Here is a 65759-nt window from a genome sequence, read left to right as displayed (position 1 = left end):
TAACCACTTGTTGATTTGTTTTGAGAACATAATAACTTTGACTAGTTGTATTGATACCGAGGTAGATACCTTCATAACCTCTGGCATCCAGTTTTAATTTATGTCCTTCATTGTAGTATGTACATGGTGCACCAAAAGTATAAATGAGTTTCATATCTGGTTTGTTATTCGTGAGGAGTTCATATGCTGTCTTGCTAGTGCGCCTTTGGTAGCTTCTGTTGCGTAAGTATTGAGCGTGACGCACGGCATATGTCCACAAATTCTTGCTTAGATTGGCATCAGATAGCAGGCATCTGGACATTTCTAGCAGACTTCTCCAATTACGCTCGGCTTTCCCGTTTTGATATGGGGAATATGGTGCCGTAGACGTGAACTTGATTTTGTTATCTAGTAAGACATTCTGAAATTCTGTACCAGTGTATTCTCCGCCATTATCAGAGTGTATCTCTTGAACATTTCCGATAGGTGTCACATCACTTAGGAATCTTTTTAGTGCCCGGTGTGATTCCTCTTTACTGCGTAGAAAGTGGAGGAAAAGCATGCTTGAGTATTCATCGATGAAGCTGATGATGTACTTCTGTCCATCCTTTGATGTGGAATTGATCGGTCCAGCTATATCAGTGTGGACTCTTTGCAAAGGTTTTGTGGCATGTGTTGGTGTGTCATCTTGAGACTTTGGTTGCACCGTTATTTTGTTTTGACTGCAGGTTTTACAGCTTTTTGGTTTTAGTGTTGGTTTGTCAACTTTCATACCTTTGGTGGCAGATTGTAGTTTGACGATATCGTCGTAGTTCATGTGGCCAAGGTCTTTGTGCCACTGGTCAAGAGTTTTTGTAATGTATGCTGATTCATATTGACTTTGCAGAAAGTAGAGTTGCCCTTCCTTTATAATGTTGAAATCTGTGTGATTTGATGATAGAGTACTTCTGTTCTGCGTAAATGTGACTTGAGCACCAGTTCCAACAGCAGCGCTAACAGAAAATAAGTTTGTAGGGAAACTTGGTGCCAGAAGAGAATTTTTGAGAGTAATCTGCTTTGTCTCCCCCTTTGAATCAAATATGTTGAATACTGCACTGCCTTTGGCTGTAACTAGCTCATTGCTACGCCTTCCATCTGCCAATTCTATGTAATGTCTTTCTGGGACAAATTCATTGTCATATGTAATGAAACGATCAGGATTGTTGACTATGTGTGCCGTGGCCCCACAGTCCACTAGAAGTTTGTCATGTATCATTGGTTTTGGCTGTGAAATGTTGTCAGCATATGTAGTAGTATTCGTCAGAAAAGTAAATGTTAGGTTTGTTGAATTCTGTGAAGTCACAGGTTTTACACCTCTTTTCTTTAGAAAGCATACAGCTTCAACATGTCGTGGTTTATTACAATAGGAGCACGTAAGACTTTCTTTCACAGAGCAATTGAGGGACCGATGGCCATATTTAGCACATGCCTTACATTGTGTTTTAGAGGATGTTTAAGCTGTCATAGCAGTTGAACACTCACGTTGGTTGCGGATGGCCTCGGTACTGGCATAATTTGTTAACGATGCCTTGAATTCAGATAAAGTTTTGACCTTGTCTAGTTGTGTGTGAACCACTACAAAGGGCTTAAAGGACTCGGGCAATCCTTTTAGAAGCATGGCGATTATTAAATTGTCAGTAATTTGCTCACCTGCCGTTCGCAAGCCTGTGGATGCTCTTTCTGCTCTTATAATGTAGTCGGTTATATCTTCGTGGTCCTGCATCCGAAGGGTTGTGAGTTCTTCATAGAGAGTTAATACTCTGGGTTTTTCGGTTCTGGCAAAATGTTGTCTCAAAATAGACAGAGCTCTCCTACCATCATTTGCAGCGTCAGTCATAACCAGCAATAGGGATTTCTCATCCAGTACTTGCACAAGTTCCGCATATGCCATCCTGTTTTTCTCCTCAAAGTTAGTTGGGTCTTCCCCATCAGTAGGTTTAGGAATAATAGATTTGTAAACATCTTTATCCTGTGTATACAGATAGTTCAGGAATCTAGTTTCCCATATTGGAAATGAAGTTGGGTTACCATCAAAGTATAGTCTCGTCCTGGGCCCATAACCTGTTGAGTTCTGAGCCGATGCCATTGTGATGGATAACTTTAGTATCTTACAAAATACGTTTTAGCCGTTTTTATTATAAAACAGGAAGAAGGAGGAACATAGACGTAGCTATTATAAGCTTTAGTAATATAGCATAGACATCGATACACACTTAGTACCCACTAGTAATGTAAAAATGTTTCGTGGTGAGAAGACAACTACGAAGTGTAAACAAAACAAAAAGGAGAAGATAACTGAAAATTGTAGAACAGTAATGCTAATTAGTAAACATGAGTCAGTCTAATCGTATGCAGATTGTATTATCTCAACAGTACTACCCCTGGAATGGCATCGCTTATCTAAACCAATACACTTCCATGTGACAATTTGAGCGCCATGTATTGCTACATGGGCTTCCAGCTGTAATTTTAAAAATGGCAGATCATAATTATCTCAAGAAAAAACTCATTTATCTGCTGGAAATCAGTGTTTTGCCATTAATTGTTACTACTGCGACAACTCTGAAACACGAAGAGTTAAATATATATCATTTAACAAGTGAGTTTAGCATTTTATTCCTGCATTAGTAGCACTAGTACAGCAGTAGCTGTTTAGAAGAAGCTTGCTAGTAGCTGGTTAGTAGCTAGCTAGTAGCTGATTAGAAGCTTGCTAGTAGCTGGTTAGTAGCTAGCTAGTAGCTGATTAGAAGCTTGCTAGTAGCTGGTTAGTAGTAGCTTGCTAGCAGCTGGTTAGTAGTCGCTTGCTAGTAGTAGCTGGTTAGTATCTTGCTAGTAGCTGGTTAGTAGCTTGCTAGCAGCTGGTTAGAAGCTAGCTAGTAGCTGGTTGGAAGCTTGCTGGTTAGTAGTAGCTTGCTAGCAACTGATTAGTAGTAGTTTGCTAATAGCTGGTTAGTAGCTTGCTTCTGTTAATACTCACAGCCAGCCTTTAGTGAACCTTTACCTGATTTTATTATTTTACACATCATTATTGATGACTGTTTTTACGAAAATTAATTTGTGCTGCTGGTTGATTTATCTTTGCTGGTGTTGGAGACAAATTAGGTCAGTACTGGTGCTGCTAAATTCAAATAACAACAGTCACTGTTCTCATAGATCAGGAGTGCCAGTTACATGAAACAAACTCTGGTAGTAAGTGCCATCATTATCACTAGAACAAGTTTTTGTCAATAAAGTAAACTTCTGTTAGTTGATAAGAATGTTTTAAAACGCAAACAACATCCTGAACATCAAAGGTACATTTTTTTAAAAGTTGAAAGTCAATCTTTCAATTTTTTCTTTGTCAATAAAAGTTTCCCCTAGTTATAACTGACTATAAGACCACAAATCCTAATCTGTATGTTTGTTTAATAATTTGATTACCTGGTTTAATTGTAATTAGGTTTCTGAGTAAAGATAAAGAGCCAGAAAGATGGCATACTTGCTCGACTGTGTCCAGGCGGCAGGAGATCCCCAGCAAAAATGCAATTCTATGTAGTGCCCGCTACAATGAGCCTATGATCGATAAAACTGATAAATCATTGTTATTCAGTCCATATTTTAGCACAATTTTTACTTTATTTCTAACTGCAACAAAGGATAACTGTTATTATTTCACGAGGCTAGAACAACAACTCATCATTGGAGTAGTTCCAGCATATCTTTAGGCGCTTGGTTATAAGATGTGGTGTTACACCAGGATCTACTGGTAGTGTCAGATCTATGGATGACACTGCATTGTTACAAGCTTCTACTACCTACAAGCAACCAACTGTTGTTAGTGAAGATTATGTTGAAGATGTTATTGACAGGCAAACTATACTTCCCGAAGGAATGCTAAACATTACATCTCATCCTGTTCTTGGTAATACTGCTGTATATTTGTCTGGTTGGCTTGTCAGAAAACTGCTTAAAAAGTTGCGCTGTGAGCCATGTAGACTCTCCCTAATTCAGTCTAAGGAAGTTAGCAAATATAATGATATTCATGTTCTGTTAAGAGTTAATAATAATGGTGGCTTGATATCTCCTTCTGATGGTAACAACTGTTCTTTGCACCGAAAAGTATCTGAAGGCGGCTACATCAGCAAATCAATGTTTGAAATATCCCAAGATTCTGAAGTGTGTAAAAGAAGAGATTGCACGCTAAGATATATTTGAATTAAAGCAACATTGTACTCACACTTCTGTAGGAATTAATAATCATCACTTCTCACTACTAGCTTTAGTGGTTGAAACATACTTTGATTTAAGACAGCACCACTTTGCCAACTTAAGAAACCTAGATTTACATAAAGTGAACATCAGACATAATGCTACAAAAAAGATATTATTTAGAGGACAGTGAGCTGTTATGTTGCTGTGACATATATTGTCTATGATCGGTTTAAGTTAGTATTTATTTTTAAGACTTCTCTTTGTATATGCATACAAATTGTACAGTTTGCCGGCATGTAGTAGTTCAATGTATTATTTTTAAACCCCCCTTTTAACGCCGACGTACAGACTAATATAGGCAGAAAATTTATAAACATTATAGATACATGCTTCTCGCCTACTCATTCACTGCACAAAGTATTTAACAGACACACACTAAAACTCAGCTACTCTTGCATGCCGAACATAAAACAGCACATAGATTCACACAACAGACGCCTGTTGAGCAGTCAGCAGAGCACAACTACAAACAGGGCCTGCAATTGTAGAGTAAGGAACAACTACCCACTAGATGGAAACTGCCTAACCACAAACATAATATACCAAGCCATAGTGACTAAAGAAGATACGGGCACCGAGAGCACCTACATAGGACTATGCACAACCGACTTCAAATCCAGATTTAGAAACCACACAGCCTCTTTCACACACAGTGACAAGCAAAACAGCACAGAACTTAGTAAACACATCTGGAAACTTAACAATGACAATGCAAGCTACAGGATTAAATGGAAAATTATGCAGAAAGCTAGACCTTTTTCAAACCAAACAAAGAAATGCCATCTGTGCCTTAGTGAAAAGTATTACATCATTTGGAGGCCAGAAATATCAATCCTGACAATATCAAATTTTAAATCGTCGTAACAAATTTTGTCTGTTTTAGCTATAACTGTCATCTATGTTGAAAGTTTAACAGAAAAAATAAAACGTAAATGGTCATCAGCTATATGATAGCCGCTATAAGAGGTGTCGTGCTACAAGTATATATGGTCATCAGCTATATGATAGCCACTATGAGAGTTGAAGTGCTACAAGTATATATGGTCATCAGCTATATGATAGCCGCTATAAGAGGTGAAGTGCTACAAGTATATATGGTCATCAGCTATATGATAGCCGCTATAAGAGGTGAAGTGCTACAAGTATATATGGTCATCAGCTATATGATAGCCGCTATAAGAGTTGTAGTGCTACAAGTATATATGGTCATCAGCTATATGCTAGCCGCTATAAGAGTTGTAGTGCTACAAGTATATATGGTCATCAGCTATATGATAGCCGCTATAAGAGTTGTAGTGCTACAAGTATATATGGTCATCAGCTATATGATAGCCGCTATAAGAGTTGTAGTGCTACAAGTATATATGGTCATCAGGTATATGCTAGCCGCTATAAGAGTTGTAGTGCTACAAGTATATATGGTCATCAGCTATATGATAGCCGCTATAAGAGTTGAAGTGCTACAAGTATATATGGTCATCAGCTATATGATAGCCGCTATAAGAGGTGGAGTGCTACAAGTATATATGGTCATCAGCTATATGATAGCCGCTATAAGAGGTGGAGTGCTACAAGTATATATGGTCATCAGCTATATGATAGCCGCTATAAGAGGTGAAGTGCTACAAGTATATATGGTCATCAGCTATATGATAGCCACTATGAGAGTTGAAGTGCTACAAGTATATATGGTCATCAGCTATATGATAGCCGCTATAAGAGGTGTCGTGCTACAAGTATATATGGTCATCAGCTATATGATAGCCACTATGAGAGTTGAAGTGCTACAAGTATATATGGTCATCAGCTATATGATAGCCGCTATAAGAGGTGTCGTGCTACAAGTATATATGGTCATCAGCTATATGATAGCCACTATGAGAGTTGAAGTGCTACAAGTATATATGGTCATCAGCTATATGATAGCCGCTATAAGAGGTGTCGTGCTACAAGTATATATGGTCATCAGCTATATGATAGCCGCTATAAGAGTTGTAGTGCTACAAGTATATATGGTCATCAGCTATATGATAGCTGCTATTAGAGTTGAAGTGCTACAAGTATATATGGTCATCAGCTATATGATAGCCGCTATAAGAGGTGAAGTGCTTCAAGTATATATTGTCATTAGCTATATGATAGCCGCTATAAGAGTTGAAGTGCTACAAGTATATATAGTCATCAGCTATATGATAGCCACTATACGAGGTGAAGTGCTACAAGTATATATGGTCATCAGCTATATGATAGCCGCTATAAGAGTTGTAGTGCTACAAGTATATATGGTCATCAGCTATATGATAGCTGCTATAAGAGGTGTAGTGCTACAAGTATATATTGTCATCAGCTTATGATAGCCAATTTAAGCGGTGAAGTGCTACAAGCTTGCTGCATAAGAACGACTTCAGCTAAACCCGTTTTCATTTTTCCTATTTGATAAATTCACGGCTTTTTCTAGTGAACTAGCAGTTTACACATCGCCATATAGCAGCACTTCATGATTAGGATCGCTTGCATCCCTAAGGGGTGTGAGCAACCATAAGGGATACGGTGTTCAGAGGATCAGGTGTTCAGAGGATCAGGTGTTCAGAGGATAAGGTGTTCAGAGGATCAGGTGTTCAGAGGGTCAGGTGTTCAGAGGATCAGGTGTTCAGAGGATAAGGTGTTCAGAGGATAAGGTGTTCAGAGAATAAGGTGTTCAGAGGATAAGGTGTTCAGAGGATAAGGTGTTCAGAGGATAAAGTGTTCAGAGGATAAGGTGTTCAGAGGAAAAGGTGCTCAGAGGATCAGGTGTTCAGAGGATCAGCTTTTCAGAGGATCAGATGTTCAGAGGATAAGGTGTTCAGAGGATAAGGTGTTCAGATGATAAGGTGTTCAGATGATAAGGTGTTCAGAGGATGTGAGGAACGTGAGAGAATGTTCCTGAGAGTTGCTTTAACAACGTAAATCATGCTACATCCTTAAACCTGACATAAATCACTGAAGCACTACTTGGTATCTCACCAACTTCTACGCATCTAAATATAATACTTGAAGTACCTGGATGTAGCGAGTAATTAATTAATATTTACACAAATATTTCAAGCAAATGTAAGCAGGCTGACTGGATCCTGGTTGTTGTTATCAGGATCTATTATCAGGATATAATATCTCCTGGTATAAACATAACTGAACCTGCTAGCGACAGTGTACACTAGTGGACACTGTACAGGCTAGAATTAAGCCATGCCTAGCTCATGATCATCGTTATAGAAACTGCTGCTGTACTGGTTAGAAAGAAAATAATGGAGATCTGAGTGTATGTTTATTAATATCCCATTATTAATCTTTGTCAAGAACAGCAATAACATAACTGTACAAATGGTACTTGTATTTTATCAATATGGCTGGCCTTACAAGTGACACCACATTGTAGAGCACACAGAGTGTACTATTGCGGTATAAACCGAGTTAGTTCAAGCTATTTGACAAGACGGCTGAGATGAAGAGCAGTTGTCAGGTTTCCTTTCACACTCCTAGCCATTAGCTGTCCAACGATGAACCATTTGATTGCCCCACAAGGTTCTTTGATCAATTGCTTCAGTATAGTTACAAAACCAACTGCGTGTTCAAGTAACTGGTTGTCATTCTGGGTAGGATTCAAAAATATATGAAGAGGCTGACGTTGCATGAGTCATTTCTCTAACTCACTATATATATAAATATATATATATATAACCATATATATATATGGTTATACATATAACCATATATATATATATGGTTATACATATAACCATATATATATATAAATATATATATATAAATATAAATATATAAATATAAATATATATATATATATATAAATACATATATATATATATACATATATATATAAATATATATATGGTTATATATATATATAGGGTTATGTTATATAGGGTTATGTTATATATGATTATATATATATATGTTATATAGGGTTATGTTATATATGGTTACAAATATATGTATATATATAACCATATATATATAACATATATATATATATAGACAGCATAGATATGGTTATATATAACCATATTATATAACCATACATAACCGTAACTGACTTTTATGTTTGTCAGTTAAAATCTTGCTTTCATACCAGCCACCATGACCTATATGGGTTGTACAGGGTTAAATACTATACATGGCTAGTCAGTAGATGACAGTATAGATGGCACATAAATGGCAGTATACCAAATTAACAGATACTAACTACATCATTCGTTACTAATGAGTGCCAATGATCTTAATGATGCTGGAGAATGCGATTAGTGGTTTAGAGTGACTGACGAAGAGTAACTATATTTAGTAACTAATGTCAGTGATTGATAGTCACACAATGACAACTTGGAGCAAGGGATTATAAGCGCCTAGCTTTCAATGGATGGGCGATGATTGCAAAAGTGTTACAACTCATGAGGTTGTTATTTGTGTGGATATCTTCACATCCTGTATGGATATTTGTCTCATTAGGTTCATGACAAAAGTACACAAATATGAAAGTAGCAGTCGAACGAGTACTGCTGTCGTCATATTCAACTCGTAGTAAAATACTTTTGTTGAGTGACTCATAGCAGCACCTATTAATGAGTAACCAGCGCAGATGCATTGAGTCATAGCTTGTGGTCGATGACCACGAACATAATTGGGCTCATAAAAAAATAGTTGCAACTTTTCCATTAAGACATCCCATGGCTTTCCATATTTTATATTTGGTTATCACAACTGTAGAACGTTCATTACTGGTTAGTACCACTGTATAACATTTATTATTGGTTAGTACAACTGTCTAACATTTATTATTGGTTAGTACAACTGTATAATATTTATTATTGGTTAGTACAACTGTATAACATTTATTATTGGTTAGTACAGCTGTATGATATTTATTATTGGTTAGTACAACTGTATAACATTTATTATTGGTTAGTACAACTGTATAACATTTATTATTGGTTAGTACAACTGTATAACATTTATTATTGGTAGGTACAACTGTATAACATTTATTATTGGTTAGAACAACTGTATAACATTTATTATTGGTTAGTACAACTGTATGATATTAATTATTGGTTAGTACAACCGTATAACGTTTATTATTGGTTAGTACAACTGCAGAACGTTTATTATTGGTGAGTACATCTGTATAACATTTATTATTGCTTAGTACCACTGTACAACTGTATAACGTTTATTATTGGTTAGTACAACTGTAGAACGTTTATCATTGGTCAGTACAACTGTATAACATTTATTATTGGTTAGTAAAACTGTATAACATTTATTATTGGTTAGTACAACTGTATGATATTTATTATTGGTTAGTACAACTGTATAACATTTATTATTGGTTAGTACAACTGTATATCATTTATTATTGGTTAGTACAACTGTATGATATTTATTATTGGTTAGTACAACTGTATAACATTTATTATTGGTTAGTACAACTGTATAACATTTATTATTGGTTAGTACAACTGTATAACATTTATTATTGGTTAGTACAACTGTATGATATTTATTATTGGTTAGTACAACTGTATAACATTTATTATTGGTTAGTACACTGTATAACATTTATTATTGGTCAGTACAACTGTATGATATTGATTATTGGTTAGTACAACTGTATAACATTTATTATTGGTTAGTACAACTGTATAACATTTATTATTGGTCAGTACAACTGTATGATATTGATTATTGGTTAGTACAACTGTATAACATTTATTATTGGTTAGTACAACTGTATAACATTTATTATTGGTTAGTACAACTGTATATCATTTATTATTGGTTAGTACAACTGTATGATATTTATTATTGGTTAGTACAACTGTATAACATTTATTATTGGTTAGTACAACTGTATAACATTTATTATTGGTTAGTACAACTGTATGATATTTATTATTGGTTAGTACAACTGTATAACATTTATTATTGGTTAGTACACTGTATAACATTTATTATTGGTTAGTACAACTGTATAACATTTATTATTGGTTAGTACAACTGTATAACATTTATTATTGGTTAGTACAACTGTATAACATTTATTATTGGTTAGTACAACTGTATAACATTTATTATTGGTTAGTACAACTGTATAATATTTATTGTTGGTTAGTACAACTGTATGATATTTATTATTGGTTAGTACAACTGTATAACATTTATTATTGGTTAGTACAACTGTATATCATTTATTATTGGTGACTACAACTGTATAACATTTAATATTGGTTAGTACAACTGTATAACATTTATTATTGGTTAGTACAACTGTTTAACATTTATTATTGGTTAGTACAACTGTATAACATTTATTATTGGTTATTACAACTGTATAACATTTATTATTGGTTAGTACAACTGTATGATATTTATTATTGGTTAGTACAACTGTATAACATTTATTATTGGTTAGTACACTGTATAACATTTATTATTGGTTAGTACAACTGTATAACATTTATTATTGGTTATTACAACTGTTTAACATTTATTATTGGTTAGAACAACTGTATAACATTTATTATTGGTTAGTACAACTGTATAACATTTATTATTGGTTAGTACAATTGTATGATATGTATTATTGGTTAGTACAACTGTATAACATTTATTATTGGTTAGTACAACTGTATAACATTTATTATTGGTTAGTATAACGGTCTAACATTTATTATTGGTTAGTACAACTGTATAACATTTATTATTGGTTAGTACAACTGTTTAACATTTATTATTTGTTAATACAACTGTATAACAATTATTATTGGTTATTACAACTGTTTAACATTTATTTTTGGTTAGCACAATTGTATAACATTTATTATTGGTTAGTACATTTGTTTAACATTTATTATTGGTTAGTACAACTGTATATCATTTATTATTACTTTACGCTCTAATCTATCTTTTCATAACGGATAACACCATAAGAAATAGCACGTTTTTCTTCTATCATTCATGGTTTGTTGTGCCCTTGAACTTTTGAAAATACAGCCTTGATGTAAAGCGGCGCACAACCATAGCTATACTATAGCACTATATGGAACCATGATCTGCTTGTTGGCTCAGCGTAGGGCTTCGGCAATGGTGTTGCTAGATGTCACTACTCTACCCTGTATGGATAGCTATTAAGAGTGTTCAGTTAACTTCTATAGGTACCAGAGAAACTCTCCCTGTCAAAATAATTCATGTACATTTGATTCGTTTAAATGAGTCGTGTTCATTGGACAGATTATAATGCAGTCAGCTTCATTTTAGACTGTTCAGGTTTGCAGATCGTTCGTCAGTATTAAAAGGTGACTTATGAATCCATAATAATTTTGTCGGCCGCAATAATGTGGAGTATTGATGTTAAAGTCTTATTTCTGTGTTACAATTCTAGTTTAAATGTGCCAACTTTTTAATGAATAAGTCTATGAATAAGTCTACTAAAATTTTGGTCAATACAAACCTTAGACCCATGAAATTCAGCTTATTAGACTGATACTCTAATCAACAGAGCTAATCAACTGCCTTCTAAAGCCTCAGAATAACTGTGCCACTCTTTATTCTCTGTGCTTTGCGATAGAAACGAACAGACAGACAGATTGATCAATAATTATCAATGAAAATATAGATTGTTTGTTGGCTGAGATTGTTCAAGAAGCGTACTATTTCCAAGTAGCCTACTTGAGGTTCACTTGAGTATGTGTCGCACAGGGAATACAGAAGCTGAAGCTTTGGCATGAAAGTCAAGCACTTACACGCCTGTTTCCTCACAAGCGACGCTCACATCTATCAGCTATCTAGCCATGCTAATGTAAATTGCTCTATTTTATCGCTCATAAGAGATACCATTGTTGCCATACATTTCTAGATTACCCTCATTCTTTGACAATTTGACGTGGATGCCAACTTGTTCTGCAACACAAACGATGCTGAAGGCCTCATTCAGCAGTCATGGAAGATTCTTTGACCCATATTAGTTTCTTTTTCTGCATTCCTTCCTAGCGATTCTGTCCAGATGCCCGCCATACACTTGTCTCACTTGTATTACAAGATGGTCTAAAAGGGTGCCGATAACCACAACTTGGGAGAGGCTGGCAAAATACAGAAAAATATGGCAATCTCAAGTACACAAAGTTGGGAAAATATTTGAAGAGTACAGACGATTTAAAAGGGAACTGGAGAGGGCTGCCAGAAAAACTACATTAAGAGGTGGCGTGCAACAAAATTTACATTACAGTTATTTGGTATCAAAAAGTTCATCATGTCTTACCCTGCTCTGTTGTAGGTGCCAAATATGTGGAAATGTGATTACATGCTCTTAAAAGCTCAAAAACGAACACATGACCTCGTGGAAGTTTTGACTTTAATTAAAAAGACAATTTTGATGGTCCTGCAACCTTCTCAATGAATCCTAATAAATCTTAAGAGATCTTCTATCCCTGTGCGGAGCAGTTGTTCCTAATCTGTAAGTGTGGCTTTGGACAGAGAGACGGGCCGACATGACCCTCAAAAAAGAAAAGATTGTTGTACCTCCATAAATCTGAGCATTCAGTAGAGCTATTTAGACAATGCTATGAAATCTCTGCATCTCAATCCAGTCAATTTATTTGGGATAGAGCTGAGATATTAAGAGCTCAGATTAACTGAGCAAAGAATTTTTTTGTCTGTGGTACTGTCAGTACATACCAAAGGCTCAACAAAACTGAAATGATGTCAGTCATCTCCCCCTGAGGATACAGCCTAAACAAAGGCAATTACTTTTGCTAAAACTGTTTTATGGTTTTTTCAACTTTTGAATCAATCAATTATTTAATTTCTGTTTATGCTTTTTAATAATGTACCACAACCATCAAAATCAGCAAACTGTACCACCAGGAAAGGTTGCTTTCCATGCGTAGCAAGTCCTGCTGGTTTCTTTTTGTCTATTTTACAATTTTTTGCTATAAGGCTGATCAATTGCTGAGACCATAATTAATAATTGAAAGATTATCCATTCATTTCTGTAAACATTTCTGACAATGCAACACTCACCCCAACAACGGAGAAAGAGAAGGTACTAGAGACTCTAGTTTGTTAGTCCTCCTTTCATTATCTTCTCTAGTTGCTTCTCTATTTTCTCTTCATTCCTAGCCAATGTTTTTCATTGTTTATCAATAATTTTTGCTTTTTTATCTCTTTTCATTGCTGTTTTTTTCTTCTCCTTAGTTTGTCACAACTCTAGCCACTTTACTTGCTCTTGTGTCATTTTTGTTTCTCCAATTAATCGCCATTATTTTCTGTTTCGGTTCGCCAACTCCATTTCTCACTAAACTCTTTCTCACACACTTATCTCTCCCTCAACATTCACCACACCCCTACTGCCTAACATTAACCCCTACTGCCTAACATTAACCCCTACTGCCTAACATTAACCCCTACTGCCTAACATTAACCCCTACTGCCTAACATTAACCCCTACTGCCTAGCATTAACCCCTACTGCCTAACATTAACCCCTACTGCCTAACATTAACCCCTACTGCCTAACATTAACCCCTACTGCCTAACATTAACCCCTACTGCCTAACATTAACCTCTACTGCCTAACATTAACCCCTACTGCCTAACATTAACCCCTACTGCCTAACATTAACCCCTACTGCCTAACATTAACCCCTACTGCCTAACATTAACCCCTACTGCCTAACATTAACCCCTACAGCTGCCATACCTACCCCTCTCTCACCTACTATCCCTTCCAATTTTGTCCTACCCAAATCTCTATCTCTCTATCCCAACCCTCAATCTAATTTTGTCTGCCTCTTATCCGTGTGTCTCCTTAACCATTCTTCTTCCCCTCTGTACACTTGTCTCTCCTATCCACCTCTATATCTTACACGCTTTGCTCTTTAACCTTTAATAGCTCTTTTTCCTTTTTTTGTCCCTATTTCCCACTTTTCATTCCTAATCTTACTTCTTTCTTACCCATCTTACTTTCCTACCAACTCTCCTTTCTTACCCATCTTACTTTCCTACCCACTCTTCTCTCCTACCCATCTTACTTTCCTACCCACTCTTCTCTCCTACCCATCTGACTTTCCTACCCACTCTTCTCTCCTACCCATTTTACTTTCCTACCCACTCTTCTCTCCTACCCATCTGACTTTTCTACCCACTCTTCTCTCCTACCCATCTTTCTTTCCTACCCACTCTTCTCTCCTACCCATTTTACTTTCCTACCCACTCTTCTCTCCTACCCATTTTACTTTCTTACCCACTCTTCTCTCCTACCCATTTTACTTTCCTACCCACTCTTCTCTCCTACCGATTTTACTTTCCTACCCACTCTTCTCACCTACCCATCTTGCTTTCCTACCCATTTTTCTCTCCTACCCATCTTGCTTTTCTACCCATTTTTCTCTCCTACCTTCTTTTTGATCCTCATTCACCCATCTCCCACTTACCCACCACTTTCTCCTCCTTACATTTATAGCACTTTTCTAATCACCTTTTTTCCATAACTTTTCTTTTTACCATCAACAATTTCACAAATTCATGTTTTATGAATTAATTGACTTAATTTGAGCTGTTGCTTAAAATCTTATTAAAAGAGTAAAATGAATGGTTACTAATCTATAATTATATATAAATCTCAGTGTTTGTCTGTTTGTCCTTTCTGTGGCCATTTATAGCGATGAAGTTATAGGAACAAAAAATCTGCTGCAGACTGGATTTGAACTCAGAATCTCCAGTTTTGTAGACAGGCAAAGTAACCACAGGCCTACTTGTGAGACAACGGAATAATTGTGTACATACTTATTACAGCTGCAAATTTTCAATGGCGATTGGTTAAAATACCTTCGTTAAAATCCACTTCATTCTTGAACTAATTTACTACAAGACAGTTTTTGCTAAAAGAAAGAATACATATGGGTAAGTTAAACTAAAACAGGTAAGTTAAGCTAGTACAAGTAAGGTAAGCTAATAAATTAGTACGGGTAAGTTTAACTAATATGGGTGAGTTGAACTAATATGGGTAGGTTAGCTGAACACATTGCAGCAAGGGAGCTAGCTGATTCTAAGCAACAAGCCACTCGTGGATACTTGACTTAATCTTGCAGCCAGAAAAAGAGATTATCTTGCTAGAGCTTATAAAGGATATAACATATCAGGAAATTATGAACCGATTATTGAGGCATATTTTAGCTGGTCAACATTCCAGTGACAGCTAAGGCATTAGCAAGCATCTAGCCTGATCTGCACATCTCAGAGCCAGTACGCAATGCAAGTAACTATAACTCATCATCAGTATGCATTGCAAAAAACTATAACTTATCATCAGTACGCATTGCAAGTAACTATAACTTATCATCAGTACGTAATGCAAGTAACTATAACTTATCATCAGTAAACAATGCAAGTAACTATAACTTATCATCAGTTTCTAGTAAGAAGACTACAAACTGATGACAAGTAGCATATGTGAACTTGAACAGCTGAGACTTTACTAAGCCATGCTTGGTGAGATTACCAGCATTTGTAAGATATCTTTTTAAATGTGATGATGATTTAGTCTTTAGACAATGTGAATGGATGTGTAGTCACTTCATTTTTATTATTAGTAAAATGTTAATGCTCATATTATTCAGTTAAAACTATTTAGCTCAAAGGGTGGTGCCCATGAGTTAGAGAGAGGGGGGATGAAAGGTGCCCATGAGGTAGAAAGAAGGGGATGAAAGGTGCCCATGAGGTAGAGAGAGGGAGGATGAAAGGTGCCCATGAGGTAGAGTGAGGGGTGATGAAAGGTGCCCATGAGGTAGAGAGAGGGAGGATGAAAGGTGACCATGAGGTAGAGTGAGGGGTGATGAAAGGTGCCCATGAGGTAGAAAGAAGGGGATGAAAGGTGCCCATGAGGTAGAGAAAGGGAGGATGAAAGGTGCCCATGAGGTAGAGTGAGGGGTGATGAAAGGTGCCCATGAGGTAGAGAGAGGGGATGAAAGGTGCCCATGAGGTAGAGTGAGGGGTGATGAAAGGTGCCCATGAGGTAGAGAGAGAGGATGAAAGGTGCCCATGAGGTAGAGTGAGGGGTGATAAGAGGTGCCCATGAGGTAGAGAGAGGGGATGAAAGGTGCCCATGAGGTAGAGAGGGGATGAAAGGTGCCCATGAGGTAGAGTGAGGGGGGATGAAAGGTGCCCATGAGGTAGAGAGAGGGGGATGAAAGGTGCCCATGAGGTAGAGTGAGGGGTGATGAAAGGTGCCCATGAGGTAGAGAGAGAGGATGAAAGGTGCCCATGAGGTAGAGTGAGGGGTGATAAGAGGTGCCCATGAGGTAGAGAGAGGGGATGAAAGGTGCCCATGAGGTAGAGAGAGGGGATGAAAGGTGCCCATGAGGTAGAGAGAGGGGGGATGAAAGGTGCCCATGAGGTAGAGAGAGGGGTGATGAAGAGTGTCCATGAGGTAGAGAGAGGGGTAATAAAGGGTGCTCATCAGGTAAGGCAAGGGGTAATGAAGGGTGGAGACAGGAGATGCTTTCATTGTTACAAATCAGAGAAGGTTGCCATAACAAATCCTGGCCTATATCAATGCTTTTATTTATCTTTTTCTTTATAATAATACAGTATGAAAATAACAAACTTTAGATTTCTTCAATTTAATAATCTAAAAAGTTTTCAAATAACCTACAAACAACCTTTCAAATCATCAAAGTAAAACCAATCAGGTATAATGCCAGATGTAATGTAAAGCCAGATATAATATTGCCTACAGGGAATTGAACAGTTGTTGAACTTTCTATACAACCACATTGTGTTGGGTGTAGCTACTGCTTCCTTAAATGCTCAATCGTAGATTGAGTTGTCTCTCATCATAGACCTATTAACCTATTAACTATACTATATAAATATAGCTAATAGATCTATGTCTCTCATCATAGACCTATTAACTATACTCTATAAATATAGCTAATAGATTTATGTCTCTCATCATAGACCTATTAACCTATTAACTATACTATATAAATATAGCTAATAGATCTATGTCTCTCATATTGAATTTAGAATTACTCTCCGAAGCTTTAATTAGGATTTATTGATGTTCTTCAGATGTTCCCCTAATGTTGGCAGAGATGTTCTGCCACATCTCTGCCATAAAGTATTGAGAAGACAATTTCGACTGTTATGCAGCCTTCTTATTGAATAAGCAACAATATAGTGACACTGGAGCAATTTTAAAAGTGGGTCACTTCTTGTTCAGAAGACTTGCAGGTTTCATCTAACAGCACTCTTATCTATGAAAGGTTATCTCCATAAATAGCCGGTCTCCTTTAACTTGTTCATTGTAGTATCTCCATCAATCAGGTAAATCAATGTTAACACTTTCTATCCTGGATTTCAGCTATGCGTGCTTTGCACCAGACATTACGTTTTAAATGAAACACGCATCGCTTATTTTTTATCGCTGTTATTTTTGTTCGCACAGCTTTTGTGGTTCCAGTCCATCCGTCAGTCCTGTTAGAATTTAATACTCAAAGTATTAAGGAAGATTAAGGAGGATTAAATATATCGGCAAAGGCATCCAGAGGCCACTATCCAAATGTAATTAAATTGCGTGGGCATACAGATGCCATTTCATGTTGGTAAAGCATTTTGTCGCAAAATTCTGTCACAGCAATAATTTTGGCCTTGACACATTACATCACATATGTATGCTGACTGTCACAGATATATGCTGACTGTCACAGATATATGCTGGCTGTCACCTGTGTATGCTAACTGTCACAGATGTATGCTGACTGTCACAGGTGCATGCTGACATAGCATGTGTATGCTAACTGTTGTCTATGTCTATAAAAACCAAATTTGGTATTTCAAATTGATGTGCTTGTAAATTCATGTTATTTTGTAACTTGTAACCTTGACAATCGATGTGGGTGGTAAAATGGAAAGAATCCTTCAACAACTGCGGTTTGGGAATTTCCTTAGCCACCCTCTTTAATTATGAGCCTCAGAAATCAGCTATCATAAACTTCTTATTTAGATGTATCAGGTAAATATATAAGATAGAGCTGACTGTCTGTTGTAGATATAAAAGGATGTCTATAGTAGATATAACATATCGTCTATAGCAGATATAACAGACTGTCTATAGTAGATATAACATATTGTCTATAGTCAATATAACAGATTGTCTATAGTAGATATAACATATTGTCTATAGTCGATATAACATATTGTCTATAGTAGATATAACATATTGTCTGTAATAGATATAACAGATTGTCTATAGTAGATATAACATATCGTCTATAGTAGATATAGCATATCGTCTATAGTAGATATAACAGATTTTCTATAGTAGATATAACATATCGTCTATAGTAGATATAACAGATTGTCTATAGTAGATATAACAGATTACCTATAGTAGATATAACAGATTGCCTATAGTAAATATAACAGATTGCCTATAGTAAATATAACAGATTGCCTATAGTAGATATAACATATTGTCTATAGTAGATATAACAGATTGCTTATAGTAAATATAACATATTGTTTCTAGTAGATATAACATATTGTCTATAGTACATATAACAAGTTGTCTATAGTAGTTATAAGAGATTGCCTATAGTAGATATAACAGATTGTCTATAGTAGATATAACAGATTGCCTATAGTAGATAATACAGATTGTCTATAGTATATTTAACAGATTGTCTATAGTAGATATAACAGACTGTTTATGGTAGATATAACAGACTGTCTATTGTAGATATAACAGATTGTCTATAGTAGATATAACATATTGTCTATAATAGATATAACGTATTAACTTACATTCACTGTAGTTACGTCAAGTGAATGAGTAAACTCCTGAAAAGCATATTTTATCAATTTACCAGCTGGTTGCCTTTTTCCTTTTTATAATGATTGTCAATAGCAGTGATACTGTTGACCACCACTTCATCATTCGAACTCGTGGTTGACCCAGGTAATGCAAACACACTTCAAATGTTTATTGTACCCTGGACACACATTCGCATTACCAACCTCCTAATAAAAAATTATATATGTCTTTAACGGGGTCTACAGGTAAAAGACTTCTTTTCCTCTCAAAGTTCACCTACACCCTACAGTTCAGTAATGTAGTAGTCGGAAAGTTATCTTAGTCGTTCTGAAATCAACAAGATGAGCCAATTTACACAAATACAATGAGTGATTGACGCACATTCTATTTATGTTATCTCCTTCAAACATTCCTCACTTTACTATTTCATATTCTCAATCCACTTCAACACGTGCAAATGTATCAGAGTTAAGAGCCTTCCTTGCCAAAAATTCAACCAATCAGTGATATGGAGCCTTGACCTAAATTTGTTAACGTGTTTTTGTGTGGATTAATAGGTCGCAGTTCTTACCAGATGAAGACTTAATTCTATTTGCAAAAAAAGAGAAATTACTAATGAGTTATGTTGTGAGCTTTGTTAACCTTAATGTTTGAGCTTTCTCCCAGAGCATAACTTAGCGGGTTTCTAGCTTTAACTTAAACAACTTTAGCTTTGTGGCTGAGCACAACTTGGCAGGTCTCAAGCCTTAACTTGAAAAACTTTAGCTTTCTGGGTGAGCACAACTTGGCGGGTCTCAAGCCTTAACTTGAAAAACTTTAGCTTTCTGGGTGAGCACAACTTGGCGGGTCTCAAGCCTTAACTTAAACAACTCTAGCTTTGTAGCTGAGCACAACTTGGCGGGTCTCAAGCCTTAACTTAAACAACTTTAGCTTTGTGGCTGAGCACAACTTGGCGGGTCTCAAACCTTAACTTAAACGACTCTAGCTTTGTGGCTGAGCACAACTTGGCAGGTCTCAAGCCTTAACTTAAAAACTCTAGCTTTCTGGGTGAGCACAACTTGGCGGGTCTCAAGCCTTAACTTAAACAACTCTAGCTTTGTGGCTGAGCACAACTTGGCCGGTCTCAAGCCTTAACTTAAACAATTCTAGCTTTTCAATTTTTGCTATAATAAAGCTTTAGTACAACTACTAAATCTGTTTACTATTTTTGTTGTCAATTCAGTTACTGTGAACGACACAATGAAACACCAGTATATTATTTTTATTAAACAGCATTTAGCCTTTCAGACATTGGCCGAAGGTGGAGGAGAAACAGGTGAACCGGGTTTCATCCAGCATGATTGGTAAACAGCTTAAGACCGTAAGCTGTGGTTGCTTCAGCGCATCCATCAAGATATGCCCATCGGTGCGTGGCGAGACAACGGCAGGGCACATTAGTCAGGGTTGCATTTTGGCATAGGATGGTTGAAAGCCTGGTCAAATAGACTAGTCACGTCGCACTACGGTAGAAGCTTTACACCAGCATCAACACTATCATCTATTCAACAAGAAGAATATGCCAATATCCTCCAGCAACTCCATAATCTCTTTGGATTTTACTAACGCCTAGTCACATTGGTAAGTGTTTTTCTAATTTTTGTTATGTCTTGGTATTGTTTAAGACTTCTATCAACTTCATTTACTCGTGTAGAAGACATAGAATATTATTTGTGTTATGATGCGAACACATTTTAAGACTTATTTTCTCGCTTACCAAGTCTAAATATTTTATATTTGACTGCTGTGATTGTTTTAGACGAGAGCTGCAGCTTGCAGTTGTGAAGAAGAATCATCAATGAAGCGAAGATGGTCTTGGGACTATCGGACGGTACAACGCATTGTGGCAACACAACGAGTCATCCCTTTCCTACTACCTATGACGAGACAATCACACACGGTACTAAACAAGGATTAAATAGTGCCGCAGCTTTTTGGTCAATTCTCATCTTCGGCCTCGCCATATTTGTTTCGAGCGGTGGACTCCTGCTCATTTTTCTTATTCACCGCAAAACAGCCAAACATGCCAGTCTGATTATGATGAGTACGCTTGCCAACCTGACAGCCGGGGCATTCTCTGACTTAGTCTTCAGAGCAACCTTCTTCGCCATCGGGGAGGATAAATTCACGGAGATAAGTCCGATGCTTTGTACGATCTTTATTATCATACCAGACTATTTCATGATAGCCATTATGCTTTGCTTGCCACTGCTCAGCATCGAGCGTCTGCTTAGACTTGAAACTAAGGAGTATCTGACAGCAAGACAAACACGACAACTATTTGGATGTCTTTTGGTCTTTGCTTATTCTATCGCGTTTGTTTTCAGCATTCTGCCAACTACTAACCTTTTCACTGAAGGGGTGAATGTACGATGTGGAGGCAAACTTGTCTATGGATACTCATTTTCATATATTTATAGCGTAGTTACACTCATATCCGTTATTCTAACAGCTGCTTTCGCTATAGCGGTCGCTTTGCGATTAAAAACAAGACTTCAACATCTTGGAACAACTACCAGAAAAAAGATTGTTCTCAAGCAGGGAACTATCTCAGCAATCGCAATAACTGGCGTATTATTTCTTGCACTCGCACCCTTTGCAATCTCACTTCAATTAGTTCTTATGTGTGGGAGTCAACAAATTGATGATGAACAGTATTGCCAACAAATAATAATTGATATCGCGCTACGACTATGTGTTGCTATACAGAAGTTCAGTTTGTTGCTACTACCAATAGTATTTCTTGGGCTAAACCCCAAGCTCAGGCATAAGGTCTGGTTGACAATTACGAAAACCAAAAGAATGGAAAATGTGGTAACTATATCAACAATGACTACCAGCAAAGACTCCGTCACTGAACAGGTAAATGATGGATTTGAAATGGACGATGAGGACGAGGAAGATGATGACGATTTTATAACGATCGCTGAAGACCTCTCATTTGGTAAATGTGGAGACACAAAAGGAGAAGTGAACAGACGATTTAATCGCTGCACACGAACACGACAAAGTGTGTTAGATATGGTTGATGTTCTGTCAGTAATAAGTGAAAGGAGTGAAAGCGTTCAAGATTAGATGTCGCTATTAGCCGAGTCTCTTCTCACTAAACGCTCATAAACATGTAGGACGCATCGCAGTCTTTGTGAGAAGCATGACCAAGACGTGATTGAGCAAGGGTAGAAGAGCGGGTTTAGAGCCTTAAGTTAGCCATTTCGTGATATTACCTCTTGAAAGTTGCTAGTAGAATGTTTGCTGCACTTGGAGGCCAAGACAGGAAACTGTCTATTATAGCTAGTCTTGGATAGTATTTATCTATTGCAGAGATTTATATTGCCACAAATAATTTTTCCACTGCAATTTTATTAAAAAGCTCATCTGTATGATTTAAAGATTATTTTGTTTGCCACGCGGATTTACTCCATTCACTGTGATAGATAAACAAATACAATGAGTGTGTGAATACGTAATACTCCTGCCTTATTTATTTGATGAGCTTTTCAAAACTCTTTGTTCACGTAAATGTCGACAGATACAAAACTAAAATCACAAAATTCATTGTTGACTGTAATTCATTGACCTGACTGTAACTTTTCCTGTTTTTCTTCTCCATTTCAATTTGCCCCATTTTATCGCACAATTAGTCATGTTATAACTCCATCAGTGTTTTCCTTCATAAATCAATAAATCATCAATACATATCTCGTCAATCAATAAACAGGAAGCAGACTGAATGCATGCGGTATCCTCCTTAAAAAGGCAAGAAATGAACATTTAATACCTTCAAAGTTTAGCCGTGTAGGATATCAAGTATTTGATAGGCTGGTGTAATAATCTGGTCATCATAGATGATAAAGACCTTTGTGTGGAATTTAGTATGGGAGTATAAGGGGTGAGGCCGGACGAGCTTATAAATTGAGTCAAACCACCTGTCCACATAAGAGCTAAGGCTTACTTAACAGAAAGGAAGACTATCTCACTTTAAAACTTTAGCAATGAATCAAAGATGGTTAATCTCAAGGCGTAACCTTGCTTGTTGTATTAATTCCACGCACCATCGCTTTGTCGATGATCCTCCAGGAGGTGCTTCACAGCGTATCAGTTGAATTCAAAACTAGCTTCACATGGAGTTTCCTAACCCGTTCAGTGAGACCTTTGCCAAACAAAGAATCATTAACTTCTAATACCAATAGTAATTTATTCAAAAGGGTGTCAATGTATGTGTTTGTCACAGGAAAGGGTGAGTAATGATATCACTCACCCTTTTATAGGTAAAGACAGAATCATTTAGCAGATGGTTTATAGATGAAGACAGAATCATTTAGCAGATGGTATACAGATGAAGAAAATAAAACTTTGAAATGAAGAGCCCATTCTGTCTATCTTTTTTCTCACTCCCTATTGCATCTCATCCATGTGTCACATCAAAGTGTCACATCAAAGTGTCACATCCATGAGGGTTCTTGAGTAAAAGATAAGATAGTACCCATGCCAAATACTCACACCTTATCACATATGCATCTAATCTGTACAAAATCTGTTCAGGTTATTGCACTATCGCTACTTAGCAATACTCTTAGAAGGTGGCTATTTTCCTCAGCATTTTGGGTACAACAGATGCTAGATGGTTGAACTTACAACACAAAAGGCTACAGCATATAACAAGCTATCTGTTACAAAGAGGTACAAAGCGTAACATGCTATCTGGTATAAGAAGCTGAGTGGTAAAAGATCCTATATGTTCTGATACGGTTGTTAACATAACAACCGTATCAGAACCGTATCTGGTCAAGCAAGCTTCGTGATAAAACAAGTTGTCTGTTACAAGAATGCTTTTAACATATCAGATTATCTGATGTAACAAGCTATGCGATAAAACAAGCTATCCGTTACTATAGAGTACTCAATATAACATATTATGTGGTTTAACAAGCTATCTCTTGCAATAGGGAGTTTAACATAACAGGTTATCTGGCATAACAAGCTATGTGGCAAAACAAGGAATTTGTTACAATGAGGCACAGGGTAACATGTTATCTGGTATAACAAGCTATCAAACACTATAAGCTATCAGATACATCATTCAATCCTATTCTAATATCAGTAGTTTTTGTATGATAAGGTCAACCTTGACCTCACTTAAACAAGCCTCGCAGCCCTATAAACATTTGGATTTGGAAATCTACATCAAAGGCTAAGCGAATTTTTATTATGTTCTATGATAGTATCATAGAATTTATTTTTGGGTGCATAGGAAACTACAGTAATCTAGGTGTCTATTATATTTTATCAGGTCTAAAAGATTCGGAGACTCTCTCAAGTGAGATTCAGCGAAATGCTAGCAATATTTATTAGGTGGAATTTGCCGTTTGAAAACATAATTTGCATAAACTAATCAGAGCCTGTTCTTTAATTGATCTGGTGAGGTGCAGGCAAACTAATAGGCCAAACTGCCCCCAATCGGAGTTTAATAGATTGGTTAATTATTATAGAATTTATTTGAGACGACTAGCGCGAGGTAGAGAAAGGTTAGAGACTCGACAGCGCACCTCGCGGCTCGCTCAACCGTGGAGTGTACATGACGTAAATATAAATCTCACTTAAACGCCTGATCGTGTTACATATAAGATACTGTATAGCATTTACGCATAGTTACCTGTTGAATCATCCATACTAAATGTTACCTCATCAACTCTTCTACCATCATAACTTGATACAACTGCAAAAGCCATAAGACAGTGAGCTAGATATGGAAGGTCACCACGAATTTAAAGGAGATTTTCAACCTTTAATCACGTGTCATCTGCTCGAGCTTGCAATCTAATAAGCTGTTTGCGCAGTTATGTTACTAATTTTTAAATAGCTAAACATATATTTTCTTTGCAAATCTCCCATCAAGAGACAATTATTTTTTAATCCAATCAGATAGCGTAAAAGTCTCCAAGCCATTTCAAGCCAGAAGAGTATAAAGCTAGTTTAGTGAGCTATGAACCTGTAACGATCATAGCACGTGAATCTTTTCCAAACAACCCGTTGAGCTTACATGCTATGCTACATCGATTTGCAAAAAACTTCTTGGCTTATTCAAGGCAACTTGACTACGGTATACTTTCTAGTAGCAGTTTAGAGAGACAGTATACTTGCTAGTAGCAGTCTAGAGAGACAGTATACTTACTAGTAACAGTTTAGAGAGACAGTATACTTACTAGTAGCAGTTTAGAGAGACAGTATACTTACTAGTAGTAATCTTGAGAGACAGTATACTTACTAGTAGTTGTCTTGAGAGACAGTATACTTACTAGTAGCAGTTTAGATAGACAGTATACTTACTAGTATCAGTCTTGATAGACAGTATACTTACTAGTAGTGGTCTTGAGAGACAGTATACTTACTAGTAGCAGTTTAGAGAGACAGTATACTTACTAGTAGCATCCTTGATAGACAGTATACTTACTAGTAGTAGTCTTGAGAGACAGTATACTTACTAGTGGCAGTTTAGAGAGACAGTATACTTACTAGTAGCAGTTCAGAGAGACAGTATACTTACTAGTAGCAGTTTAGAAAGACAGTATACTTACTAGTAGAAGTCTTGAGAGACAGTATACTTACTAGTAGCAGTTTAGAGAGACAGTATACTTACTAGTAGTTGTCTTGAGAAACAGTATACTTACTAGTAGTTGTCTTGATAGACAGTATAGTTACTAGTAGCACTTTAGAGAGACAGTATACTTACTAGTAGCAATCTTGATAGACAGTATACTTACTAGTAGTAGTCTTGAGAGACAGTATACTTACTAGTAGCAGTCTTGATAGACAGTATACTTACTAGTAGCAGTCTAGAGAAAACGTATACTTACTAGTAGTAGTCTTGAGAGACAGTATATTTACTAGTAGCAGTCTTGAGAGACAGTATACTTACTAGTAGCAGTTTAGAGAGACAGTATACTTACTAGTAGCAGTCTTGATAGACAGTATACTTACTAGTAGTAGTCTTGAGAGACAGTATACTTACTAGTAGCAGCCTAGAGAAAACGTATACTTACTAGTAGCAGTCTTGATAGACAGTATACTTACTAGTAGCAGTCTAGAGAAAACGTATACTTACTAGTAGTAGTCTTGAGAGACAGTATATTCACTAGTAGCAGTCTTGAGAGACAGTATACTTACTAGTAGCAGTTTAGAGAGCCAGTATACTTACTAGTAGCAGTCTTGATAGACAGTATACTTACTAGTAGTAGTCTTGAGAGACAGTATACTTACTAGTAGCAGCCTAGAGAAAACGTATACTTACTAGTAGCAGTCTTGATAGACAGTATACTTACTAGTAACAGTCTAGAGAAAACGTATACTTACTAGTAGTAGTCTTTAGAGACAGTATATTTACTAGTAACAGTCTTGAGAGATAGTATACTTACTAGTAGCAGCCTTGAGAGACAGTATACTTACTAGTAGTTGTCTTGAGAAACAGTATACTTACTAGTAGTTGTCTTGATAGACAGTATACTTACTAGTAGCAGTTTAGAGAGACAGTATACTTACTAGTAGCAGTCTTGATAGACAGTATACTTACTAGTAGTAGTCCTGAGAGACAGTATACTTACTAGTAGTTGTCTTGAGAGACTTGAAATAATGTGAGCTTTAACAAATTGATCAGCTAGCGCCTTTGTAATTCTTTAATGGTTTTGTGCTCAGAAAACAATCAAGTGATATTAGTGTAGTTTAAAAAGTGTCTTATGCACATAATGTTCTTGCTATAAAATTACCGTAGATGTGTCAAAATTTTGATTTTTAACATTTAACAATAAAATCCACCAACTAAATCTTTGGCATAAAAAGTTTTTCTTGCTGTATGTCATTCACACAGAAGACAAAAATGTTTAGTCAAATTAAATATTTAGTCTGCGTCATGTTTTTTGGGAAACAATAGTAACCCTTGAGAAAGACGTTTTACTTGACACACACTATCACATTATAATCTGACCGATATTTTTAGAATTACTCATAAAAGTTATAACACTTATTCAACTTGTGTGATACTTACCAGAAATTGCAGAAATTGTCGCCTCATCTTTAAAACAAGTTAAAAGAGAAGGAAACTCTAAGATTCCAGCAGTCAGCTTGCGTCATAAATTGATTCAGTCTGTATTACAGTGTTGTGGAGCAAATACTCCAATCATATATATAATTGCATTCAAGATATATATATACATATTTGTATAAAACATATATTCAAAGTTTTATATATATATATATATATATATATATATATATATATATATATATATATATATATATATATATATATATACATGCTACAGACAGTACTGTTTCGGCTATTGAAGCCTCATCAGTGCAGCTCAGAGCTTAGGCAAGGGACACAAATCCCATTACCCATGAGAGTTGGCTTCCTGCCACAAAACAACTAAGTTGCCTCGCAGACTTAGTTGTTTGACCTCACATTAGGCAATATAATATATATATATATATATATATATATATATATATATATATATATATATATTAACTAAATGTAAGTGCAAAAGCATATAAAAAGAGAACTCTACACTAAAAACCTAAAAGATAATTAGTGGAGTATGAAATATTTGAAATATTATTGCGAAAAAAATAAACTTTTAGTATTTGCGCTACAAATTTGTTTCGTGCGGAGCACTCATCAGACGCGATCTGATGAGACGCAATCAGAATCGCGTCTGATGAGTGTTCCGCACGAAACAAATTTGTAGCGCAAATACTAAAAGTTTACTTTTTTCGCAATAATCTTTCAAATATATATATATACACATAAACGGTGTATGGATATATACATATACAGTGTATATATATAAAACTGGTACAAAACTTTCATCTGCATTTTGATAATGCTTTCATAAAGCATGAAACTATTATTAATAAAGTGTTCCATTTAAAGTACTTGTCTGTTTCATCCATTTTAATTTGCTCTGATTTTATCATTGCGCACTCTTCTCGAATTATACGCTATTATTTTCATTTATTTATATATATAATATTATACATGCTTATATTATATAATATAAATTATAATTTACAGTAGGCAATATAATAATATATATGATCTAATAATATACTATAAAATAAATAATGTACTAGTTGAATGCCCAGCGTTTCTCGGGTAATAAAAAAGTTTTTGAACAGAAAATTTATTTGTATTTAACATGTAACAACATTTGCCATTCTAACATTTAAACTTCATACCGTGAGAAAAGTATTTTGCGTAGGTAAAATAATATATATTAAGAGTGAAAATATAAACACCTGTCAAGGTTTTCAAACTTTGTCAAACAACTGTAACTTTCAAACTTCATATCATGAGAAAAATGTTTTGTGCAGGTCAAATAGATTTAAAAAAAATAAAACAATTATAAAAGGGTTTAAATGTAAATGTGAAATAATTAGCAAGTAACAGCTGAATTAAGTCTGTTTTGTTACGATTACAATACAATATGATTCAGTAATGATACAGTTAATATGAACTGAGCAAACAAAATAGAAATCCTGAATAAGTTGAATTAATAATAACAATTCTTGCATAGAAGTGTGTGTGTGCGTGCGTGCGTGCGTGCGTGTGTATATAGAAAAGGTTACTGTTTCATCAGATGCTATCCATCAAAACTTAGAACACGATAATACATGTACTGGTACCTTTCGATATTGGTACATTTCGATACTGGCACAAATACAAAATGAGATATTGTTCTATCTTTGTCTGACTGAATGGAGAGAAAATGTAGAGGCTCTTCTAATGGAGGTAATACAATTGTTCGTGGGAAAAGAGTTGGCTTTGACTGCGGATACAGCGATTGAACCTTTCGACAAACCGAAAACAAAAGTTCAAAAAAGCAGGAAAAAGCATTGTGTTTCATAGAGTTGATAGAATTCATAGAGTTTCAAATAATATGTCATTTAGTGTGTGCATACGCTATACAGTATATGGTAATGTTTTTGATCAATCTGTCTTGTGTAGCTCAGTGGTTGAGCGCATGGATTTAAAACGTTCGGTGCCAATCTCCGTGAGTTCCATTCATTCATAATGCGTACCGTAAGTCCTCATGCTCAAGCCGCGCGGCTTGTGCTCAACAACAGATGTCTCATGGAAGGAAAAATAATCCTATAAGCCGCGTATGCCCACAGACCGCTGCTAATGACTGATGTTTTGTCATCCTTGCCCCCCTTCGAGAGCGAGAGTGAAAGACAGGTTTCGCTATACTCCCGTCCCCTTGAATAAGAAACCAGACTACATCAGTACACATGAAAAATTTTTATTTTACTTCCAAGTTCGAATTAAAATTCCTAAACCCTTGCATCAATAACTTATGTGCCTTGTCTCAGCTAGATTTTTATTGCACTGTTAGAGGGCTTCACGTTTATGGAAAGATGCCAGTCAAGAATGAAAAGGTGTTAATTACTTATGACTGTGGTGAGTTAAACATGAGCGATAAATTCTTTTTTATTCTAAAATATTCCATAAACATGACCTTGAAAATAAACGAGTAGGTTGCCAAAACCCCGTACATAAAAGTGTATCATGACTGCGATTCTACGGTTATAGCGCGGAACTGAGCAGAGACCGCATTTATTGAGAAGCCGCCCTGAGCCCCACGTAAGTTTTAAAAACTTGGCGTTAGCCGCGGCTTATGACCTTCAACCAGAAGCCGCGCCCAACGACAGGCCGCGCGGCTTGAGCATAAGGACTTACGGTAATTTTAATTCTTAGATTTATATAGCAACAGCTGGACATACACACAAACACACGGATACAGACACACAAACTTTGAGAAATAAATTCATAAATAAATTATTGAACATATATATTGAATAACATGTTACATAAATATTACATACTGTAAAGGTTTGTGCAACCTTCACTTTCCTCCACTAGTACATGACTCGTGCATGAGTACAATACATATATTTCTGCTTAGTTCATCAAGGTGTACAAGAAAGAATCAAGTAACAGGCAATGAACAGGCCCAGAACAGCTCTGCTCTTCTACACAAATGTTCGAGCTTATATAGCTAGTAAGCTTCGCCTCCGTTCTACTTGGCTGGACCAGGCATGGCTCTGGCTTGGCTGAACTCCGACCTCATTAACACGCTTGACTAAACACAGCTTGGCCCGGCTTAACTCAGCCCTATGCTCAGCTCCCAGTGGACCACATTCCACAACACTCTCCCCCATTGGTGACCATGGTCTCCAATCTAGACCTTGGGAGAGAGCCTTAGGCAGTCATGTGGCAGACCTCCTCTTCTCCTGTCCGGGTTCTATCCAGGTCCTCCACATCCGTGTCTGAAGCAGCTGACTCGGGGCAGCTCGTGCCGGCCTCGGCAGCCGCCTTCTTCCACTCCCGATCTCCCTGATCTGTTGCCACACCGACTGGCTTCGGTGCACTTAGGGCTTCCTCAGCTTCTTTCAAACTCCTGGTGACCGAAGTCAATAGTTCTGGCAAAGACGCATCGCATGCGCCATCCAAGTCCTCCAACAAACAGAGGGTGTCCGGGCTGAGCGAGTGCTCCAACAGAAAGGCCCTGGTAGCAGCCGTGAGAACTACCTGGTTGTCCTCTTGTCCCACCTCCGGGTCGTTTGCCAGTGACTCCATCGAGTAGCACACCCCGTTCCCGTATCGGTCCGGCCTTCTAGTAGTCCGGGCCGGCCTTGGGTTGTGGTGGACAGGTTCTGATGAAGTCTCCGGTGTCGGAGCCGTTCCAGTCTCCTCCGGGTTTGATTTCGGTTCTCTCGGAACTTCTTCTAGTGGGACCGGATTGGCTTCTACCAAACTTGGAGAGTGTCCTTGGCGTCTCTGGCGTTCTCCTTCCTCCGGTCCGGCCGAGGTTTTTCCCGGAGTTACCTTCTGTCCTCGCTTTTCAGCAGCCTCCAGGAGCAACCTTTCCCAGTGGGGGGCGGCATTATCGGCACAGGGTCCACTCTGGCCTCTTCCTGCCTTTTCTCCGGCCTGCTGTGTCGAGCTCCCTTCATGTTGGGATCCCTCTTTGGCTCCACAGTGGCTGGGGCCTGTCCCAAGTTCTCTGGGCAAGCATGATAGGGTTTTAGCCTTCCTTCACTCTGGATAGAAGACTGGCCCTGTCGTTCCACCAAATATGTGTGGTTCTCCCAGGCCTTCAGGACCTGGTATTGTCCCACGAACTTTGCCTACAGCTTAGGATTTTCTCCCCGTCTCCGGTGTTTGTTCGTGAACCATACCTAGTTGCTTGGCGTGTACAGCGATGGCTCTTCCCTGTCTTCTTGCCGCACCTCCATCTGGCTTTGCTGTAGTGCCTCGTGCACTGTCTGTAGTCTCCGCTGCACCTCCAGAGCATGCTCGTCAGCAGGAAAGAACTCGGTCGGTTGAGGGGGGTTTACCAGCTGGTCTGGCAACCTCAGCTCCCGTCCCAACATTAGCATGTTGGCCGTTTCTCCAGTCGCAAAGTTGGGGTGCCTCTGTATGCCCTCATCAGCTGGGGGAGCAGTAGGTTCTACTCGTCCTGTCCCCGAGCCATGAGCAGCGCCCTCAAGGAGCCTCCAAGTGCCCGGCTATTCCGCTCCACGATTTCATTTGCCTGTGGATGATACGGAGTCGTGTGGGTCTTCTCCACATTCCAGAGTTGGCACAGTTTGGCCATCAGTTGGCTCTCGAACTGCACCCCCTGATCCGTGTGAATCTGCTCCGGCATTCCCAGGTAGCAGAAGACCCGCTCATCCAGTGCGTTGGCGATCACCGGGGCCGTGGTGTCAGGTAGTGCCAAGGCATCCTGCCACCAGGTGAAGTGGTCAGTGAAAACCAGCACCCACTTGTTTCTCCTTGGCATGACAGGAAATTGCCCCACCAGATCCACAGCCACCTTCTGCTAGGGTCGTCCCGCGTAAAGCCTCCTTTCTCCTCCGGCCGCCTTTGTCCCTCCATGCTTTGCGGCCTGGCGCACCTCGCAACTCTTGATGAGCCGTCTGACTGTGGACGTCAATCAGGGCCAGTACCACGTCAGTTAGAGGAGACCTATCGTCCTTCCCACCCCAGAGTGAGCCAGGGCATGTGTTTGTCACACCGTGGTTTCCGCATGGCTGGGGGAGATTGCGCACTATCTGCGGGGCCACGCGTGCTTCCAGCATGCCGTCCTGTCGTATGCGCAGAAAGCCCCGCATGTAATGCAAGATGTCCTGCTCTCTGCTCCAGACCTCCAGGTGTTCTGCTGGCACCTACTCTCCTGTGGCGATGGCACAGTACATGATGGCTACTGGTCCCTGTCCGGTAGCCTGTGTCCTTGCCAGTTTGCCTTTTGGTCCTGTCACTCCTGGCGGGGCTGGTAGCCCTTTGGGGTAACCTCCGGCACCCAGGTTCAATCCCGCCACTGTTGGAGCGGGAGTCCCGTGCGGGTTGCCAGCTAGCCCCCGGGGTATGCGACGTTGCCCAGGGTCGATCTCGCCCTATCAAGGGCAGGAGTCTCATCCAGGCAACTGGTCGGTACCCACGCGGCTAACGGCCCTTGTTCAATTGCCAGCTCCTTCCGTGAGGGGCCCCCATCCCTCTTTTCAATGCTTGCGCATTGCCGGCAGTCCTCGCAGGTTTGCCTGCTCAATTCATCCGCATTCCCGTGGCGAGTCATTGATCGGTGCTCTAGGATGTAGCGAAACTCCACCAAGATCTCAAGTCACCAGGCTACTTGGTTTGAGGGTTCCCTTCTCCTGCATAGCCACCGGAGTGACGCGTGGTCCGTCCGTAGGAGGAACTCTTGGCCATATAGATATGGCCGAAAGTGTTTGACCGCCTTCACTACCGCAAGTAGCTCCCGTCGAGTGACGCAGTAATTGCGTTTCGAGGGGGTGAGGGTCTTGCTGTAGTAGGCAATGACTCTCTCGCAGCCCTCTTGTACTTGAGACAACACGGCCGCCACTCCACATCCGCTGGCATCTGTGTCCAGGATGTACTGCCTCCGAAGATCCGGATAGCCCAAGATCGGGGCGGTGCTGATGCTCTCCTTCAGCGTATTGAAAGCGACCTGTTCTCCCTCCACCCATTTCCAGGGCTCTCCCTTTGCAGTCAGTCGGTGCAAGGGGTGTGCTAGAGTGGCGAACCATGGGATATCTTGTCGGTAATAGCCGACCGTCTCGAGGAATCCTTGGAGTTCCCTCACTCCGCGCAGACTCGGCCACTTTGCTACTGCTTCCACCTTGTCGGGGTCTGTAGAGACTCCGTCCTGGCTTACTATGTGACCCAGGTAGCAGATCTGGGGTTGCAATAGCTCGCACTTGGAGGGCTTCAGCTTTAGTCCGGCCTTGTGGATTCTTTGGAAAACCTCCTCCAGCCGATGTAGATGCGTATCAAAATCCGGGGCAATGACAATTATATCATCCAGATATAGCAGCAGCGTTCTCCAGTAGAGGCCATGTAGAACGCGTTCCATGAGTCTTTGGAAAGTGGCGGGGGCGGACGTTAGTCCGAAAGGCAACACCTTCCACCTCCACAGCCGGACCGTGTTGGGAAAGCCGACTTTTCCTGCGCCTCTGCATCCAGGAGTACCAGCCAATACCCGCTTGCCAGGTCGAGCATGCTGAAATAGCGACTGCCGGACAGGGCATCCAGGCTTTCGTCGATCCTGGTTAGCGGGTAGGCATCCTGCTTCGTGACGGCGTTGAGACGCCGTTAGTCAATGCAGAAACGCCACTTCCCGTCCTTCTTCCAGACCAACACCACAGAGGAGCTCCAAGCTCCTCCAGCTGGCTCGATGAGTCCACGTTTGAGCAGATCCGAGACCTTTTAAAGCAGGCTTCTGACTGTCCGGTCCAGTGGGGATGGTTTTCAGTGTCTAGGGCAGAGGGGATTTGGGGGTCACCCTCCTGCATTTCGGGTTACGTCCCTGCCGTTTGCACGGAGAGGCATAGGCAATATCCGAGACAGGGGGGCTGTCCAGACTAATCTCACTCAATGAGCGGTAATAATTCCGTGTTACCACAGGCCCTTCTTGTGCATGAACTTCCCTTGGCCTAGTCTTTGCTGGTTGAGACCAGCCATCAGCCGTCGTCGAGTCCCTCGAAATCCTATTGTATTTCCATGTTTGTTTGGCTTTGACACAGCCAGTAGTCGGAGCTACTGCTGTGGCCGTTCTTCGTTTCCTGAAGCCGGTTTGGTGTGGCGAGGATAGTTTTTTCGTACATGCCCCGGTTGGCCACATCTCCAGCAAAGAGTAGCTGGCTGGCTCCTTTTTTCAGCTGGGGTGCGCATCTGCTCCTGGAGCCGTTCCACCTTTTCCGTGAGGGTTTGGACCAGCCGGGCTAGTCGTCCTATAACATCGGTCTCGGCCGAGTTCACCTGGTCAGAGGTTCCTCCCTCCAGGGCTCGCACCGAAGATCTGGAGAGTCTACCCTCGCCTCCTTGAATCTGGAGGTAGTCATTTCTGGCTCGTACAGCGTCCATCAGCGTGGGCGTAGGTACGGCCAACAGATGTCTCTGCAGGGCAGGGTCATTTAGTGAGCTGCAGAAGGTCTCCATAGCCATGCTATTCTGGTGGCGATTTGGCAGGTCCTCGTACGCAATGCGCACCAACCTCTCAACCTCTATAGCATGCGCCTGCAGCGTCGTCCCTTCCTCTCTCCTAAGGGCGTTGAGCTGGCTCAGCGCCTGCCTGGCGGATAGCCCGAACCTTGCCCTGAGGGCATTAAAAATGGTCTCCTGGTCCTCAGCCCGCCCACAGTCCTCAGCCTAGTCGCCCAGTGCTTCCCGGAGGTGCAATAGGATTGCTCCTTCTGTCCACTGGTTGGCGTCGGCTACCTCTGTGAAGCGAACAATCAAGTATTCCACATCTCCTTTCCCAGTATACTGGAGAGTCCTGAAGCGTGGCGCCGGTTCCTGAGCTCTCGGCATCAGCAATACCTGCTCTAGTGCCTCGAATAGTTGGACCGGTCCCGGGTCAGCACTCCTGGCTCTCCTATTGGCCATGTCTGGCTTCCAGTAGGTTTCTGCTCTCCTCCCAGAGCAGAGCCCCTACTGTGTCCGCGGCTGCTGGCTCCTTTCTGGGTTTCTTCCCGTAGGAAGTTCTTCCAGTAGAAGCATACCGCTTCCTTAGGCAAGTCCCGTCGAATCCCTTAGTAGGTTTCTGCTCCTGGAGCAGTGCATCTACCGGGTTCGATTGGTAGGCTTTCCACAGCTTTTCCTGGGTTTTTTCCGGTATGAACGAAGTTCTTCCAGTAGGAGCTTGCTGCCTTCTCAGATAAGTCCTTTAGTAGGTTTTTGTTTCCGAAGCAGTGCATCTACTAAATCCAATCATGTAGGGCTTTCCACAGCTCTCTCTGGGTTTCTTCCAGTAGGAAGTTCTTCCAGTAGGAGCGGTATTGCCGTTTTTCAGGCAGCCCAGTTTATCCAGAGTCCAGTGATCCAAATGCGAGTCTTGTGGTGAAGTTCTTGGGATCGTTACCAATCCCACTGCTGCCACCAGTGTAAAGGTTTGTGTGACCTTCACTTTCCTCCACTAGTACATGACTCGTGCATGAGTACAATACATATATTTCTGCTTAGTTCATCAAGGCGTACAAGAAAGAATCAAGTAACAGGCAATGAACAGGCCCAGAACAGCTCTGCTCTTCTACACAAATGTTCGAGCTTATATAGCTAGTAAGCTCCGCTTCTGTTCTACTTGGCTGGACCCGGCATGGCTCTGGCTTGGCTGAACTCCGACCTCATTAACACGCCTGACTGAACACAGCTTGGCTCGGCTTAACTCAGCCCTATGCTCAGCTTCCAGTGGACCACATTCCACAACAATACCTTATAACTTATATAAACCAAATATCTTGGACTCGCATATCTGTATTTCCATATGACCTTTAATTGATTGCCACCTTCATTTAACCGCTACTTGAGGAGATGGCTTAAAAAACATACTGAGCCTCATCAATTGAATGCCACCTCTATTCAACAACAAGTTTGACATTCTTTGATCTTTACGAACCCATAATAACAAGGGATTAATAGAAAAGTGTCCACAAAATCACATTAATACTTGGTTACATCAATAACAATTAATTACTTCGTTATCCAACTCCCACGCATTTCGTTTTCCTGATAAAACTTTGAAAGCAACACTATAAAAATAATTAATAACTGTACCAGGCTTATAGTAGTTACATATAAGCCAATTTAGGTGATATTTTTGCTTTTATTTTATTTGAGCTTTAACAGAGTTATCATATCTTGTATTAAATTAAAAATTATTGCCATCATTTTGTAGGGAGTTTTGTGCTCTTTCAAATGGTATATAATAATTATAACAATCAAATGCAAATGGGAGTTATCTTTGTTTGTTAAACTTCTGTGGTTTCCATTTTACGTTACAAACAAAATTAAAACGTTACAAACGTTACAAAAGAAAATTTATAGTGGGCGCGGCCTGATGTTTGGAAACTAGTGTGGTTCCCCCATATACTTTTATTGGTCGCACAACTCTCCAAGACAAGGCGCTTGGGTAATAAATATAGCCTAAAGCCGGGAGTACAGAACAGGCGTTTTGGAAGCATGAAGGAAGTCAGCTATGTCAAGATGAGGTGTCAAATCTTATTACGACGAGATAGCTCTCTTTTGCGAATCTAGATTCAATGAGTAAAACTTTCATAGAATCTTTTTGAAATGACATCATTTGTGAATAGAGATGAATTTGCTTACAAGTCTTGGAACTTTGAGATAGCAGAAAGCCACATTTTGAAATCTGAAGGGCCAGAACGAAAACAGTAAGTGGATCACGCATGATTATGAGATATGAAAGCGTGCAATACTGTGGTAGACTAGGTGGCATGCGGTGTTAGCTTTTTAAATTATTGAGCAGATTCTTCACGAACGTACGAATATCTTTTGAATTTTCTTTTTTGAGGTGATCATTTGTCCAAAACTGTTTAACCAGTCTTTGTTATTATTTAGCTTTCCTAACTTCATAGTATCTACGCTTTGCTCTGATTACGTCTCCTTTTTTTAAAAATTTTGCTGGAAAATTGGCTGCTAAGAAAAAATTGTATGGCTAATTGCATATAGATTAGAAGCTGTAAAACTAATTGGGAACCCTCTTTTTTGCAAACATTGTGTGAACAATTTGTTATCCGCTCAAGCAGCAAATGATGTTCTGCTAAAATTCTGATGTAGCTAATAGCTATAAATTCAGTGGCAAGTTGCAAAATAAAGCACTACGATTTATTTTTAACATTAAGGGCCAGATAAGTTTTACAAAATTACGAGAAGATACAAGTGTTGAGTCCTTACAGGAGAGAAGAAGAGAGGGTAGGCATAAACTGTTTGTAAGATGTGCTGCCGAGGGCATAGAACCACCATTCAAATGCGAAAACATAGGATACAATACCCGCCAAAAATCAAACACCTATACTCCATATATAAGAACTAATGTATTCTATCAGTCCTTTTGGCCCCGTACACTAAGAGAGTTAAGATCCTGATAAGATGAATCCTTAGGACAGAATAAAATAAATGTATGTAAAAATATATATATGTATATATAAATAAATAAATAGAAAAACACAATATAATTTTAAAAAAATCTTATTTTGAAACCACTTATTAGTGTAACACACCGTGTTCCCACGCCCCTCACGCACCTGCTGTGCGTTCTAAGTGGGAAAATATAATAATAATAATAAAGTTTAACAACCTAATAAAGTAGTATACAAAAAATTAGATTGAAGTTGATTCCTAGCACTCATGGCCATCTATAAAATATGGTAGTTTGTAAGTTCCCACTATAAAACTAGCTGCTCTTCTTTTGCCTTTGACTTGTCATGTTACTGACGCTTTACAGAAGGTAAAGGAACTCCAAATTGGGATAGGTGTGTGAGGTCAGTCACTAGACCTACATGATTCAGTAACCTTTAGCAAAGCTCTCCGGATTTTCAACTAAGATTGAATGCTAAGTTATCTTGTCATTTACTGTGTTGTTCTGTGGTTTTAGGTGTAATTGCATGAGCACAAAATATTTATTTACCAACCAGAGCGGGCACACATATGGTGCGTCTTTTCTAATACGCAAGGACTGCAAAAACATAAGCATAGAGCAAATGGCAAATAGTTGAACTGAATAATAAAAGAATGATAACTCCAAAGTTAAATGTAATAGCCATTACACAACATCTCCCTTCATGTTCAAAACTAAGTATTACATAACATAAAAAAACATCGACTACAAAACATATAGGCCTAGTAATGCGAGTATTTAGAGTTAACAGTTTCTCCGTTCTATTTTGTAAATTGATTGTCAAATAGTCATCGATAGCGTTTGGTCAATCAGAACAGCTCCATCGGCTCAGGTTATAGTTGTTTTTCAGGAATCCGGGCATCTTCCTCTGCGGCCTGCTATATGCCGAACCTTAGAATAGTTGCCTGGCTGTGGTCGTCTGACGCTGACCGGTGCCATGTGCGACAATACTCTCAGGTATCTGAATATTTGTGCTGGCTGGATTGATCCTATGTTGACCGGCGCCCTTTGCGCTACGAATATCAGTCGAATTAGAGGTTGGAGTGGCATAGTTAGTCATTTGATGCTGATTGGTACCCTCTGCCGCATTCCTCTCACCCCTTGGCTGGTCTTCTAGTTTGATGAGTGCACTTCTGTTACGCCTAACGACACCGGTAGGGGCTTCAACATTATAAGAACGAGGAGCTGTCTTTTTAAAGATGTGGTTGCGTAAAATTTGAGTTGATCTTAGAAGAAAGTATTTTTTTCTCTATCAGTTGATATGTTGTTTGTTGTGTTAGGCGATCTCATTGCCAAGATATTTGAAGATTAAAATCGAAAAAAATCTGGCCGCAGTAAAAGCGCTCAGGCCAAAAAACATGCCCAGGCTTGCCCAAAATGATGTCACACGTGATATATTTGTTAATATATCTCGTATTCACATCGGCTATTTGCGATAAAAGTCTAGTCCTACGCGGCTCTATTGACATATATTTTATATTGTATTTGCTCATGTTGGCTAGAATAAAATTTTAAATCAGCTACAGATACATTATTATGAATGTTTCAAAGGCCTCAAATAACGAAAATTAAAAATTTGTCTTAGTCACTTTCTCCAAATGCTGTGTAAACATTTGAATACCGACTACCAATTCTACCGGTCTACAGTAATTCTGTCAAGCAAACTATGTAGAATAAGGTCTTTGTATCGACACAGTTCCGTTGCTACCCATACTAATGATATACAGCCTCCCAAAAGCCTCACCCACATTATGCCCGTCGCCTATCCTGGGGCTGTATATCATTGCCCACACTGAAAACTAGTTTATTACTACCGTAAGTAAAATAAGCAAGCTGCGTCTTTGAAAAGAATATACATAGGGATAGAGTTTCAAGGATGAGAAATCTGCTGCAAACTGGATTTGAACTCACGTTCTCCAGTTCTGCGGACATCCATATTCATATCCTTCCATATCATTTCATATCCACATCCAGTTCACTACAATATTCTGCAAATCATGTTTTGCATTATCTTCAACAATATTATTTTATTATATAATTTTTACAATCAAAAAAATTTTCATCTCGGCATAAAGCTTTTATTAAAAATATTCATCAAGTCGGGGCCACTCACATAGTTTTAGCTGATACAATAAGACAAATTCATCTACTACATCAAACTCAAACAAAACATCATGGTTTATGCAGCACACATTCAAGTCTCTCTTTCCCATTTGTGACAGTTTCCACACTGACAAAGCTGCTTCGGTGGGTGGGATGACATAAACATCCTGTAATCAGTAAAACAAATGCAATAAATATATGCCATTCATAGATATGTCATTCTAACGCGTATCTACTGAAAGCTTTCAAATTGGGAGTTAGATAGATTGCGAGTGTAATTTTAAAAACAATTAAATATTTAACAAAGGCATAAGTACACCAAGCCAACGATTCGAAGCTTTGATTCTGGAAGTTAAATATTTGCATTGCATCAATCGATTTTCTTCACTTTCTACAAATGAGAAGTGAACATCTAAAGTCAAATCATAAATCTAATTTACTAGATAAAACTGTCACAGAAAATTTGAAGCAAATGTAGCTAGGTGAACCGGAAAAAAATTATAAAATGATGATTGGTGATAGCAAAAAGTTATAATTTTATTAATTAGTACATGTATTAATGAGTACTAAAATATTACCTTTAGTATATTCATCAATCTAAGCCATTGTATTGCTAGATGCTATGGATTAAAAAGAAGCCGTCAAGAACTCACTGTACATACGTATCTCGCACGCACAGGAAATTACATTTTAGCCTCAAACAGGGAAATATAATCTGAATGTAAACTCAACAGTGTATCTATAGGAAGCTCAAAGTAATTGATAAATTTACCTCCATTCTCCTATCTCCCTCCGTAGCACTTTAATCACCTGCTGCTCAGAAAACTCGGAGTCATCTTCGCAGTAACGTTACAGTAACTTTTACTGTTGTTCGTCAATAAAACGTGTCGATCAATTAATTCATTAAAGTAACGATGTTAATTAATTTAGTAAATATCGATCTCCATGCGATTTAATAATAGAGTAAAATCCTTAAATTTGAGATCACAAACAACATGTTTTACGAGTGATAACATTTATTACGACCTATATAAAAATTTCGCGCTGATGATTGGCTAATGAAGCGACCTTATATTTATCGATCATGGTTTCTTTTCAGATGTATCACTAGTGACGTCACAGAAGAAGCACCCGCTGGAACGTGAGCTTTTTAAAAGATGACTTCATTCAAACGCATATATCTCTGGACAGGGTTGGTCTACAAAGACAAAAATGGCATCAAAGTGTAGCTGATGTTTTAGCCTTTTATGGGTCTGAATTTCATTAAATCGACCTTCTTGACACAACCACATCTTTAAGTACAACTGCTTCTGTTGCCATATCTTGGATGAAGACTCGCGATTTGGGATCAAGTTCTGGCAGAAGTCGTGCTCGGTGTCTACCATCATGGTTTTGGCTAGCTCGTTAACGTCGGTGCTCTTCTAGGTCAATATTGTATTGTCTTTGCGTCTGGATTGGTTAGGTAGGAGATTAGCTGGCATAGTGAGTAAAGTGGTTTTGATTTGTCGACCCATCAGAAGCTAGGATGGCGTATAACCGTTTTCAAGAGGAGTGGCCTGGTAGATCATCAGACTCAGATAAGGGTCGGCAGTCTTTTTTCATAGCCTTTTTATGGTGCCAACTGCCCTTTCAGCTTTGTCATTGGCCTTAGAGTAGGCAGGAGAACTTGTCACATGGCAGAACCCTTACTCAGATACAAAGTCATGAAATTCTTTTGACGCAAATTGTGGTCCATAATATGTCACTAGTAGTTCGCAGATGCCATGCACTGAGAAAGTTGACTTCATTGCTTCAATCATGGTGTGGGAGCCAGGTGAAGAAAGTTTTCTCACCCCTATCCATCTGCTGTAGTAGTCTACAACCAGCAGAAAAGTTCTGTTCTGGAAGTGGAATAAGTCTGCCCCCACCCTTCATCAGCTGCGTTCCGGCAATGTAGATGGACAGAGTGGTTCTATTTGCTCTGGGGCCTGTAACCTGCACGTCTCACACCTTTTAACCATCACCTCGATCTGTTTAGTCATGTGCGGCCACCATTATGCCTTGCTGGCTCTCGCTCGACATTTAACGATCCCTTGATGGGCTTGGTGGATTTTCTCCAGCATCGTCAACCTCAGTTCTATAGGAATCACAACTCTGTTGTTGTACAGCATCAAATCATCATTGACTGTCAGATGAGCTTGTGCGTCCCAGTAAGGGTGAAAGCTTGGTTTGCATCAGTCATGTAAACGGGCCAGCTTTCTATGCAAAGCCGAGTTCCTTCTCGACATACTGCGTCCTGTTTTTGTGCTTCTTTCAGAGAGATCATTTGCTGGTTTGTTGGAATGATGTAGTGTGCCATTATCTCTAGTTCATCGATGAAACAATCGTCAGTTTTATCAGGAGCATCCACTGGTGCCGAGACAGAGCGTCAGCTACATGATGTCGTGTGCTTTGTACATGATTAAACGCCGGACTGTGTACTGCATCATCCTCAAATGCATTGGAAGGATGCGCGCAGGCACTCGGTCCAGGTCCATCATGGTGATTAGTGACACCAGTGGATTATGCACCACCTTGATAGTGGCCCGTAATCCCCTCACATACTGGTCAAATTTCTCCATTGCCCAGACTGTTGCTAATGCATTCTTTTCAATGATGGCATAATCTTTTCTGTGTCTGTCAGAGAATGAGATGCATACATCACCGGTCTCCTTGAGCCATGAAGTTGGATCTGGAACAGCGTAGCTCCTATACCACAGTTGCTGGCGGCAGTGGCGACAATAGTCTCCAGCTTTGGATTGTAGTGGGCCATGATCTCCACAGATACTAGAATTTGCTCAATCTTTTTAAAAGTGTCTTCCTGAGCCAGTCCCCAGACCCATTCTGATTTTCTTTGAGTAGCTCCCTCATTTGAGCGTTCAGTGTAGCCAGGTGGGCACAAACTTCGCCATCTGAGTGAGCATGTAGGTAATTTTTCTTAATTCTGTTTCATCTGGTGGGTTGGGAAACCGAAGAATGGCACGGGTTTTGGCCGGATCGAGATTGACACCCTGGCTGTCAATGATGTGGCCAAGAAAGGTTACCGATCGTTTTCTAAACTCACACTTCTTGCAATTGAGTGTTAGCCCTTAGCTCTGCAGAGCAGTCAAGACTCCTTTGAGTGCCTTGTCATGGCTCGAAACGTCTTTGCCATGAATGAGGATATCATCCATGTGGCAAATCACTCTGTTTATTGCAGATAGTACTCTGGTCATAGCTCTAGAGAAAAATTCAGGGGCGCTAGAAATGCCAAATGGTAAAGGATTAAAACAGTAGCGTCCAAAGGGGAAAGGAATGTGGTTAGTTTTCTAGATTTTTCACTGAGGTTAATCTGCCTAAAACCACTATTTGCGTCGAGTTTAGAGAAAATTTTGCTGCTAGCAAGTTGGCTAAGACTGTCTTTTACAGTAGCCATTGGATGAACTTCTCGTTTCACTGTGTTGTTTAGTCTTGTTAGATCGACGCAAATCCTCACGTCTTCCGAAGGCTTTAGTAGGGTAATAGGCTTTAGTAAGTGGGTGTGGAATAGACCTCGGTGTGAAAATGTGTACTGGCTTTATGTCGGGCTTCAATGATATTTCATATGTGTATTTCTTCAGCAAGCCTAGGCCTTTAAACAGGCCTGGATACTCATTGATTATTTCCTTATCTACTTGCTTAATTCCTTTAATGTTGCAAGTAATTAACCCAAGGTTGGAACCAGCTTTCCGAATCAGCAGTGACACCTGTTGATTCTGTAGGACATACGCAGTCTCACTGTGTCTTCTTCCTTGGTATTCCATATTTGCTTGAAATGTTCCAATTATTTCCAGTGGTTTCTTGCCTGGTCTGTAAAGCTTTTCAGAACACTGAGAGAGAGGAATCTGCTTTATCCAAGGTTCCGCATCGCTGATCACTGTTCTGTCTGCTCCAGTATCGAGCTTGAATACGCACGAATGTGTGTTTACTTCAGTGTTAGCTTTCCATCCGTTAATTTCACCAATCACTAGCTCGCCAGTGAACAGAAATCCATCTTCATTTTCAGAGTCCTCCGTTCCTGAATATTGCTTGACCTCTTCTACCCTTTGGCTTCGGCAACGCACCTGGAAATGCCCTCTTTTGCTGCAATTTTGACATTTGGCATCTTTCGCTGGACACTGTTCCCTTGAATGCGGTCCACGCCCATATCGTCCGCATCGTGTTGCGGCTTTTCCTTTACCAAACGGGGCTTTACTCATCACCAATTTTTATCCACGGGCAGAGGGCGATTTTCTAAATCTTTGCGATACTGCATCTACTGCGTGGCTAGTGGTTCTCATAGACTTCATTGCAGGCCAAGTTGTTTCCTCTCTTCTGCATGTGTTCACAGCCACCTCAAGTGTGAGTGCATTGCCTAAGGAGATTAGTTTCTTTCTTAAACTATCTTCTTAATGCCCAGTACAATCCTGTCTCTCAGCATTTCATTTAATGGAGGTTGGGAGCCTGCACCGGCTGGCTTATAATCAAACTGACACTTATTGGCTAGGGTGCATAGCTGAGAATAGAAACAATCAAAAGTTTCACTTGAAAGTTGTGATCGAGTGTGAAACTTATATCTTTCATGAATAATATTTGTTTCACCAATGCAAAAATGTTCCAGGACTTCTAGAATTGCGTCACAAGATTTAACTTCAACTTATTTGGTTGATGACTCAACAATCTTAGTGGCCTCAGCACCAGCTGTATACTTTAACAAAGCCTGTTGATATTCTGCAGATTCATTTGAGATTTTAGACAGTATGAAATAGGATTGCCAACGGCTCTTAAAGTCTCTAAAATTAGTTTCCTTATCCTCATCTAGAACCAATTCCGATGGTGGATGTATGTTAGGAATAGCTGCCTTCGGAGGCATATTGTGTGACCGGTTGCCTCTGCAATCGACTGTTATATCACTGAAAATATTAATGTCTCTCAAAAATCCGTCATAACAAAGTTTTACCGCTGCCACCATGTGTTGTTCTGAGTTTTAGGTGTAATTTGCATGAGCACAACATATTTATTTATTTACCGACCAGAGCGGACACACAGGCGGTGCGTCATTCCTAAAACGCAAGTAACGCAAAAACATAAGTGTAGAGCAAACAGCAAATATTTGAACTGAATAATAAAGGAATGATAACTCCAAAGTTGATTGTAATAGCCATTACACATTTACTAGCTTTTTACATTTTCACATGCTCTTGTTTTGAATTATTTATTATATATTTGTTACAGAAATTAAAAATTATTCTTGCAGTATACAGTATACCTACATGTATCTGATAATGAATGTTTCTAGGAAGCTTTCATGTTCTCAACTCACAGACATTTTGATGAAGAAATTAAAAGCATATTGAATAATCAATTACTAATTATTAGTTTAAAGATTCATAAGTGATCAGTCAAAAAGTGTCCACAAAATCGTGATAATAATGACTCGGTTACATTAAACACAATTCTTTCGTTGTTGCAGTTCGTATCAAAGTCTATTTTTTAACTCCAAAGTTTTACGATGTTTCTTTAAAACATTGAAGGCAGGTCATAGAAATAATTATAACTATCAGGCTGATAGTAGTTCTTTGTTTAACTTGGTCTTCATACTTTGACAGAGCCTATATGAAAAATGGTTAAGCAATTACGATGGAGTCTGTACTACAGTACTAGTTTAAGGCTAAAACTTTTGTTTAGCATATATGTGCAAGATTATGTGTGGTTTTTCACTATTTATGTAAAAAGTATATTTTCAAATGGCAATGCGTTAAGGTTTTGCTTTGCTAAAAAATTGTTTGGACGCCACTATCGACTAGTTCATTTGGACAGAAAAAGAGTTGAGATTAGAAGACACTGTAGAAGGTGTTGAACAGCCAGAGGAATATGGAATAGGTCCAAATGAAACTAACAATCAGAACGCAGCTGGCCAAGCAAACGATGCAAATATTTTAGTTTCAATTGTGTTTCAAAAGTGTTAATTTTTGTTTCTGCATGTATTATGAATATGATTCATTTATGTCACATATTATTGAATCTATATGTGTAGCATTTGATAGATTAATATTATGTAACTTATAAATTTGCAGATTTATAGCATATTTGAAAAAATCCATGCGATCATCTTAACTTTGCTTACGATGCTCGTAACTCATCTTCTAATGCACATAACAAGCCCGTTTTGGCTACAAACTCTAGCAACAAGTGCAATGAGTTTTCATGCAATCTGTTAAATATAGTTAGTAAATAAAAATATGCCGTCAAATTTAAAATGAAATAAAAAGCTGAAAGCTCTAACAAATTGCAACACAGGCTATAAGATCATCAGTGGTTAATTTAAAGCAATATATATCAACCGGTAGAGATATTTCTCAGCTTCCTGCTCGTATTTATTTAGAAATCCATGACGAGTTGGAGGTAAGTTATAGCAGATTTCTTGCATTCAAAAGAGTTAATGTCGCTCTGCCCGCAAGAGAACGCAAAATATAGGCGCCATTTGCTTCACCCATAAAAGGGTTAAATTTATATCCCTAAAATTCTGAATAGTTATTCGAAAAATACAACACCGCCCTCTAATCAAATGTCACTTCTAATAAAGTGACACTATAGGGAAGAATTGAAAAATAAAGCACTATGGCATTCAAATAGAGGTTTTACCGCATGTCATTCACCTGTATTAGTTATAGGGGAAATAAACTCAACTATTATAAATGCAATATTTGTGTCAACTGCGCTGATTAAAATTGTTTTTTAAATCTCTTTGCCGGCAAGTGATCATCGGTAAGCTTCCCTCAATAGATGAGTTAGCATTGGGATGTAAAGGGGTGTCCACAACAAACAAGACCCCCCTTTGTTCATCGAACAAGTTTTCAAAATTATGTATAATTTGTTGTTCCCGTCTTTGCTACCAATAAATGAACATAGGTTATACACCAATGGATTCATAGGTTATACACCACTAGATTCATAGGTTATACACCACTAGATTCATAGGTTATACACCACTAGATTCATAGGTTATACACCACTAGATTCATAGGTTATACACCACTAGATTCATAGGTTATACACCAATAGATTCATAGGTTATACACCACTAGATTCATAGGTTATACACCACTAGATTCATAGGTTATACACCACTAGATTCATAGGTTATACACCACTAGATTCATAGGTTATACACCACTAGATTCATAGGTTATACACCACTAGATTCATAGGTTATACACCACTAGATTCATAGGTTATACACCACTAGATTCATAGGTTATACACCACTAGATTCATAGGTTATACACCACTAGATTCATAGGTTATACACCACTAGATTCATAGGTTATACACCACTAGATTCATAGGTTATACACCACTAGATTCATAGGTTATACACCACTAGATTCATAGGTTATACACCACTAGATTCATAGGTTATACACCACTAGATTCATAGGTTATACACCACTAGATTCATAGGTTATACACCACTAGATTCATAGGTTATACACCACTAGATTCATAGGTTATACACCACTAGATTCATAGGTTATACACCAATAGATTCATAGGTTATACACCACTAGATTCATAGGTTATACACCACTAGGTTCATAGGTTATACACCACTAGATTCATAGGTTATACACCACTAGATTCATAGGTTATACACCACTAGATTCATAGGTTATACACCACTAGATTCATAGGTTATACACCACTAGATTCATAGGTTATACACCACTAGATTCATAGGTTATACACCACTAGATTCATAGGTTATACACCACTAGATTCATAGGTTATACACCACTAGATTCATAGGTTATACACCACTAGATTCATAGGTTATACACCACTAGATTCATAGGTTATACACCACTAGATTCATAGGTTATACACCACTAGATTCATAGGTTATACACCACTAGATTCATAGGTTATACACCACTAGATTCATAGGTTATACACCAATAGATTCATAGGTTATACACCACTAGATTCATAGGTTATACACCACTAGATTCAAAATCTTGTCAAGATTCAGAATATTCTATCAAATAATTTGTAGGATGCATCTGAATCAATCATAATCTAATAAAAATGATTGAATTACATACATATCACCAGGTTTCATGAGATGATTTCTTGTTTCTAACATTTATAAATAAAAAATTTGTTATTTATTTGAATTATAATGTTCACATGATCAAATAGTTGTCGATGCAGTTTAAACATTACTGACACTTGACCTTTCACATGTGTAATAAAATGCTTTCTAATGGATTCGCTCTTTAATACATTGATGGTAGACAATCTGTGGCCTCCTATGTTGCCATTAGGTTTGAAGAAACTCTCTCTCCGCTACCACAGATTCCAGAGATGACCTTTGACAAAAATACATTAAGGGTCACGCACGAGGAAGGGTTTGGCTTCGAATTTACAGCATTAGATGCCCTCAAGTTGGTAGATGCAGAACATGACCATATGAAAGTGGCTATCTCAGATGCTTGGAAGTCTACTCGGTCAGTTACTACTGTTTGCTGCTATTTCTTATTAATTATAATGCTTTTTTGAGTTGTTACACAAGCCATTCTGCGGTATTCAATTATATTAATCATGAAAACTGTTTTGTTGTTGAAATAGTATGTAATAGGGTGGTGTTGAGACTTGTGCATAAGAGAGCTCTGTAAAATACACAAACTTGCATGGTTCACACACTTCATCTTGGTGAACACGGGAGCTACAAGCTCGCTACAAGCTCTATTAGGATTTACACTTTCTACTTCCAGTTTGGCTAATTTTGCACCCACAGTCAAGTGTTGACCTATGAGCTATGACCTATGACTTATGCACACAAATTTCTTGACATATGATGTAAAAATGAGAACTCATCTTTTCGACGTGTTAAAGGTTGACATGCAATAAAATTCACATTACAGTTATTTGGTATCAAAAGATTCACCATGTCTTACTCTGCTATGTTGTAGGTGCAAAATATGTGGGAATGTGATTACAAGCTCTTAAAAGCTCAAAACCAAACAGTTAATCGCCTCCATCACGAAACCGCCGTAGATCGGAAACAGTTTATTTCTCTGACAAAGTCATTTCATTTGGTTATTGTTTTGACGCGTGATGTTCTCACGTGAATTAAAAGGCCAATAAAAGGCTCAATATAAAACTTCTCGTAGCACTAGTTTATGACAAATACTTCGGGTTTTGCCGAAGACCCTGTATCAAATATAGATGCTCGCTACTTTACAGTTTTGTTCCAGCCTGGTCTAATCGTCTAGCCGAAATCTGATCATGTGACCCACACATCCTGCCAAACAGCACGAATAATTTCTGCAGCATTTTTCGATTATCACAGGTGACCAACTGGCTCGTCATGATTATCAGACAATGACATGTACTCCTTTGAGCTAAGGTTAAAAAATTAAATGAATTTTCATGGTAGGTTATAAGATATCACTGCTAAAAGTGACAGCATTACAACGACAATGAGATAGACGCGTAAGAACAATAGACATGGTTTTATTGAATGCGGGAAGTATATTTGCGAAAATATTTCACCGAATGAAATTGCATAAAAGTGTAAACAGAAGCCATCTCATTCATCTACGTCCTATTTGAGCCGTTTTGGAAAGATATTCTGATCTACAGCGGTTTTGTGAAGGATGGCGATTACCTGTTCGCTTTTGAGTTTTTAAAAGCTTTCAATCACATCTCCACATATTTTGCACCTACAACACAGCAGAGTAAGACATGGTGAATCTTTTCATATCAAATAATTGTGCTGTGAATTTTGTTGCAAATAGACATTTTAGCAATTCTCAACATATGTCCAAAATGTTTTTTTCGAATTATAACAGTTTTTTTAAGTAACAGTACTACAACTAGCAAAGATTAACACTAATGCATAGAAATAATAAAAATATATATTAATTCAATGAATTCAAACTCGATCTAGTGTAAGTTTCTAGCATCCGCTTGATCTCCAAGCCTTTGTTATTACAGGCCTCCACTTCACGTAAAGCAGCAGTGAATCTCGCTTTACTGAAGATTATTTCATTCATTGAGTTCTTATGTATAATTGGGTTTTGCATTTAGTTTTTAAATACTATGATGTAATGCATTTGTTTTAATGCTTTATGTCATTGCTTGTAGTATTTGTCTTTGTGTTTCAGACTTTGGTACGACTCTAACAAGATTCTGATGACAAGATTCTGTTTATGATATATCATATTTACATTAGCTAGTAGCTGATAATACAACTCTATATATCATATTTACATTAGCTAGTAGCTGATAATACAACTCTGTATATCATGTTTATATTAGCTAGTAGTTGATAATACAACTCTATATATCATGTTTATATTAGCTAGTAGTTGATAATACAACTCTATATATCATGTTTACATTAGCTATTAGCTGATAATAACACTATATATATCATGTTTACATTAGCTATTAGCTGATAATACAACTCTATATATCATATTTACATTAGTTAGTAGCTGATAATACAACTCTATATATCATGTTTACATTAGCTATTAGCTGATAATAACACTCTATATATCATGTTTATATTAGCTAGTAGCTGATAATACAACTCTATATATCATGTTTACATTAGCTATTAGCTGATAAAACAACTCTATATATCATGTTTACATTAGATATTAGCTGATAATAACACTCTATATATATCATGTTTATATTAGCTAGTAGCTGATAATACAACTCTATATATCATGTTTACATTAGCTATTAGCTGATAATACAACTCTATATATCATGTTTACATTAGCTATTAGCTGATAATACAACTCTATATATCATATTTACATTAGTTAGTAGCTGATAATACAACTCTATATATCATGTTTACATTAGCTATTAGCTGATAATAACACTCTATATATCATGTTTATATTAGCTAGTAGCTGATAATACAACTCTATATATCATGTTTACATTAGTTAGTAGCTGATAATACAACTCTATATATCATGTTTACATTAGCTATTAGCTGATAATAACACTCTATATATCATGTTTATATTAGCTAGTAGCTGATAATACAACTCTATATATCATGTTTACATTAGCTATTAGCTGATAATACAACTCTATATATCATGTTTACATTAGCCATTAGCTGATAATAACACTCTATATATCATGTTTATATTAGCTAGTAGCTGATAATACAACTCTATATATCATGTTTACATTAGCTAGTAGCTGATAATACAACTCTATATATCATGTTTACATTTGCTAGTATCTGATAATACAGCTCTGTATATCATGTTTACATTAGCTAGTAGCTGATAATACAACTCTATATATCATGTTTACATTAGCTAGTAGTTGATAATACAACTCTATATATCATGTTTACATTAGCTAGTACCTGATAATACAACTCTATATATCATGTTTACATTAGCTAGTAGCTGATAATAACACTCTATATATCATGTTTATATTAGCTAGTAGTTGATAATACAACTCTATATATCATGTTTATATTAGCTAGTATCTGATAATACAGCTCTGTATATCATGTTTACATTAGCTAGTAGTTGATAATACAACTCTATATATCATGTTTATATTAGCTAGTATCTGATAATACAGCTCTGTATATCATGTTTACATTAGCTATTAGCTGATAATACAACTCTATATATCATGTTTACATTAGCTAGTAGCTGATAATACAACTCTATATATCATGTTTACATTAGCTAGTACCTGATAATACAACTCTATATATCATGTTTACATTAGCTAGTAGCTGATAATAACACTCTATATATCATGTTTATATTAGCTAGTAGTTGATAATACAACTCTATATATCATGTTTATATTAGCTAGTATCTGATAATACAGCTCTGTATATCATGTTTACATTAGCTAGTAGTTGATAATACAACTCTATATATCATGTTTATATTAGCTAGTAGTTGATAATACAACTCTATATATCATGTTTACATTAGCTAGTAGTTAATAATACAACTCTATATATCATGTTTACATTAGCTAGTAGTTAATAATACAACTCTATATATCATGTTTATATTAGCTAGTAGTTGATAATACAACTCTATATATCATGTTTACATTAGCTAGTAGTTAATAATACAACTCTATATATCATGTTTACATTAGCTAGTAGCTGATAATACAACTCTATATATCATGTTTATATTAGCTAATAACTGATAATACAACTCTATATATCATGTTTATATTAGCTAGTAGTTGATAATACAACTCTATATATCATGTTTACATTAGCTAGTAGTTAATAATACAACTCTATATATCATGTTTACATTAGCTAGTAGCTGATAATACAACTCTATATATCATGTTTATATTAGCTAGTAGTTGATAATACAACTCTATATATCACGTTTACATTAGCTAGTATCTGATAATACAGCTCTGTATATCATTTTTATTTGCATGTTACTATGTAGGGCTGACAGTGAACATGTACATGAGGTATTTAAACCTTTTGATTGGACTTTCACAACCAGCTATAAAGGAACGTTACTTCGAGATGGAGAAAAGGCTTTCACTGTATGTATTTGATTACGGTATCAATAGCATTGCATGCTATGAGGTTTAGTCAACTGTAGAATGTGAGTGTTTTATGGCCATAGAGGAAGGCACTATGGAAACTCAGAAAGAGTCGGAGACAACACAAGTCTTGTGTAAAATGTTTAGTTTGCGATATGATATGATCTTTCTTATGATATTTCGGTTTGTTCTTTGAACTTGTGCACTAACTCGCCTGTTATTAGAACTCGCCTGTTATTAGAACTCGTCTGTTATTAGAACTCGCCTTTTATTAGAACTCGTCTGTTATTAGAACTCGTCTGTTATTAGAACTCACCTGTTATTAGAACTCGCCTGTTATTAGAACTCGCCTGTTATTAAAACTCGCCTGTTATCAGAACTCGCCTGTTATGAGAACTCGCCTGTTATGAGAACTCGCCTGTTATTAGAACTCGCCTGTTATTAGAACTCGCCTGTTATTAGAACTCGCCTGTTATCAGAACTCGCCTGTTATGAGAACTCGCCTGTTATGAGAACTCGCCTATTATCAGAACTCGCCTGTTATTAGAACTCGCCTGTTATTAGAACTCGCCTGTTATTAGAACTCGCCTGTTATTAGAACTCGTCTGTTATTAGAACTCGCCTTTTATTAGAACTCGTCTGTTATTAGAACTCGTCTGTTATTAGAACTCACCTGTTATTAGAACTCGCCTGTTATTAGAACTCGCCTGTTATTAGAACTCGCCTGTTATCAGAACTCGCCTGTTATGAGAACTCGCCTGTTATGAGAACTCGCCTGTTATTAGAACTCGCCTGTTATTAGAACTCGCCTGTTATTAGAACTCGCCTGTTATTAGAACTCGCCTGTTATTAGAACAAGGTTGTCACACAAATAAAACAAGATCAAAGGTGGGTCGAGGCATGCATGTATGATTACATGTCATATGATCACACGTACAATTTTGATCTAGGTATTGCTTTTTTTGTCAACTCGCACATTTTGAGAATAGGAATGCGAGTTGTTTTATACCTCCAATGTCAAAGGGTATATCAGTATATCCAGTATATCAGCACTATAATCATGTGATTAGCTGTGGCACGCAGCACTACTATGACTGCATGTAACATGCATATGAGTAAGATTTTATTTTCTCAGAACCACTATGAAACCTCTTATTAAGATTTAACTTAAAATATACTTAAACATGTAATTTTACAACATAGTTCTTTATTTTCATAATCTCCTCATTTTATTCGATCATAAACTGTACATTATAAAGATTATTAACTGGAAAATGATATTAAAATATATGTTTTGTTAGTCATTGACTCCGCAAGGATAGTGCATCCAGGAGTATCATTCTGTTTTATCCTTTCTGTTTTTTTATGTTCTTTTTTCAAAAATACAATATGAATTTTAAAATATTATCAAATTAAAATCAAACAGTTTTTGTTACAGTTTAAATATGTATACATAAGCATTTTTATCTCCAAGCACCAGTTTTACCCTCATTAACATCTGTAAAACAGCGTCATGCTGGTTATTAAAGTTTGTCGCTATAGCAACTGGTTCGCTTTTAAAAATTGTTATAATTACCTCACTACTCCCTCTAGACAAACTTTAACACTTAACAATCTAGAAAATTTAATACTTAGAAATTTTTTACAATAATAATTGGTCTTGAATTTACATCGGTAATATGGCATTTTAATTCAATTATGATTATCACACTATCATTGCTAAATTAAAGTTTTGATAAACAACAATGAAAAACGACATATATACTTAATCTAAAATTAGAATGTACACAAATTTGTAGAAGCAATCGTTGTGAATTGCTCCCTGTTCGTTTCAATAACATTAACCGGCTTTACGCCTTTTGAAATATAGCAGTGGTTATTAGGGTATGTATGAGCGGGTACGATCATCACAGTCGTTACTCTTTACCGTATAACTACATTTCCGTTAACGATTTGCGAGGTGAACAATTACCTACTGATAGTGAATTTTAATTTAAAATAAAGTTTTTATATAATATACTGTAAACTACGTGCTTGTTTTCCACTAATGATTAATGTGCTTTTAAGATATTATTGTCACTTGTTATTCTCTTGCTAAATAATAATAGATATAATAGGTAAATAGTACGATAGTAAATAGTACGATAGTAAATAGTACGATAGTAAATAGTACGATAGTAAATAGTACGATAGTAAATAGTACGATAGTAAATAGTACGATAGTAAATAGTACGATAGTAAATAGTACGATAGTAAATAGTACGATAGTAAATAACGATAAAGCGGACATTGAAAAGACACCAATTTATTTTCTTTTGAACAACATGAATATAAATATATATCATTCCTAAATTGTTTTTATTTTTTACATGAAATTGAATAGTATTTTTTAAATATAATATTAAACAAGATTTCATGTTTTTAATGTATTATTATATTGATTGGTTATATTATTTTAAATTGCCATTTATTTTAATTTTATAATCAGTAATTATTATATTATTTGTAAATATGACATAATATTATTAATATGCGTTATATTATTAATAATTAGTATAAATATTATTATTATATAAATAGTATAAATACGACATCACATTAAAATATCACTTAGGCTCAGATCAGAACTGCTGTTAGTAAATATTTATTGTTCATATTCCATAAAATATTTCTTATTAGTGTTTCAAATATTAGTTATCAACAATTTAATCAGTCACAAAAGGAAATACTAATTGTTAGTTGGTGGAATTATTAAACTTTTAAAAAAAATATTCATTAAATATATAGCTTTATTAACTACAGCATCTGTATATTGGTAGAATTTTATTTAAATTGAATCTCTTTTAATGTAATAATGATTAAATGATGGTAGTTTTAATAATAAAAATTTGTTTACTAATCTGCATTTCCGTATAATAATTAATTTCTATAAATCAACTAAACAATGTTTTACTTAGATCGGTTTATGAATAAAGCACTATAATAGCTATGCAGGGTACATTGTATAATACGCCGCTGGTGCAACTAAAGTATGCCATTCAAATTGGCCTTTAAGAAAAATGCCACCTAAATTGAAAGAAGGCAAATTTTACCACAAACTTGGCAAAGAATAAGAAGCATAAGTCAAGCCAGTGATGCCATATTTATTATTACGATATAACTGAGGAGAAGAGACAAGCTGAAAGAGATGAAGTATACAAAACACCAAAACAGTCTATAACTATATTGCTGCAAGTCAGTAATCAATGGGTGTCACATCATGTTGTGCTACCAAATTCATTAGTGTGTAATGAATATCATGTTGTACTTTAGTCGCATGCATTTGCATCCCACTGAGATGTCACAAAATCGTCAATATTTCATGGACCAAAAGGCTGATTTGAAATTGTTTAAAAGTTTTAGATAGATAAGATGTTGTGTAATGAAACACTAAAATTTGAGAATGTTTAAAAAACTTAGAAAATTCACCAAATTTTGTGCAAGATTCTCAACTAAAATATCCTACCCATGTTTTTAATGTTGTACTCTTACTAAATTTTCCTTGCATTTGTTAAAGTGATCGAGTATGTAGCATGAGGTGTTTTATATGGCGCAGTGAAAAATGTTTTGTTAGAATAATGTTGTCTAAATCACATAGGCCAGTTTAATTTAGTGATTTCTTGACACAGACTGCAGGAAATAATCTGACGTGTACTTCATTGAACCGGGTATAGGAAGATGAAAAGTGAACTCGTCCTAAATTTAGGTGACAGTGTGTTATATCATACATCATTAGGTGACAGTGTGTCATATCATATATCAATTGGTGATAATTTGTCATATCATATATCACTAGGTGATAGTGTGTCATATCGTATATTACTAGGTGATAGAGTGTCATATCATATATCACTAAATGACAGTCTGTCATATCATTTATCACTAGGTGATAGGGTGTCATATCATATATCACTAGGTGACAGTGTGTCATTTCATATATCACTAGGTGACAGTGTGTCATATCATATATCACTAGGTGACAGTGTGTCATTTAATATATCACTAGGTGACAGTGTGTCATTTCATATATCACTAGGTGACAGTGTGTCATATCATATATCACTAGGTGACAGTGTGTCATATCACATATCACTAGGTGACAGTGTGTCATATCATATATCATTAGGTGACAGTGTGTCATATCATATATCACTAGGTGATAGCGTGTCATATCATATATCACTAGGTGACAGTGTGTCATATTTCCTCTGGGTCCCACACTGATTTTGGTATCACAGGCTTTGCTTCAATTATATTTCTGGATAAGGGTCTTCTATATATTGTAACTCACAAATAAATGCCTCGATGTTTCAAGCATTTATTGCTGCCACATTTATTTTGAATGCAAGTCTACGTACTTTATACGTAAAATTGTTCAATTGGGAGTTCTTTGCTAATGCTAGTTTTTGGAACTTGGCGAAACGATACCTTAAATTTAAATCGGGTAATTTTGTTTACCCAAATTCACAAAATGAGAGGCTTTATCCTGTTGTTATTATTACAGGTAACACCTACGAGTGAGACCATAGATTATGCCAAGCTAAAGATTGAAGAAAAGATATTATTCTTTGCAAGCTTGGTTCTATTTGAGGATGAGCTCGCAGACAATGGTGCTTCTATACTCAGTCTAAAGATGGTAAGTTTTATATTATTTTTTTAAGATTCTCCTTCTATGGTACTTGTATGGTACTTGTATAATGGTACATTTATGGTACATGCAAACTCGGATTGTATGCGACTTATGCGAGGAGCGATGGAGACTTTGAATCTGTGGTCGCAGAGGTCCACAAGTCTTTCAAGCGGAAGCACACTAATCCAACTTTAGGCTCTAGCTTTTGAAGTTGAAAATTTTGAGCTGACAATATGTGAAGTCTATTAGCCAATCATAGATGTTGTTTACTCCTCATCAACTCTTATAGTAGTCTGCAGAGACTGTCATGTTACCATACAACATGGGAGTGGTTATAGTTCATAGAGACTGTCATGTTACCATACAATGGATGTGGTTATAGTACACAGAGGTTGTCATGTTACCGTACAATGTATGTGGTTATAGTACACAGAGGTTGTCATGTTACCATACATCATGGATGTGGTTATAGTTCATAGAGACTGTCATGTTACCATACAATGGATGTGGTTATAGTACACAGAGGTTGTCATGTTACCATACAATGGATGTGGTTATAGTACACAGAGGTTGTCATGTTACTATACAATGGATGTAATCCCATGACCAAACACGAGCGGGGAAAATTATAGATCCTATTGGAAAAACAATGTTTCCGATTGAATGAGTTTCTGGTTTGACTCGCTGACTCGCGTGTCTACCCGGCGCAATGGTTGTAGGCGTGTCTTCCCGGCGCAATGGTTGGAGGCATGTCTACCCGGCGCAATGGTTGGAGGCGTGTCTACCCGGCGCAATGGTTGGAGGCGTGTCTACCCGGCGCAATGGTTGGAGGCGTGTCTACCCGGTGCAATGGTTGGAGGCGTGTCTACCCGGCGCAATGGTTGGAGGCGTGTCTACCCGGCGCAATGGTTGGAGGCGTGTCTACCCGGCGCAATGGTTGGAGGTTAGGAGATGGGATAGCATTATGCAGTATTAAAACTCACAACTTTCACCATGGTAGATATAACCACTGTGCCAACTGATCACCTTTCACAACTGATAGATATGGAAAATTATAGATCCTATTCGAAAGTCGATATTTCCGATTGAGTGAGTTTCCTGTTTGACTCGCTGATTTCTTGTGCTGTCATTGTTACATAGATGCTACGTGTTGTGTTGACAATGATTATAAACTAACGCACCTTCCCTGCAACCAACCAAGGACTCAGAAGCAAAGGGTTGAGTTTAAGAGAAAGAAAGTGGGAATGATGAGTGAAAAAGCAAAATTTATTATTCCATCTCTATAACAAAATTAAAAGTACACTACAGCGCAACTATAGCCTAACAATAGCTAACGAGCCCTATGGTCAGGAGTATATACATTCATGGATACTGGAAAGGTTTAGTTGGATGGTAGAATTGGATATAGTAGGAAACTATTAGACCAATGATATACAGTCCCCCATGGAGGGCTGTATATCATTGATTAGACGGTACTACATGTAGATGGATGGAACTTCAGTGCAAATACGCAAACAACAACAGTTTGGGTTTCTATGTTTTCAGCGAGCCGACTAAATTTTATTGTAACAGGAAACAGCGCTTTTCCAATAGGATCTATAATTTTCCCACAAGCGGAGCGATTGTTTGAGAGATTTTTGATAAATGCATGTGCACACAACTCATGAAATTATTCATCAACACCGTCACAAACCCTTGTACCAAAATCTCATCAACAAATTTAACCACTTTTCAATGGAGCCGTTCAAGTATAATAATGATACAAAACTCATATAAACCTATTTAAATATGTTACCAGGTCTTTGAAAATTGTCGACAATATCCTAAAACTTACTCATCTGATCGGATTATACACAAATAGACAGATTAATTTGGCCTGAAATCGTTATTAAAACTTGACAAGCCTCATTTTTATCAAAATTAAGACCGGCAAACAAACCGCCGAGCGACAGAGAATAGAACGATTAAGTCATGCGCATTTCACACAAAAAAAACCGCGCGCATTTCACCAGTCTATAACATTGTCGAATTGCTGAAGGTTTCTAATATTTTTCCGTTTTTAATAGCTTCCAAAAATATTTAATTATTTGATTATATAAAATTATCATAAGAATAATTATTCGAATTTATTTTTCCGAAGGTTTCTGTAATAAACGTACACCGTTTGAGGCGTAGACCGATTTACAGGTACGAAATTGTGGTACACAGTCTATCAGTCTTATGTTTTTTCCCAATTACCGAAGGTTTCATTAAATTATTTAAAACGTTAGCCAAAATTCTTTACATCTTATGTACAAGCTAGGGCCGAACTACAACGCCCCTTTATGACAAAAACATTTTTTTTATTTTGCTCCAGTTTTTTGCTAGTTATTGTTGCTGTTGTTTGCTGTTAATTTTACTCCAGTGCTTTCTGCTAGATCGCTGTCAAAACCGTTCTACAGTCAACACAACCAACTTTCAAACTGTGTGTATTACACAGCAGCTTGCCATTTTACTTCTAATATTGCATTTCAGAGATATAATAAACATTTCCTTATTGCTGTTGTTAAATTACATACATTACAGTAGGTTAGGCCTGCAGCTTTAATTAATATTCATTTTATTGTTGTAAAACATAGGTTTGAGATAGTAGTAGATTAGGTGTGAATTTTTTACAACCTTTTGTTTTGCATAATTGACTTTTTTGAATTTAATTTCAAAACAACTTGACAACTACCATGGACATACAACTTCCCAGAACACCACGTCGTGGTCGACGCATTGGCCGTCCACGTGTCTCTCAATTATTATAGCTCAATAGGAGGATAAATAGAAGGTCCTCACAGCAACCAGCAGCATCAAATGCTAATGTTCAACAACACGCTACTCAAATTAATAACAACAACTCATCAGATTCAGAGAATTCTTTAGTAATTGTTGTAGGCGATGTAAATGACATGGACTGGCAGCCCCTTTGTTTCCAGATGATGATCATGATTTTATGGACATCATTGACCATAAAAATATCGCACAAAACAATATTGCTCCTCCCAATGCTGCCCCCCCCCCTTCATCACATTCCTCATTTTCAATCTTTAGATTGTCCTGACTTTCAAGAACTGCGCAACAACTTTCTAGGCAGACTGGACAACAACATATCACAGCTCACGTGTACTGGATGTAATGAGAAACATTTCATTACATACAATGCTCAAACACAACAGTCACACGTGCCAACAAGTTCCCCTGTCAAATTCCTAGATTACTAGAAATTCCTTTTTGAAGTCGTGCTCCCTCAAATTTACTTTATATCATCTCGAACAACTCTCATTTACACTATATACTCTGTCAATTCCTGCTGACAACTACTTTTTCAACAACCAGCACTACCCTTTCTTTTTTCCATTATCACTTATTCCATTATCAGGTAGTAGGCTGTATGACAGGGGAATTTCTAGTTATAGTCTGCAGAGACTGTCATGTTACCATACAATGGATGTGCTTATAGTTCAGTCTGTCATGTTACCATACAATAGATGTAATTATAGTCTGCAGAGACTGTCACGTTACCCTACAATGTTTCAGAGAGCAATGGACTCCGGATACTTTATACTCCTCAGATTTTATCTCAGGGTTGACAATGTTCTGGTGCGTGTGCATGATACGAGACTCCATTGCATCTATGATAGGAAGTACATACTACGGGAGTACAGCGTGCGAGAATCTGCATACTCATCCATTAATGTAAGTTTCCTTTACCTTCTATAACTTGTTTGAGAATGTAAATTTTCCTTGTTTTATCTATGTATATGTTCTTGGTGAAATTTACAATCAGTTTGTTGCCGATAATCCTTAGTTAACACTAGTCTCACACTGTAGTCTCGTACTGTAGTCTCGTACTGTAGTCTCGTACCGTAATCTCGCACAGTAATCTCATACCGTAGTCTCGCACTGTAGTCTTGTACTATAGTCTTACACTGTAGTCTCGTACTATAGTCTCACACTGTAGTCTCGTACCGTAGTCTCGCACTGTAGTCTCGTACTATAGTCTCGTACCGTAGTCTCGCACCGTAATCTCGTACCGTAGTCTCGCACCATAGTCTCGTACCATAGTCTCGTACTATAGTCTCACACTGTAGTCTCGTACTGTAGTCTCACACTGTAGTCTCGTACCGTAGTCTCACACTATAGTCTCACACTGTAGTCTCGTACTGTGGTCTGACACTGTAGTCTCGTACTGTAGTCTGACACTGTAGTCTCGTACTGTAGTCTTGCACTGTAGTCTCACACTGTAATCTCGTACTGTAGTCTCACACTGTAGTCTCACACTGTAATCTCGCACTGTAGTCTCACACTATAGTCTCACACTGTAGTCTCGTACTGTAGTCTGACACTGTAGTCTCGTACTGTAGTCTCGTACTGTAGTCTGACACTGTAGTCTCGTACTGTAGTCTGACACTGTAGTCTCGTACTGTAGTCTGACACTGTAGTCTCGTACTGTACTCTGACACTGTAGTCTCGTACTGTACTCTGACACTGTAGTCTCGTACTGTAGTCTGACACTGTAGTCTCGTACTGTAGTCTCTTACTGTAGTCTGACACTATAGTCTCGTACTGTAGTCTCACACTATAGTCTCGTACTGTAGTCTGACACTGTAGTCTCGTACTGTAGTCTGACATTTGTCGTTTGCGTGCAGCTGGTTAATGACGGCCTAGCCAGCTGGCTACTTGTTAGCCAGCTCATCTGGCTGGTTTCTACCACAATAACAAATTTATCACAGCAGATGCTCATGCCTCTTCTAATTGTTTAGTCAGAAGGACACAACATGACTTAGATGAGTCAGCACTTTAACTGACTGATGTACTTGTACTAGGTGAATTCCCGGTGTTGTCTGGGTAATAAAAAGCGTTTGGACAAAGAATTAATTTTTATTTAACATATACAACATTTACCATTCTAACGTTTAAACTTCATATCATGAGAAAAGTGTTTTTTGTGCAGTTCAAATGTGTTAAGAGGAAAAATAAAAACAACTGGAAAGGTTTTCAAACTTCTTCAAACAACTAACTTTGTAAATTTCATATCATGTAAGAACGGTTTTCTTGAAATAAATTAGGAGGAAAGCTAAAACTTTGAAAGTGTTTAAATGTAGATGTAAAATAATTAGCAAGTGATGGCCAAATATAGTCAGTTTTGCTATGATTACAATGAAAAATTATTTGGTATACGATTATATGATTTTAGTTCGTTTCAGTGTTGGCATCATAAGGCGAATCAGAGTCCTTACCTTTGAGACAGACTCGTAACATAAACGCTGAATTCAACTTATATGAATTTAGTTTACTAAAACATACTTGAAAGAAGTTTTAGAATGTATTTTTGTAAACTTCAAACTGAACTAAAATATTATCAGCTATCTGTTTGCGAATCCATTTTACCATAACGGATAAAACTGAACTGAGAGTGAGATAGCGGCAAAATATCATATCAACATTTCTGTTATTCCATCGTAATCAGTACAAAAATCGCCACATTTTAATTTCAAGAGAAATGATTGTTGATATCATATGGTAAAAAACAAATTTGCCCTAGCATGGCAAGGACGAAAAAGCTTCATGTTTCATAGCCAGACGAAAAATATTTCATAACAGGGGCATCGTAACCCGTGGGTGCAATGTATCGATTGATAAAAGGTAATACGGTAGATAATAAGAGCGATAGTATCCTAAGGACTGTGTAGCTCAGTGGTTAAATGCACATTAGAAACTTGTGGTTGTGCAACCTTGTGCAATATCCTTGAGTGCAAATCCATCGCGAAGCGATGGATTTGCACGCGATGGAATACATCCATCGCTTTTTATTCCAAGAGTTTAATAACTATAGCTGGACACACCTATTTGCCTGTAATGCACACCACATAATGCCCGTCGTTGCACGGGTAGTAAAAATGCTTTTGCACAAAAATTGATTCCTAATCAGCGTCCACCATTCCAACTTTTAAATATGGTTTGAAATGAGATGAAGCCAACCTGGTAACGGAACTGCCTCCTCGATTGTTTGTATCTCGCTGTAGGCACCTGTCACAGATATAACTGACAGCAACCGAATTGTGGATTATCTGCCCCTTACCTCAAGACACACTGAAAAACTTGTGTATCCTGCATTGGATAGTTGATGAATAATCTTATGCTGGACAAGAGGTGACTCAGTGAGGTTATATTCATTATTGACGTCAAGCTGGTGTATATACAAACGAAGACAAAGATTTATTGGAAATTGTAACTGTGGGAGTTCAGACATGAATCAGCATGTATAGAAGTTGTGATTTATGAAGACTTTTGCATGATAAGAATACGAATGCTGTATATATATATATATATATATATATATATATATATATATACAAATTATATTAATAGGAGCAGGCATTGTAACTGCAAATTAGCAAAGAATTCGCAGCATATTCTACTTATGCTTAGCCTCAAATCACTATTTCCAAACCTTGACTACTCCACTAGCACAAGTGGATACAATGAAACATTGCATTGTGTGGTACATGGCTACGTCTGTTATAATATCTCTGTGTCCAGGATGTATCTTATCTTGCCGCTGTCGATCAATGTCAGGCCTTGACATTTTCAAGGAGGTTGGTTCATATGGGCCCAATTCATGGTACGTCTCCACTGTACAAGCTGTGCCATCCATTACCTGCGGGCTATCGGCCAGGGGCAAACAAATGTGGTGAGTTATAGTTTGAACATGCAAACTTGAGGTGGGGACAACAAAAGCGACTCCGGAGAGCACTGCCAGTCAAAGAGTTAACATTTAATGTTGACTAGCTCGAGTGTTTACTAACCACTTGGGGTCACATGACAGAATAGGGTGTACACAGGTTAAAAACATCCGTCATAGACTGCTGATTTGCTCAATTTAGACTGTGTTCTGCAGACACGAGTTGCCTTGAGGTGTCTACCAGAGCATATACTGTACATACAAGACCTATTTTATATAATGTACCAGTTCATTGAAAAGGTGGACAATGGATAATCAGTACCTGTACTTAGCAACAGTGTATTGGGGATCTGCGGCAGCGTGCACAAGAATGGATGAGTCAGCTGGACTGCTCATATCCCAGTACCTCAGGCGCATATCTGTGCCACCAGTGATAATAAAGGACTTTGCATCACTATGGTGTATATGCAGACCATTTACCCAGTGCTTCGAATACTACAACAGATATGTGGGTGTGTACTGGCACCCTTTTTACAACACTAATGTTAATACAAGGAACAGAGCTACGCAGTCGCTCAGGTGCCAACTAACTAGCTCCTGCACACCGTAAATAATAGTGTGTCAGAATTCAAACTCTCCAAATATTTTTTGACAAATGGATATACTAGCTGTACTACCCGGCGTTGCCTGGGTAATAAAAAAGTTTTTGGACAGAAAATTAATTTTTATTTAACATACCGAATACAACATTTACCATTCTAACTTTAAACTTCATATTATAAAAAAATAATGCTATATTAGTGCTAGTAGCCTGGTAGTTTAGTGCACCGTGAGGAATAGTCAGGAATAATAACTATATATACTGTACAATTATACATGTAAATGGTACCCTGGTAGTCTACTGTACCATGAGAGATAGACGGGTGTAACAACTATACATATAACTATGTACCAACAAAGCACAGAGAATAAATATGTACACCACTATTTCAGCAATCATTCTGAAAAGCTGAAAGGCGGTTGGTTAGTGCAGGTAATAGAGTGTCGAGCTACCAAGCTGAATGTCACAATTTCGAGTACCGTACAGAGCAATATTTTATCCTAATCTCTATCACTGGCTTTCAACAGATGGACAGACACGGCCCTTGTTGTAGTAAATATTCACCAATCATAGACAAGGTAACATGAAAGCATCCTATTGGAGCAATAAAACAGATTCAATATCTGCTGCAGCTAAGTATAGTTAGTCAACCATTTTTTAATAATTTACTGTTTGCAAATAAGAATGAAGGTGCTCGTATTATATATATCTCTCCAAATTCATTCTTTTTAATGACATTGCATTGCATTCACACCTTGGTCAAAGGGAGAACCTAGATTAAAATGTAGTACCTGTGAGGCCCTGTCAGGGTCTTGCTGAAACATGATGGAGAGGATCGGCATATTGTTCTGGTTTCTCGATGCGGAGAGCTCATTGTAGATAGTATGAGTCATGGCGATACGGAGATTACTCTCATCAGCTTCTAGCAACTCCCTGTAATGACCAGAGAGTCATTCCCGTAGTTAACACATTTTATGAGAAAACTATTTTAATTTGCACGGCTTCAAAATGTTGAATAGAATAACGTGACTGAAGAACAATCACTTTCATTGGCAACAGGGACACTAGAAGATTTCTTTCCCAAGCTTACCATGGGTTAACTATCTTTGGCACACTGGGAATGATAGAACCTCAACACACTGACTAAGTACTTCTAAACTTCACTATTTTCTAGCTATAATACGCTCATGCAATCAAAGAAGCAAACCGATTATGTGAAGTTATGGAAACCTTTACGAGATAAGTGATATAAACCTAGGATACTTGATATAAACCTAGCAAACTTGATATAAACCTAGCATACTCGATGTAAACCTAGCATACTTGATATAAACCTAGCATATTTGATATAAACCTAGCATACTTGATATGAACCTAGCATACTTGTTATAAACCTAGCATACTTGT

General features: G+C 37.7%; 2 protein-coding genes across 3 annotated transcripts; both read left to right on the top strand.

The window, feature by feature from the left end:
• The first annotated feature begins 20577 nt into the window (after positions 1–20577).
• On the top strand, positions 20578–22634 carry LOC137408397 (uncharacterized). Its single transcript, XM_068094912.1, has 2 exons — positions 20578–20748; positions 20927–22634. Exon 2 carries the CDS (start codon positions 20977–20979, stop codon positions 22240–22242), a length of 1266 nt encoding a protein of 421 aa, XP_067951013.1. The 5' UTR covers positions 20578–20748; positions 20927–20976; the 3' UTR covers positions 22243–22634.
• A 14107-nt stretch (positions 22635–36741) lies between these two features.
• Positions 36742–63393, top strand: LOC137408621 (TIP41-like protein). 2 transcript variants are annotated; one of them, XM_068095211.1, is made up of 6 exons: positions 36742–36912; positions 48104–48286; positions 52268–52370; positions 56914–57045; positions 60604–60762; positions 63093–63393. In XM_068095211.1, exons 1-6 carry the CDS (start codon positions 36812–36814, stop codon positions 63192–63194), a joined length of 780 nt encoding a protein of 259 aa, XP_067951312.1. In that variant the 5' UTR covers positions 36742–36811; the 3' UTR covers positions 63195–63393. The 2 variants fall into 2 exon arrangements, with proteins under 2 accessions (XP_067951312.1, XP_067951313.1); XM_068095212.1 differs by having other exon boundaries at positions 36878–36912; positions 48135–48286.
• Positions 63394–65759: the final 2366 nt, after the last annotated feature.

The sequence above is a fragment of the Watersipora subatra genome, chromosome 11 (genome assembly GCF_963576615.1).
Source record: "Watersipora subatra chromosome 11, tzWatSuba1.1, whole genome shotgun sequence".
Classification (NCBI taxonomy): domain Eukaryota; kingdom Metazoa; phylum Bryozoa; class Gymnolaemata; order Cheilostomatida; family Watersiporidae; genus Watersipora; species Watersipora subatra.
The sequence above is the reverse complement of the archived record's forward strand: the minus strand, read 5'-3'. Positions and strand labels throughout refer to the sequence as shown.

Coding starts and splice junctions, on each gene's coding strand:
- LOC137408397 (XM_068094912.1), top strand. CDS start 20,977: ATGGTCTTGGGACTATCGGACGGTACAACGCATTGTGGCAACACAACG.
- LOC137408621 (XM_068095211.1), top strand. CDS start 36,812: ATGACATCATTTGTGAATAGAGATGAATTTGCTTACAAGTCTTGGAAC. Junction 52,371..56,913: donor ATGGAGAAAAGGCTTTCACT/GTATGTATTTGA, acceptor TTATTATTACAG/GTAACACCTACGAGTGAGAC. Junction 57,046..60,603: donor CTATACTCAGTCTAAAGATG/GTAAGTTTTATA, acceptor ACAATGTTTCAG/AGAGCAATGGACTCCGGATA.